At 36.5% G+C, this 72,089-nt stretch overlaps 2 protein-coding genes across 7 annotated transcripts in view; one reads left to right on the top strand and one right to left on the bottom strand.

Moving 5' to 3' along the window:
• Positions 1-18,181: 18,181 nt before the first annotated feature.
• On the bottom strand, positions 18,182-51,023 carry LOC115215858 (AFG1-like ATPase). Of its 5 annotated transcripts, none has more exons than XM_036506206.1 (13): positions 50,856-51,023; positions 46,950-47,146; positions 45,287-45,351; positions 45,037-45,138; positions 43,748-43,878; positions 39,284-39,383; positions 38,004-38,062; positions 35,417-35,499; positions 33,328-33,398; positions 28,201-28,301; positions 24,860-25,000; positions 22,603-22,719; positions 18,182-19,362 (listed from the first exon to the last, which is right to left on the bottom strand). In XM_036506206.1, the coding sequence occupies exons 3-13, from the start codon at positions 45,333-45,335 to the stop codon at positions 19,231-19,233; spliced, it is 1,086 nt and encodes a 361-aa protein (XP_036362099.1). In that variant the 5' UTR covers positions 45,336-45,351; positions 46,950-47,146; positions 50,856-51,023; the 3' UTR covers positions 18,182-19,230. The 5 variants fall into 5 exon arrangements, with proteins under 5 accessions (XP_036362099.1, XP_029641061.1, XP_029641060.1 ...); XM_029785201.2 differs by having other exon boundaries at positions 45,287-45,348; positions 46,947-47,146; XM_029785200.2 differs by having other exon boundaries at positions 45,291-45,351; positions 50,856-51,022.
• A 16,082-nt stretch (positions 51,024-67,105) lies between these two features.
• The window catches only part of LOC115215369 (guanine nucleotide exchange factor subunit RIC1), a 341,602-nt gene continuing 336,618 nt past the window's right edge, over positions 67,106-72,089 (top strand). For both annotated transcript variants that reach the window (XM_029784517.2, XM_029784518.2), the window contains exon 1: positions 67,106-67,348. In XM_029784517.2, coding sequence (XP_029640377.1) covers positions 67,208-67,348 — 141 coding nt within the window. In that variant the 5' untranslated portion in view covers positions 67,106-67,207. The remainder of the gene's footprint in view (positions 67,349-72,089) is intronic.

Below are 72,089 nucleotides of genomic sequence, written 5' to 3' on the forward strand. Positions count from 1 at the left end.
TATTGCTCCAGTCCACTCAGCTGGTAAAAATGAGTAGAACCTATATTTCAAAGGGCCAGCCATGTCACATTGAATCTCCTTGAGAACTACGTTAAGGATACATGTCTGTGGAGCACTCAGCCACTTGCATGATAATTTCTCAAACAGGCTGTTCTGTTCATCAGATCAACTGGAACCCTTGTCATTGTAACCGTCAGAGTACCAGTTTGTTATGTATGAATGTTATAAAATGTGTTTGTCAGGCATCACAGTGCAGTAGTATATTCTACAACAGGGTTTCAATTTCACACTGGAATTGCTTCACTTCATTTATGTTCTTCTTGTATGAATGTCATAAATTCAATATATGGAAGTCTGGTGCAGTATCATGTTCACAACTTCACTATCTTTACATTGAAGTTGATATAACAGAACAATATTTACATGGATTAAATGTCTGAGATGAGCTATTAATACAATTATAATTTTTCTGATTATTTTATCCATCTTTAGAAGAAAAAAAACATCTTTTAGTAATTGCATCAAATCAATTAAAGTAAAATATAGATAGAAATATTTGAAATTTGGCACAAGGCCAGCAAGTTTGAAGGAGTTATGTTGATTACATTGCCCCCCCCCCCCCAGTAGTCAACTGGTACCTATTTTATCAACTTTGAAAGGATAAAAGGCAAAATTGACCTTGGCAGAATTTGAATGCAGGATGTAAAGATGGACAGAACTTTGCTAAAGAAGCTTTTATAGATTTTACTCTTTGCCACAGGATGGTTTAGATGTTGGTACAGAAAGAAGGTTACCCCTGTTAAGTACCCATTACTAATTGCAGTTTATTGTGAAATCCCTAAAATACTGGGTCATCCCATAAATAATGCGGTTTTTGTCAAGTGCATGAAGTAAAAGTTGAAGGGGGATGGGATAAACTACTTGCATCAACTTACTATAAAAGCAGGTGGTAATTTTACTTTGTGCTTATTCTTAGTGAAGGTTTTGAAGAGTGCAGTTCGATTTTAACAACTTTTTTTCAAAGCTATAATGGAAGTGACAAAGGAGTATATTTAGAATATTTTGCTTTGAGTTCAATAAAGGCAACGATGCAATGGAAAGTGTGAGGAATATTAATGCAGTATATGAAGATCAGACAATGGTGGTTCCAGAAATTTTGAGCTGGAAACTACAGCCTAAAAGATGAGCCTTTAGAGATCGATGAGGATATCCTGCAAACCCTGGTGGAACAAAATCCCATTGTAACTGTTGAGGAACTAGCAGAGAAGCTTGAATTTGGTCATTCAACCACTCATTCAAGTCAGCACTAGAAGAAAAACAATCATCTTTGGTTTCAAGACAAAAGGTGTTCTTCCATCAGGATAATGCTTGGCCACATACAATGAGGATGACATTTAAAAGGCTTGAGCAGTTTGAATGGGAAATGACTATATTCGCTGGACATTGCCCCATCTGATTATCATCTATTCCGCAGTCTTCAAAATCATTTGGACAGAAAAAATAAGAATTCTGTAGATGAGGTCAGAACAGTACTGCAGGAGTATTTTTCATCATGGACAAGTGAATTTTGGAAGAGGGGCCTTGCGAGTCAGCCAGATAGATTGAAGAGCATTGTAGAAAATGAAGGAGAGTATATTTTAGATTAAAAATGAACTTTGTTTATCTTAATTTTGAAAAATAAAATAAATATTTAAAAAATGCATTATTTATGAGATGAGCCAATATGTGCAAAATGGAAGCTGCATGTTTCTATGCAAGGAAATGTGAATTGATATGAAGACTTTGAGAAGCTTAAATTACAAGAGAACACAGTGAAAAGTAGCCAGAGTTTGTTATAGGGAGGTAAGCTACAGGAGAAAGTTAACAGAAAGTTGACTTTTCCATTGACAGGTATGTTTCTCAACTGTGAGACTGAGTCTATCAAAGAAGGATGATGTGTTTACAGGCAGACGTTATTACTATCTTCTGCTTCTTTTTCTTCTCATCCTCCTTTTTACCACCTTCACATTTTTCTTCATTTTCTGCAAAACTCCCTCAACCTTAAGTCTTGAAATCCCAGTTTCAGCCACTCCTACATTCTTTATTTTATTCTCCACATCATTTGTATAAAGAGGGCCATTGTAGGTTATGTTTGAGTTTTGAGTTTTGTTTCCTCTCTTTATTCCTGCTGTGCAGAGTAATCCTGTGTGTTGTCGAAGAAATACTGCTTACCTTGGACAGTTCCCAAACTCATAAACATAAGCCACTTCCCCATGTGGTTTTTCAAGAAAAAATTTCATATCCAGATGTCAGTCATAATTCAAGTACATTTTGTTTAAAGAACTTCAAGTATTCTTGAAGTAGTTTCAGTGTATGTGTGTACATACATACATCATCATCATCTTACAGTAATTTTCCATGCTGGGATGGGTCAGAGGATTGTTACTGTCAAATCAGCATGGATTCAAGGATGCTGCTTGCCTAGACACATCAGGAAATCACATGTCGCTCACTTTTAATTTGGGGGCTTTTTTCTTCTATGGCTGGATGCTCTTAATAATATGTACCACTTTACAGAATGTACTGGATGTTTTTTTATGGCACCAGCACCAACACCAACAAAGGTTTTTATGGTACCAGCACCAACAAAGGTTACCTTGCAACTTGAAAGACTAAAGAACATGAGAGAAAGAGAGAGAGAGAGAGAGAGTGTGTGTGTGCGTGTGTTGACTCTGACAAGATGATGAATAAGGTACCATATTGGAAGAAAGAAAGGTGTGGGTTAGAGAAGATATGAGACAGTATAGAGATGATAGAGAGGCAGAGGTGAGGGAGCTGTGAATAAATGCAATGAGAGGAAAAGAAACTGGTGGATAGAATAGAGGGGAAGAGAAGTGGGTGGGGCAGAGGAGAATGCAGTGAGAGTATCCCAGCCAGTAACATTCCCTTGTTAGCGTTTCCTTTGCCATATTTGCCCAACAGAGAAGATTTTGCTCTGGGACAGAATGTTTTAATTTGCTGCAGTCACTTTTTATCTGTGTACATGTGTGTTTTAACACCAGTTTCGCTATGCTTGCATAGACAGGCAGGGCTTCTTGAGTACTGCCTGTCTCTGGTCAGGTTTGTCCTTTTTCATCTCCTCCATGAAGTTCATCCAGATCTTTAGTCTTCCTCATTTCATCCCATGTCTTTCTGGGCCCTCTCAGTTCCACAGATTTCATCTGTTGTAAGTGTTTTACACGTCTTTAAATAAATACTCAAATTAGACTGATATCAAAAGAGGCTGGTACGTGTGTGTGGGTATATCAATACCTGATTAACCTTTTGGATGAGAGCATAGGTCTAATCAATCTATGTTTCAATTTTGATAACAATTAGCCTCATAGTTTAGGAGGAATTTTATTAAAGATGAATAAGCTGAACTTAATAGATCCCTCTACAGCACTATACATGCAAACAGCATTTTTTTAAACCCCAGTTGCTCTCATCCAAAAGGATCACATGCCTTTACCAGAGCAGTTTTCTCTCTTGCATATTACACTTGCTTCCTTTTAGGTTCAGTTTTCCTATTTGATTTTATCAAATGGGTCCTGGTTGTCAATTGATTGCATTATGTGAAGACAATATTGAGTGGTCACTTAATAATTAGACTTTCCTTATGATGCTACAAACACAATAGCCAGAGGTTCAAATCAGGTAATCTTGGAAGCCACATCATACTGAAGAGCATATAAACACATGGTTTTCATGGTCCTTTCTAGATGTGAGTGACAGTAAGAGAAGTAAAATAAAAACCAGAGACTCTCTAGACAATAGCAGGTGACATATTCAGCTAAACCTGAAATCTTTAAATCAGTTGTTCAAAAGCAATCCCATGTAGCTCTGATGAGTGTGAAAAAAGCTGCAGCAGTCTGAATATTGTCATGATGGAAATAAAGTCTAAACTGTTAATTAACCAAGTGAATAATCTCATTTTTATTAAACTTAATGGCCTTCCAATACCAGCATAGGAACCAGATGTCTATGTACACAATTGGCTCAGGTTTTATCCTCCAGTATCTGAAATTCAAACAAAAGTAATGAAGTCTAAGGGTTTCAAATGCAAAACTTCAAGGGAAGCCTAAATAAATTATTTTTAGAACTGTATTTAACAAACTGTATTGCCAAGAGGGTTTGGAATCATGATTAGGTACATATCACCATTATGAAGTAGAATTTAGTATCAATGCTGGCTGGGGTAAAGAAAAAAAATGCTGTTTGCATGTATAGTGCTGTAGAGGGATCTATTAAGTTCAGCTTATCCATCTATATATAAATGGCAAAATGTGTGTGTGTGTGTGTGTGTGTCCTTTATACAAATCCATAATTTTTCAGTTAGCACTTTCTATGGTCATTCAAAACCGTCCAAGGGTGATCGTGCACATCTTTACATTTCCCCAGTCACCCCGCAAAGCCATTAAAAAATAAATAGAAGTGACTTTTTTTGTGAATTTTCTATCCAAATCCCAATCAAAATGCCCAAAACTTGATACGCCAATTGAATGCCAGCTAGCTGTATGTGATTGGTCAGAGATTTGGACAGTATGTGCGCACGCATGCAGCTGTATATGCATGCACTAGCACTATGACCAGGCGTTGCTGGGTTATAGTGCTAGTCTTTAATAAAATTCCTCCTAAACTATGAGACCAATTGTTATCAAAATTGAAGCATAGATTGATTATACCTATGCAAAGGTTAATCAGGTATTAATACACCCCCACACATGTACCAGCCTCTTTTGATATCAGTCTAATTTGAGTATTTATTTTTTTCTAAGGCAGTTACTGCGACATGGGCTTGCTGTGCTCACTTGTACATCCCCATCATCTAAGTAGCACCTTCAGCATTCTCCTACTTCTTTTTCAGTACTATACCACTGTGTATATATGCATTCAATAACAGAGACACTGTCTATATTTATCCCAGGGTATTTCCTACAGATGGTATTGTATGTTGTTTTAGTCACACATCAATCACAGTGGGATGTATTAAACCGGTGACATTTTGGGGCAGCGATAAGTTATTCACTGAGGAATAAATTGAGTTCTGGAAGTGCTTTGTAGTGTGCTTTCTTGCAGACTACCAACCAAGTCATCAGTCTTTCCCCTCTGACAATTTTATCTTTACTACCCCTGCTGCCTCCTCCCCACTTTCATCTGCATCCTGCTATCTCCCCCAACACATGGCTTCTCGCACATCTGCCCTTCAACACTACCTGTTCTGTTAGTCTGCCTCCCACCCCTCTCCTTCTTTACATACAGTCTTGCAAACTGATTTTTCAACTCACCTTATGCCTTGTGGGGGTCTTCTAGGTACCTTATCACCATCATCTCTTTTAGCTCCAACTATTATTATTATTATCATTATCATTATCAACTATTCATTTTGCATAATAATAATAATAATAATAATAATGATAATAATGATAATGATGATGATAATAATAATAATAATAATAATAATAATAATAATAATAATGATAATGATAATGATAATGATAATGATAATGATGATAATGATAATGATGATAATAATAATGATAATATAATAATCATCATCATCATTTAGTGTCCGCTTTCCATGCTAGCATGGGTTGGACGGTTCAACTGGGGTCTGTGAAGCTGGAAGGCTTCGTCAGGCCCAGTCAGATCTGGCAGTGTTTCTACGGCTGGATGCCCTTCCTAACGCCAACCACTCCGTGAGTGTAGTGGGTGTTTTTTACGTGCCACCTGCACAGGTGCCAGACAGAGCTGGCTAACGGCCACGAATGGACGGTGCTTTTATGTGTCGCCGGCACGGGGGCCAGGCGAGGCTGGCAATGGACACGAACGGATGGTGCTTTTACAGGCCACCGACACGGGGCCAGACAGAGCTGGCAAACGGCCATGAACGGATGGTGCTTTTACGTGTCACCGGCACGGGGGCCAGGCGAGGCTGGCAACGGACACGAACGGATGGTGCTTTTACGTGCCACCGACACAGGGCCAGACAGAGCTGGCAAACGGCCATAAATAATAATAATAATAATAATAATAATAATAATAATTAAAGGCAGTGCTCCAGCATGGCCGCAGTCAAATGACTGAAACAAGTAAAAGCGTAAAAATAATAATAATAATAATAATGATAATAATAATAATAATAATAATGATGCTGATGATGATGATGATGATGATGATGATGATGATAATGATAATAATAATAATAATAATAATAATAATAATTATAATGATAATAATAATAATCTTGCCCTGATGCAGTACCAGACAGTGGCTCTCATGGCTTCTGATCTTAACTGATTGGAAGTGTTATCATGTACATTGTTTTGTCTTGGTATAAAAGATGGGCTACAGCAAATATTGTGCTCAATACCACAGATTTGCTTGTCAGTTGTTTGACCGTAACCAGTTGAGCATGTCCTTTAGTAGCTGACAATATGTGCATCACTGATCACAAGCAGAAGTAGTGGAGGAGATCATAGCTGTGTGTTGAAAGGAGTTCTTAAAGGTTTGGATAATTCACCTTTGGAAACGTGGGTGGTTCGTTCAACATCCTTAAACAACCCTTACGCAGGGACCTTTTAGCAGGATGGGCTACTTGACCAGAAGAAAATTGTAACTTGGTCCCACCTGCAAGGTCATGTGCTGTTTATCTTGATATGAGATCACCATGTCGCACACATTTGGTTGTGATGCATGTGCCTGGTGTACCCTTATCAGACAGGTAGTCATGATGGGTATACTGGGCTTCGTATATTTTACCCCAGTGTCACTTTGATGGCATGCACTGCTCTCTCACTCAATAATAACAATAATAATAATAATAATAATAACTTCTGGTTGAAATATCTAACAGGAATGTACAAAAAGCTGGCTGAAAACTTTAACAACATACTAGCAGAGCCAGAGACAATGCCAGAATGGCTCACGAAGGAGTAAACCATTATAATTCCCAAATCAAATGAGACAGCAAAACCTGAAAACTACAGACCTATAACCTGTCTCCCTACAATGTACAAGGCATTTACTGCAGTGATATCGCAGAGATTGAACAAGCACCTGGACAAAAACAACCTGTTTCCAGAAGAGCAGAAAGGATGCCGCAAAGGCTCATATGGCTGTAAAGATCAACTAATGATCAATAAAGCCATAACTGAAGACAGCCACAGAAAGAAGAAAAGCCTCAGTATGGCCTGGATCGACTACAAAAAGGCGTTTGATAGCATCCCCCACACATGGATCCTCGAAACACTAGCCATTAACAAAGTAGCACCAACAATTCATAGGACACTCTATGAATAAATGGCAAACAGTGCTACAGCTCCAAACAAAAGAGGGACTCATGAAAACCAAAGCCATCCCCATTAGAAGAGGAATATTCCAGGGAGACATGCTCTCTCCACTCCTTTTCTGCTTGGCACTGTCACCTCTGTCTGATATGCTAAATAGAACTGGATGTGGATATAAATGTTACAGCAAAACGATCAGCCACCTTTTATAAATGGATGACCTAAAACTATACGCTGCAAATGATAAACAGCTGGAAACACTATTAAAGACAGTTCATGGATTTACCAAAGAAATAGATATGAAATTTGGATTAGAAAAATACGCCAAAGTAACCCTGAAACTAGTTAAGAGTAGCAACATCACACTAGATAAAACCAATAAAATAAAAGAATTAGACCAAAGCCAAACTTACAAATACTTAGGAATCCATGAACTAGATAAGACACAACACACACAAATGAAAGAGAAGATAAAAAAAGAATATTATAGACGAGTTAGATCAATACTAAAAACAGAGCTCAATGCTAAAAACAAGATAATAGGTATTAACACTTTAGCTGTCCCAGTTATATGTTACAGCTACAATATTCTTAACTGGACACTAAATGAACTGACCAAAATAGATAGGAAAGCAAGAAAAATAATGACAGGATCTAGGATGCATCACCCAAAATCTGACATAGAAAGACTATATATACAATGTATAGAAGGTGGTAGCGGCCTTATACAGCTGGAAAACTACTATAAAATAACCACCATAGGACTGCAAAAATATCTACTTCAGAAGGAAGGAAAACTGATACAAATAGCGGCAAAACACAAGCAAAACAAAAAACTGTTCTCAGTATTTAAGGAAGCTGACAAATACAAACAAGAAATCATACCACCTAATAAATATGAAGAAAAAGAAGAAGAAGATGAAGAAACAACAAAAGCTATAAAACAAATGAAATCCAAACTAAAACTAGAACAGCAAAGAACCATGATAAAACGATGGCAAGAAAAGCCCCTTCATGGTAAATACTGGACTAAACTAAATGCAAAAGAAATAGACAAAGAAAAATCCCAATAATGGTTGAGAAGCTCAGGACTCAAAGCAGAGACAGAGGGATTTTTAATTGCAGCACAAGACTAAAGCCTCCCCACCAGAAATTACCAAAAACATGTAATGAAAAGAAATATAACAAGTAACTGCAGAATATGTGGAGATGGACAAGAAACAATAAATCATATTATCTCTGGCTGCCCAGTCCTGGCTAAGAAGGAATATATTCACAGACATGACAGAGTTGGGACGAACATACACTGGAAGCTATGCCAACATTATGGAATAACAACAGAAAAAAGATGGTATAGGCACACACCAGAAAAGGTCACAGAAAACAAGATGCCGATACACAGATAAAGAAATTAAGGCCAACAGACCAGATATAGTTGTCAGAGATCATGAAGGAAAAAAATACTTTCTAATTGATGTATCAATACCAGAAGATGACAACGTGTCTCTAAAAGAAATGGAGAAACTTTCAAAATACAAAGACCTGGAAATAGAGGTAACCAGAATGTGGAATCTAAAAACAGAAACAATTCCTATCATAGTAGGTGCATTAGGCATTATAAAAAAATATTCAGACAAATACATAACAAAAACACCAGGACTTACAAACATATAACATACAGAAAATTGCACTACTAGGCACTGCACACATCCTATGCAGAACACTTTCCATACAATAACCATCAGAGCATCACAACAAATCACAGCACATACCCAAGGCACACAGAGCTGCGCTCGGTAGTGAAGTGAAAGCACGCTATAAAAATAAAACTACTGAATAATAATAATAATAATAATAATAATAATAATTCTTTTGCTGTAGGTACAAGGCCTGAAGTGGGAGGGGACTAGCTGATTACATCAACCTCAGTGTTTCACTGGTACTTTTTGTCGACCCGAAAGGCTGAAAGGCAAAGTCAACCTTGGCAGAATTTGAACTCAGAATGTGAAGACGAATGAAATATCACCATTTTGTCTGGCATGCTAACAATTATGCCAGGCTGCCACCTTAATAATAATAACCCTTTCTACAATAGACACAAGGCCTGAAGCTTTTGGTGTAGGGGCTAGTCTATTATATTGACCCCCAAAGTTAAACTGGTACTTTTTTTATCAACCCCGAAAGGATGAAAGGCAAAGTTAACCTCAGCAGAATTTGAACTGAGAATGCAAAGACAAAATGCTGCCAAGTATTTTGTCCACTATGCTAATGATTCTGCCAGCTTACTGCCCTGATAATAACAACAACTTAGATTTCATTTGGTGAAAAACAAAAAAGATGATACCCATCATGCTCAGTGGAGATTTATGGAAGCCTAACTGTGTGTTACATGATATTTCCTGCATCTGAAGCATATGGTGCAATAATTTAAATACCCAGGTTGCTGTTAATGAGACTGTTGGTATTAATTAATGAGCTAAACTGGTCATTAGTTTTATCTTGGTCCTACACTTATCAAAACACACACCAGATTTTCTTTTCCTTAAATATGAAAGAAAAGAGAAATACAAAGAAAGGGAAAAAGAAGGAAAGAAGAGAAACCAAGAAGGTATAATAATAATAATAATCATAGAAATTAGAAAAGCTGTTGTCATGGTGAGTCATTTCATGGCAACAAAAATAAGACTGCAAATATTGTGAGTTCAGGGAAAAAGACAACAAACCCACACACACACACACACACACACACTCTCTCTCTCTCTCTCTCTCTCTCTCACACACACACACATACAAACATACACACAAACACACACACAGCTGCTTTTATATTTGTATATGTACTTACGTGGATGATTGTGTCTGCATGTACGTCTTTTTTTTATCTGTTGTTTATCTTTATATTAAACCGACTATATGTCTATCTTCCAAGCCATGCTTGCGTGTGTATGTATGTATATACATACATACCCTGTTGCAAGAAGAGAAGCCAGACATCAGGTGTATCTAACAAGGATAAAGGCCCAGAGACCAAGAAGTGTACCAATGATGACCAGAGGCATAAGTTATTCTAGATACCTAGGCAGTGTGTCTGAGAGAAAATCGAGACTTCACAGGGGAAAATTATGTACAGAATGGTAATATATCTCCAGTGCACGAAAGTGCTATTATGTGAGATTGTTGAATGAGAAGAATGCATGAGAGGAAGCAGGTATAACCCATGTACACCCAATGAGAGAGTAGCCATCTTAGTTGACAGCATTATGATGGATGAAGCAGTTCAGGATAAGAAGGCAGGGAAAGCCTCTGGTTCATCAGGTATTACTGCTGAGATGCTTAAAATATCTGTGTGAGATTTATGATGTTCACCCACATAGTAAATCAAGTAGTACAAAAGAGTATTTTATTCAGTAGGGGTAGACTAAAAAGGGAGAGATGAGATGTTCAGTTGGCAGAGAAGTTGTGAGGGGAAAGGAAGACAGTGAGTGGGGGGAGCTGTGGGTGAATGCAGCAAGGGTAGTGAGAGAAAGGGCTGGAGAGTACCATAGAGGTACTTTTGAAAAGTTGAGGTGCACCTGAGCACTGTATACAATAATTTCATTATTATTATTATTATTTTAGAAGAGCAGAGGATGAATGAGAGAAAGTATCCCAGGCATTGAAGCTGTGATGCGAAGGCAGTGGGTAAGAGAGGCAGGAGGTTGCAGTTGGTGAAAGCAATGAGAGCAGAGAAAAAGAGACCTGAGGGAAGAGGAGGGTAACATAGAGGTGTGTGCGAAGAGCAGAAGATGAATGCTATGAGAGTATCTTAAGCAGGGAGGCTGTGGAGAGAGAGCACTGGATGAATACAGCACAAGCATCCCAACCATCAACACTCTCCTTGTTAGCATTCTCTCTGCCATACTTGACGAAAAGAGCAGCTTTTCACAAGTACAGCATGTCACCAATTGTGGTAGTCACTTCTTACTTGTGAGGTTCAACATCCTGAGATCAGTTTTCATCACTTCCTCCCATGTCTTTCTGAAGTCTTCCTCTTGCACAGGCACCATCCACTTCAAGCGCTCACCATGTTTGGATACATCTGTCATCATGCATATGCAAGCTGTATCTGATACTTCTTACACACAGTTTTTCTCACAGCTCATCTGTACCATGTCAGTCATGCATGCTGACATTACACATTTACTGAAGCATTCTTGATTCATTTATGTCTAATGTTCACAAATCTTTTGCATTCAAAGCCCAGTTCTCACTACCATGTAGCACCACATTTCACATACAAGCATCATACAATCTGCCCTATACTTTGAGTGAAAGGCTCTTTGTTACCAACAGAGGTTGTAACTCCCTGAATATTTTCCACCACGTTAGTGCTCTCATTACTATGCTTTCAGCACCCTCAAACCCGCTGCCAATTAGGTTACTTTGCTAACAAAAGCTACTGACTATTTCTAGAGAGCCTTCTGAGCTGCACTCTGGGCTTAATGCTCCTGCACATTTGGCACATACGAAAGTTACCTTTCCTATTAGCCAGTCTGTGGTTTCACTACACCTCCTGTGTATCCATTGTTTACTCTGGGCACACTTTAGGAAGTTTCTTTCAACATCTTTTATGCATATTAAGCATATATATTTTCTTGTTTTCTTTTCTTAGCATAAATTTAGTCTTGTTTAAGTTTACTTTAAGGCCCTTAAATTCCAGGTTTTGCTTCCATATCACCAATTAAATCACCAAATCTTCCACATATTCTACTATAAGGATACAGTTTAAGACCATCCGTTATGATAATAATAATGATAATAATAATAATAATAATAATAATAATAATAATAATGGATTTACCAAAGAAATAGATATGAAATTTGGATTAGAAAAATACGCCAAAGTAACCCTGAAACTAGTTAAGAGTAGCAACATCACACTAGATAAAACCAATAAAATAAAAGAATTAGACCAAAGCCAAACTTACAAATACTTAGGAATCCATGAACTAGATAAGACACAACACACACAAATGAAAGAGAAGATAAAAAAAGAATATTATAGACGATTTAGATCAATACTAAAAACAGAGCTCAATGCTAAAAACAAGATAATAGGTATTAACACTTTAGCTGTCCCAGTTATATGTTACAGCTACAATATTCTTAACTGGACACTAAATGAACTGACCAAAATAGATAGGAAAGCAAGAAAAATAATGACAGGATCTAGGATGCATCACCCAAAATCTGACATAGAAAGACTATATATACAATGTATAGAAGGTGGTAGCGGCCTTATACAGCTGGAAAACTACTATAAAATAACCACCATAGGACTGCAAAAATATCTACTTCAGAAGGAAGGAAAACTGATACAAATAGCGGCAAAACACAAGCAAAACAAAAAACTGTTCTCAGTATTTAAGGAAGCTGACAAATACAAACAAGAAATCATACCACCTAATAAATATGAAGAAAAAGAAGAAGAAGATGAAGAAAAACAAAAGCTATAAAACAAATGAAATCCAAACTAAAACTAGAACAGCAAAGAACCATGATAAAACGATGGCAAGAAAAGCCCCTTCATGGTAAATACTGGACTAAACTAAATGCAAAAGAAATAGACAAAGAAAAATCCCAATAATGGTTGAGAAGCTCAGGACTCAAAGCAGAGACAGAGGGATTTTTAATTGCAGCACAAGACTAAAGCCTCCCCACCAGAAATTACCAAAAACATGTAATGAAAAGAAATATAACAAGTAACTGTAGAATATGTGGAGATGGACAAGAAACAATAAATCATATTATCTCTGGCTGCCCAATCCTGGCTAAGAAGGAATATATTCACAGACATGACAGAGTTGGGACGAACATACACTGGAAGCTATGCCAACATTATGGAATAACAACAGAAAAAAGATGGTATAGGCACACACCAGAAAAGGTCACAGAAAACAAGATGCCGATACACAGATAAAGAAATTAAGGCCAACAGACCAGATATAGTTGTCAGAGATCATGAAGGAAAAAAAAGCTTTCTAATTGATGTATCAATACCAGAAGATGACAACGTGTCTAAAAGAAATGGAGAAACTTTCAAAATACAAAGACCTGGAAATAGAGGTAACCAGAATGTGGAATCTAAAAACAGAAACAATTCCTATCATAGTAGGTGCATTAGGTATGATAAAAAAATATTCAGACAAATACATAACAAAAACACCAGGACTTACAAACACATATAACATACAGAAAATTGCACTACTAGGCACTGCACACATCCTATGCAGAACACTTTCCATACAATAACCATCAGAGCATCACAACAAATCACAGCACAAACCCAAGGCACACAGAGCTGCGCTCGGTAGTGAAGTGAAAGGACGCTATAAAAATTAAAACTACTGAATAATAATAATAATAATAATAATAATAATAATAATGAAATTATTGTATACAGTGCTCAGGTTCACCACAACTTGTCAAAAGTGCGTATAAAGTATATGCAGTAATGTACAAATGTCTGGAAAGTAAACAGTGTATGAGTCAGATACATGCTTGCGCGTGTATGGAGGGGAAAAAATCAGGTGTAGTGTTGGCGAATCTCAGGAAGCATGGAAGTTTTGAAGGATGCAGTGCTCCAACAACTAACAACTGATGCTGGCAGTTTGTTCCATAATTCAGCAACTCCCAGCATGAAAAAATGTTTCCGAAAGTCATGGGAGCTGTGCTGTTTTCTGACTTTGTAAATATGTCCACGGGTGTTAGATGGGTGGAGTTTGAAAAGGTGCTCAGAGTTATTGTTTGTAAGATGGTTAATAATTTTATGGGTGTCTGCCAAGTCAGCTGCCAGACGTTGGAGTTTCAATGTATCCATGCCCAGGGAAGTAAGGCATTCAGAATATGGCAAATGCCTGATGGAGGGTATTCTCTTAGTTGCACGTCGCTGAACGGCTTCCAGACGATCAATATCCTGGGCAAGATAGGGGTTCCAGACCGGTGATGCAAATTCCAGGAGAGGTCGTACCCCAAGTTATAGCCTGGGGAACAATAAACATGAGAGAGTGAGTACTAAACCTTGATGGATACTTACATACATGCTAAACTGAGTACTGATCTCATTGATAATTCTCTCTTTGCAGACAATATCTCTCACAAGAAATTCATTTACATCTCATTTTCTTAGCAACCAGTAGTTTTCTCAGCATATTACATGATAGTGTCTTAACACTAGTTTCATCCAATTAAAAATGGTCTCCTGTTGCACATTCTTAATTTTTGTATGATTATCATTGTGAAAAAGTGCCACGCCCTAGCAGTTGAGGGAACCTGTGGAAGAGGCAGACCCAGGAAAACCTGGGATGAGGTAGTGAAGCATGACCTTCGAACATTAGGTCTCACCAAGGCAATGACTAGTGACCGGGACCTTTGGAAGTATGCTGTGCATGAGAAGACCCGGCAGGACAAGTGAGACCATAACCCGTGGCCTCTACCTGGGATGTAGCCAGGCCACTTATGCATACCTTTCCTTCTTGGGACGCAAAACTCTGTTTGCGAAGACATGTTGAAGCAAGTGAAATCGAAATCGAAATCGATCAAAAACCAATGGAAATTGTAGTTGTGATACCAGTGCCAGTGGCATGTAAAAGAACCATCTGAACGTGGCCGTTGCCAGTGCCGCCTCGACTGGCCTCTGTTTCGGTGGCACATAAAAAGCACCAACTGATCGTGGCCACTGCCAGCCACCCCTGGCACCTGTGCCGGTGGCATGTAAAAAGCACCCACTACACTCACGGAGTGGTTGGTGTTAGGAAGGGCATCCAGCTGTAGAAACACTGCCAGATCAGACTGAGCCTGGTGCAGCCTCCTGTCTTCCCAGACCCCAGTCGAACCGTCCAACCCATGCTAGCATGGAAAGCGGACGTTAAACAATGATGATGATGGGTAACTGATTTGCAACTTTTAACAGCTTCTTTATGAATAACATCAGATTTGGTAATTTATTTGGAGCCATTCTGATATCGGCATCAAGTTACAAGCTGTTTTTATGGAAAACTAACCAAGTTTCAAACTCCAAACGCTTGATTCATTGATAGCAAATCTAGGTATTTTCACCAACTTGTCATCTAAATATTTATATATACTTTATCAAAGAAACAAGAAGCCTATTTTCAAACAATCAGGAGTGGCAGCTCAACCTAGCTTGGCCCTACTAACATGACTCATCCTGTTAACTTCAACTATATAAACAGATAATGAGGTATCACCTGACAGGCACTCTTTGGTTAAGAAACACAGCATAACTCACTGGTTGATGTCAGCAAAACCATTGTCACTGTTGCACATCATCAATGGCAACAGTGAGAAACTATCAAAGTAATTTGTGACATTTATAATCAATTAGGTCATGTTGTTACTTATACACACTGAAAACACTTATCAAATTGATCCACAACCACCAGTTTTTCACTGCTGTTACTAGCATACACATATACTATCCACAGTTCAAACATACTCACACATGCTCTTTACTCTTTTATTTGTTTCAGTCATTTGACTGCGGCCATGCTGGAGCACCACCTTTAGTCGAGCAAATTGACCCCAGTCTTTGTAAGCCTAGTACTTGTTCTATCAGCCTCTTTTGCCGAACCGCTAAGTTACGGGGATGTAAACACACCAGCATCGATTGTCAAGCAATGTTGGGGGGAAAAACACAGACACACAAACACATATATATACATATACATATATACAACGGGCTTCTTTCAGTTTCCGTCTACCAAATCCACTCACAAGGCTTTGGTCAGCCCGAGGCTATAGTAGAAGACACTTGCCCAAGGTGCCACGCAGTGGGACTGAACCCAGAACCATGTGGTTGGTAAGCAAGCTACTTACCACACAGCCACTCCTGCACCTGGTAGCACAAGTGCTCATAAACACAAATGCTGAAGTTTTGTTTACCAAAAAATATTTAACACTTTCTCTATATGGGGTGGCAGAGGTTCCAACCAATCAAAACAATGGAAGTACATTATATCAGTTACATACATTTATACCACAACCCAAACATTACACTAATAGCAGTGTAAGGGTGCTATTTCATATGAAATGCTCAAATACCTATTTCTTTATTACCCACAAGAGGCTAAACAGAGAGAGGACAAACAGATTAAATCGATTATATTGACCCCAGTGCGTAACTGGTACTTATTTAATTGACCCCGAAAGGATGAAAGGCAAAGTTGACCTCAGCGGAATTTGAACTTTGAACGTAGTGGCAGACGAAATACTGCTAAGCATTTCGCCCGGCATGCTAATGCTTCTGCCAGCTCAATACCACAAATACATATGTATCCAAACATATCTGTATATTGGAATCAATTTTTATAACACATGGAAGAAGCATTCCTACATATGTAATAGCAGTCTTTCATGGTTTATTGAGTAGATAGAGTATTAGATTACTCTCTGAAGCAGCAATTATTTAGATCTCATCAGCAGCGAAGCACGTATTTCACCTAACTCTAAATAGATTCTGTGAATTAGAACAGCTTACTTCGGTAGTTCTAAATAACTAAACAAATATCTAATTAAGTTGCTTAGTTGAAGACTTCTTTACTCCATAATTCTAATACTTTGGCTCACATACTGAATTATAAATCTGCTGTTCATAAAGGAAATGGTAAGGCAACCAGTAGACAATTAGCTTTGAATCTAGTTATATCCGAAGTGCCTTAGCTGTTGAGTTAGTCTTCTGTAGTACTAAATATTCAAATGTTAAACATATTTTCATATTTCAAAAGGACCACATTAATCCAAAAATCCAGAACCCAAAGACTTCCTCTTTCTCAGAAATTAAGTTGACAGTTAATATTGTAAACCAACTAATTAATATGTCATCTATTGTAAAGCAAAAAGCTTCTACTCAACTGTTTCAAATCTTTTATATAAAACCATACTTAATAGTGTAGGTAGCAGAGTGGCAGAGGTGAAGAAAATCCATTAAGCCAAACAAAATTCCCATATATCAAAATGTAGAAAGCCTCCAAAATTGAATAGAACAATAAAACTCAAATTGTTCTTTATTATTAGCATTTCATCTGCTATGGAGTATATGTTTCACAACCCATTCCAAAGATATATCTATATCAATTTCTAATTAAATCATTTAAGAATAAGTACATATATATGTGTGTAAAAGTGTATGGATTTATGAGTACAGAAGAATTCACACCATATTTTATTCTTTTTTAAAAAACAGACTTTATTTTTATAAGGTGAAATGAATATAATCAATACGATATATTACTGGTATTAACCTTGATTGGATGAAACAAAAATGAGTCGTGTATGATTTGAAATTCAAAAAGGGAAACATTGAATTAAATATTGTGAAGGACCGGCTTCATGTTCTTATCTTTTTGGGGAACAATGTTGGAAGGGAGTTAACTTTTAATCATTTTTTGGCATAACAAAAGATAAAGCTATTTATTTTTCTCACAGTAAATCTATTTAATTGCTTATTCATAATGATATTTATTAACAAAGTAATCAGCTCTGTTGACTTCTGTGTTATATTCATGTACATTAGCAAAATAAGTGAAGTGAAAGAGCAACAACACAGACTCAAAACTCTTCCTTTAAATCAGTGGCTGCAATTAATGTTTTATCAGAACATCACACATCATTGTAACTAAATTGACATTAGGGTAAGCTCACATTTAAAATCATTCTTTTAGAAACTGGTTGGCCCATATTTTTATGAAGTCAATAAATTTCTCCAGAATTAGAGAGAAAGGGCTTAACCATTTTAAGCATTGGAAAATGAATACAACTTCAAAGATTGCTTAAATTTAATTTAATAACCAAATCATTTTTAGGATATATTTAAAAAATTTTTCAATTATTGATAAGCTTAATCCCTATATCTATAAACACATAAGATGTAGATGGAAATAAGACATGCCATCTTTCTCAAGAATATATTTCATGGGAGGGGAAATGTATTTTCCAACAATATTTATTGACAGGGATAAAATCAAATCTAAATTTTGAACCATGCTATCTAGTTGATATAACTTTAGTCTATGATCACAAGTCATAATAAAGCACAGTATCACATAATGTGAAATTCTTAACAGCTTTTAATAAGCATTAAATAGCATTCAGTGATGACATGTAAGAAATAATATATTTAGCCAATGTAACATATATCAAATTATCAAAGTTGAAAAAGATAGTGGCCCATCAAAAAGATGAGGGTTTGTATTGCATAAGCAACAAAGGCACTTAACTTTCAAGGATTTCATCCACTTAGCTGTAAATTATATCATAGGAATTAATTGCTGCAGTAACTTTATAATTGAAGAGGCTGACCACACAAAGCTCAAATTCTCTTCTTGAAGGCAATGAAAAACTTCTCATATATTTTCTTGTATCGCTATATGACTTCAGTGAACCGGTGAGGAACTACTTATTTTAAGTGTTATAGTGAAGCAGACACTGACATGGAGACATTTGAGGATGAAAACATCGTAAAAATTTTGCTGAGACTCAGAAAATGAGACAGAATTAAGAGAACTTAAAAGAGACAATGTAGCTGCTTATTTTGTTTAGGATAGTCACATTTTTGTCTTTAAATTCTTTGAAGTCTGAATATCGTTCATAAACAAAAAAAAACTGAGGATTAAAAGAAACCTCCATTTGGCAATTTGTTTTAGTTTTGACATTGAAATAATTCTTCCCCTGAGATGAATCCACTGAATAGCTGAAGCAAAATTTAATTTTATAGACACGATTAAATATTCCAGATAAATAATTTTTAAATACGTTAAATTTCCGTTGTATAAGTATTTAAACATAAAGACAGTTTTTCCATATTTTTACAATATATTTCAATACTATTATGTTTCTATAAAAATCCTCCTAAATTCAGTTATCATTACGTTGGTTGCTTTGGTTTGATTCTCCAATATTCTTCTGTCATCATCTCACTTAGTCGTGACCTTGTTCGACTAAAGGCAAAAAGTTCTTCTTCTCCAGTAAATATACTAGACTGAGCCAAATCACTCTGCTGCATAAATAAATAAATAAATAAATAAATATTAGATAGATTTGCAGTTTCAGGGATTTACAAGAAAAAACAACAGGATGTTATGATATTGATCATTGTCCATAAAATATTATCAACACAAATAACAAAATTGTTTTTTATTAAAGGCCTGTAGCCAATGGTAATTATTTTATCCAACTTGGGGAAATGAAAGGCAAAGTTCACCAAGCAGAACTTCAGCATAAAATATAGTAGTGTGAAAATGCTAGCATTAAAACAAAGAGTGAACTATAAATATTGTATATCATGGATACTGTATATTGCAAACATGTTATTGATATGTTAATGATGGTATATGCTTTCTGCGTTTGCTCATGACTAGGTATATAGATATTGTAAGTTTCATAAGCTTGGTCAAGGTGACCAAAATAGTGAAAAGGAACTGATACAAATGAGATTCATTGAAGGTATTATCATACATAAGGCGGCGAGCTGGCAGAATCGTTAGCACGCCGGGTGAAATGCGTAGCCGTATTTCGTCTGCTGTTACGTCCTGAGTTCAAATTCCGCCGAGGTTGACTTTGCCTTTCATCCTTTCGGGGTCGATTAAATAAGTACCAGTTACGCACTGGGGTCGATATAATCGACTTAATCCATTTATCTGTCCTTGTTTGTCCCTTCTGTGTTTAGCCCCTTATGGGTAGTAAAGAAATAGGTATTTTGTCTGCCGCTACGTTCTGAGTTCAAATTCCGCCGAGGTCGACTTTGCCTTTCATCCTTTCGGGGTCGATTAAATAAGTACCAGTTACGCACTGGGTCAATATAATCAACTTAATCCGTTTGCCTGTCCTTGTTCATCCCCTCTGTGTTTAGCCCCATGTGGGTAGTAAAATAGGTATTATCATACATTCCAAAAACCAAAAATGTTGAAACAGCAGCAGTTGGGGAATGAAAAGGTATATATTTGTGGTGACTATGAGGTAAATATTAGTCACAAGATTTGTTCAAACTTTTATCAAATCCCATGTGTTGAATCTGCCTTTTGCTGTTAGCTTGCATGAAATTTTGGATGAAAAGATACTTATGTACCCTTCTGAATCAGACATCTTTCTTTACAGTAAATTCTACTGGTCAGTATTGGAAAGATAAAATTTATTGGTCAGCCTAACAAGGATATACAATGTATTCATAAACCTAGCAAGGCTACATAATGTACTCTTCCTATAGGAAAATGCATTATAGGAAAGTCATTACAGCAGGCCTATATTATTGTGGCCAAAAAGAAAATAAATTACCTTTGCACATTAGAAAATATAATAAAGACTAGCTATTTTGAGCCGTGCTTCACTCGGGTTTTGGTGGTGTTTTGTGCTTATTGTCTCCTTTTCCCTTTCTTCTTTTGTTTGTCTTCTTTGCCTGGTTCTTTTTATTGCCCTCTTCTTTACCCCCCCCCTTTCCAAAATCCCCCAAATTTTTACACCCACATTTAAAGATAACCACCTCTAGCCCCTGCAGCAACACGAAAAGCCACCATTATTCAAACAGCGCAACATGTCTATCCCATAAAACTCAATTTTTCCCATATGGCAACCAAATTGCCCACCCCATTTTACCCCCCATTGTAAATTTTGGTGCCAATCCAACCCCATCTACTGCCCCTTAAACCGTCCCATCCCAAAATGAGACAAATAACCAAGAAATCAAACAACTTTTTCACATTTCAGCTTTATAGATATTGATAACAACTGAAAATAAAATAAAATTTTCTATGTATGAGCTGTTATACAGGCAGTGAGAAAATAGGAAGTTGTGATGCTAATACTTTTCTTCACGATGAATACTAATGAGAGCTGTAGCTGGATTAACTATCCAAACAATAACTGTCTGTATCCAACTAAACTAAATCTCTGACGAAAAAGTACCTCAATATTCACAGTCCATTTCACATAAATTTAAATGTAGTTAAGACACCTGTGCCGGTGACACATAAAAAGCACCATCCAAACGTGGCAGATGCCAACGCCGCCTGGCTGGCGTCCGTGACAGGTAAAAGCACCAACCGATCGTGGCCACTTGCCAGCCTGCTCTGGCCCCTGTGCTGGTGGCACGTAAAAAATACCCACTACACTCACGGAGTGGTTGGCGTTAGGAAGGGCATCCAACTGTAGAAACTCTGCCAAATCAGACTGGAGCCTGGTGCAGCCTCCATGGCTTCCAGACCCCAGTTGAACCGTCCAACCCATGCTAGCATGGAAAACGGACATTAAATGATGATGATGTTGATGATTAGCTTACAATATTGAGTTTAAATCTCACCAGGGTTGATTTTTGCCTACAAATAACAATAGTTCCAGAGTGATATTATCTAATGTTTAGTTATTGTTGCTTAGTTAACTCTTGCAGTTCAAGTAATAGCATAGTAGCTTCCTTGTCATATACCTATTTCTTTACTACCCACAAGGGGCTAAACACAGAAGGGACAAACAAGGACAGACAAACGGATTAAGTCGATTATATCGACTCCAGTGCGTAACTGGTACTTATTTAATCGACCTCGGAAGGATGAAAGGCAAAGTTGACCTTGGCGGAATTTGAACTCAGAACGTAACGGCAGATGAAATACCTATTTCTTTATTACCCACAAGGGGCTAAACATAGAGAGGACAAACAAGGACAGAAATAGGTATTAAGTTGATTACATCAACCCGAGTGCGTAACTGGTACTTAATTTATCGATCCCGAAAGGATGAAAGGCAAAGTTGACCTTGGCGGAATTTGAACTCAGAACGTAACAGCAGACGAAATACCGCTAAGCATTTCGCCCGGCGTGCTTCCTTGTCATATATCAAGGTCAACTCAACCAAATATAACGCTTTCCTACAAACGTGTGGCCTTATATCATTAGAATCATTTGTTATATTCTAAGAAATAGATGGATATAAAGATGTCTTTCGAATTTGTAATCAAAGCTTTCAGAAAAGGGACATTCTTATCAATTGTTGGCCTCACTGATTAAAAAAACTTTTAAGAGGAAGATAATACCTGTTACAGAGATTATAGGTGAATTGGTACTGAAAAGCCAGTTTACCCATCTTCTCTGTGAGTCTTTTAGTTCTTTACAAAGTGGAAGAAGCCTTGAAAAATTGAATGCTGATTATACAAAGAAGTACAAAGATTTCTCCAAGAAGTCTTTGTGTTTCTTCAGAATTGTTCTCCACCACATGAGCTACTGACATTTTTGTAAATTCAAGACATACTCACCGAATGAATCCCTAGATCATCCATCAACATACTGTGATCTTGTTGGCATTTCACATTGAATTCGCCAATATAAAATATCAGGGACAGTTTCACTTCAGCTGAAATGATCAACTTCACCTGAAATTGTAGAAACAAAACAAAAACGAATGTTTAATGCTGTAAGTGTGACACTTGTTACTTGTCATTCTCAACTTCAAGGAATAATGTTCAGATGTGATAAGCATAAGGCTAATTTCTTCAGAAGGTTGTACAATTTATTAAATCAAAACCTGGGCATTACTAGCATTAATCCCATCTTAACTTTTATCCCCTTACCCAATCACTTCTCCTAACAACTCTTCAATTGTGCCCTCTTCTGTCTGTACCACAATTTATACAGATCCTCTCAGCTTTCTTACTGCATTAGAATCTCAAGAAAACCACTCCTTTCTCATCTTCGTGGCACCACCACTCTCTCTCGTTTCCAATACTTTAAACTAAACCCTTCCTCCAGTTATTTTTTAATTCCAAACTATATCTCCCCAGAATTTGCTTCTTAACCAAATTTTTCTCACAATTTTGTATCAATTCAATGACAACATCAATAACATTAATGTAAGCCACATGGTTCTGAGTTCAATCCCACTCAGAGATACCTTGGACAGGTGTTTTCAAATGTAGCCACAGGTTCATCAATTCCTTGTGAGAGGAATCTGAAAGACAGGAACTGTGTAGAAGCTTATAGCACATAGCTTTATCATTTCATACCTGATTTTCATTCTGGTATTTGATTGGTCAGAATGTAATCATTTAAGTTAGTTGTTATTCACGGTTATGGCCCTCCTACATGAGCCACAGAACCACAACTCACTTATTTCTCAATTTTTAGTGAAGTTTCTATAGCCAGATGCTTTTCCTAACACCAATTACTTTACAATGTATTGAGTGCATTTTATCGAAGAATCAGCACTAGATAGGCTGTCCCATTGCTTGGAAAGGCTAAAGAGACCCACTCTACTCTATATTGTTCCTCATCATTTACCAGAGCACATGGCCACTGCCAGCCTCCTCTGGCACGTAAAAAGCACCCACTACACTCATGGAGTGGTTGGCGTTAGGAAGGGCATCCAGCTGTAGAAACACTGCCAGATCAGACTGGAGCCTGGTGCAGCCACCTGGCTTCCCAGACCCCGGTTGAACCATCCAACCCTTGCTAGCACGGAAAACAGACGTTAAACGATGATGATGATGATTTTATGTAGCATCAGCAACTAGGCAGATTGTCTTCATTTCTTCAAGGCAAACATGACTGAAACAGAAGAGAGAGTATGAGTATGAATGATGGTGGTGGTCTGTTAATGATAGCAGAAGTATCAGTGGATGTATCAAGAAAGACAATTTCATTGGTATAGATATGTACTGGAAATAAATGATCAAGTTAGGTAAAAAAAAAGTTGTTGTTCAGCCCTGGGTCAGCTTCATTGAGCAAACTTATAATCAAAGATATCTCAGATTGGAGCAGTTTGCTTTTAAGATCTCTTTGTCTAAAGTACACTTTCCCTTGTAAGATAATAGGGTGAGATTTGAACAGCATTCAGGCTCCTTGTTGACTTGTGTATAAAAATTTTTTGGTGTTGATGTAGTGTTCTTTGGTCTACTTCTACATGTGGTAGAAGTAGGTTAAGGAAGGCTTTGAAAGAAGTATGTATTACAAAATTGAGAGTGCTGTATCTCTTAGATGAAACAGTCAAGATGCATGAAAAATTGGCATGTGACAAGCATTACTCTTTTACTTGTTTCAGTCATATTTGACTGTGGCCATACTGGAGCACCGCCTTTAGTCGAGCAAATCGACCCCAGGACTTATTCTATCGGTCTCTTTTACCAAACCACTAAGTGACGGGGATGTAAACACACCAGCATCGGTTGTCAAGCTATGTTGGGGGGACAAACACAAACACACACACACACATATATATATATATATACATATATACCATGGGCTTCTTTCAGTTTCCGTCTACCAAATCCACTCACAAGGCTTTGGTCGGCCCGAGGCTATAGTAGAAGACATTTGCCCAAGGTGCCACGCAGTGGAACTGAACCCGGAACCATGTGGTTGGTAAGCAAGCTACTTACCACAATGAGATTCGTTGAAGGTATTATCATACATTCCATATTGTAGTAGGAGAAAGTAAATGTTAAATCCATGAAGAAGATGATTGTGTTTACATTCAACAAACAATCTATTATAAAGAAGAAAAAGAAGTTAACTTACTTGGTTATCATATAATGTATCTATTAAGGTGACAAATCGGCGTGCTGCTGTCCTGTTGTTCAAGGACATGGCTGGAACATTACGTAAAATAATAACATCAAAATGTCGACATATCTCTAAGTAATCTATGGCGCCAAGAGCCTGAAACAACAATGGTATATTGATAAGAAAACAATTATTTCTTGATATTTATGCTTGTCTTAAAGATCACCCGAATGGTGCCTTTTAAGTGCCACTGGCACGGAAGCCGGTTAGCCGCTCTGTCAACGATCACGCTCGTATGGTGCTCTATGCACCCTGCTAGCATGGATGCCAGTCATCGATTTTGATTTTGATTGATTTCACTTGCCTCAACAGGTCTTCGCTGGCACTTGTGCCCGTGCTAGTAGGGTACCAAGAGCACCTTCCAAGCGTGATTGTTGCCAGAGCAGCCAACTAGCTTCTGTGCCAGTGACATGTAAAAGGGCATCATTCGAGCGTGATCGTTACCAACGTTGCCTTACTGGCACCTGTGCCAGTGGCATGTGTAAAAAGATTCGAGCGAGGTTGTTGCCAGTACCACCTGACTGGCCCCCGTGCCGGTGGTACGTAAAGAGCACCCACAACACTCTCGGAGTGGTTGGTATTAGGAAGGGCATCCAGCTGTAGGAACTTTGCCAGATCAAGATTGGAGCTTGGTACAGCCATCTGGTTCGCCAGCCCTCAGTCAAAATCGTCCAACCCATGCTAGCATGGAAAGTGGACGTTAAACGATGATGATAATGATGATAAGGAGGAAATTAAAATGAAAGAGCTAGAATCTGCTCAGAGATTCACTTCAATTGCAACTAACCCTTTATTTTATGTTGCTCTTTATCAGGATACTTTCCTTTCATGAGTCACCGGGTCTTGTATTTTAAAGGAAGCAAAAATCGATCATTATAATATTCCTGCTTTCACCAGGGACATGAGCAGTGTTGCCACATTCATCATCATTTAATGTTTGTTGTCCATGCTGGCATGGGGGGTTGGATGGTTTGACCAGGGCTGGTAAGCTGAGGGGCTACACCAGTCTCCAGTCTGATTTGGTATTTCTACAGCTGGATGCCCTTCCTAACACCAACCACTCCAGGAGTAATAAGTGCTTTTACCTGCCAGCAGCATGGGTACCAGTTATGTGACACAGACATCAGCCACATTGCCTCTGTGTGGGTTAACGCTCGAATGATGCGTTTTACATGTCACTGGCACAGGTGCCAATTACATTTCACTGGCATCACGGGCACCAGTTACATGACACCGGCTTTGGCTACATTGCTTCCATGGGGTGCAATGTCCGAATGGTGCTTCTTATGCATCTCTGGCACAGGTGCCAGTTATGTGACACAGGCATCGGCCACATTGCCTCTGTGAGGTCAAACGTGTGAATGGTGCTTTTCATGTGCCAGTTACACGGCACCAGCATCAGTCATTACTACAATATCACTTGGCTTGATGGGTCTTCTTAAGCAAGGCATATCCCCAAAGGTCTTGGTCACTAGTCATTGCCTCTGTGAGGTCCAATGTTCAAAGATCATGCTTCACCACCTCGTCCAGGGTCTACCTCTACTACAGGTTCCCTCTACAGTTAGAGATCAGCACTTCTTTACACAGCTGTCCTCGTCCATATGCCTCACGTGACCATACCAGTGCAGTTGTCTCTCTTGCACACCACACCTGATGCCTCTTATTTCAAACTATTCTTCTAAGACACTTACGCTCTGTCATACATTATAACGAAATAATAACAACAAACAACAAAGTCTGTTTAAGGGAATGAAAGACCAAATTAATGATCAACAAGGTGGTTTTGAGGATTCACAGAAGGAGAATGACAAATCTATGCATTGTGTGGATTGATTATAGAAAGGCATATCGTTTAGTCTCATACTTGTGAATCAAACATTACCTAGAACTGTTCAACACATCAAAAAAATATTAGATGTCTGTTAGAAAATGCATTGAAGAATAGAGTTTAACCATCAGGAGAGGAAAGATTAGCAAATATACTGATCAGAAGAGGAATCTTTCAAAGAGCAGCCAGTCCCTTATTTTGTTTGTAATAGTACTTATCTTTTTGTTGATTATATGAAACAAAGCTAAGGAAGGAATAAAATAGAAGGAAATTGTATCATATCTTAGCTCTCCTCCCCCAATCTACAGGTGGATGGCTAGAGCAAACCTATCCACTCAGTCCAAGCTTTCCATTACACACTGGGAGGCAACACTTCTCTCTTCCCCATCATTTTCCTTTTCAAGTATAACTTCAAAATATATTGAGGTGTGGGCTTAGCCTAAGAGGAACCTCTTTCAACAAGGCCATCAGACAGATAAAAACTGCCGGCCCTTCCCAGTCAAAGGAAGATTGTGTGCTGGCAGAATAGTTAGGGCAACAGAAAAATTGAGTTGTGGTACTTGTTCTAGCACTTCTTGCACTCAGTTCAAATCCTGCTGGAGTCAACTTTGCTTTTCATCCATTTGGGTCCATAAAAATAATTACCAGCTGAGTGCAGGGGTGCATGGCATTGGGTAACCCTTCTCTTCAAAATCGTTGGCCTTGTGTCTAAATAAGAAACATATAGTAATAATAGAATCAAATGTTAGCACGAGGCCAACAATTTTAGATGATGGGGACAGTTAATTAGATTGACCCAGGTGCTCAACTGGTATTTCATTTATTGACTTAAAAAGATGAAAGGTAAAGTTTTGAACTCAGAACACAAAGAGAGAGAAGAAATGCTGCAAAGCATCTTGTCTGATATGCCCAACAATTTTTACCAACTTACCATCTCAACAACAACAACAACAACAGCAGCAGCAGCAATAATAATAATAATAAATAATAATAATAATAATAATAATAATAATAATAATAATAATAATAATAATAAGAAGAAGAAGAAGAACAACAACAACAACAGCAATTACTACTACCCTGCTAAGCACAGCCCAAATTCTATGGAAGACAGTTGCACAACACACAAAGTCCATCCAAAAAAATAACAACACATTAATTACTATCTGACATTTTAACACCAACAAATTACACGATTCGCATTCTACACAATTGTCAAACAGCACAGTGTACTCTACATAATCACTGTCAGAAATCAAAGCACTTAGCACAACACATACGAAATGCAGTCAACCCCCAACAAGATAATGCAACTCACATAGCACATACTTTTCACAATAAACACTAAAATAATACCAGAAACAACAAAACAAAGCTGATTGATATAGCATCTAAACGCGTTTCTCGCAAAACAATCCTGTGTACATCTCAGGACAAAAAGGGTGGACATTCAGAATGTAATGCTTACTTCACAACACATTGCTTTAAAGGAAGTATCCAACAGCCGTCGACATGTGACAGGTAAATGGAGATTTCTTCCTAATATTTTGAGATCACGAGGTTCCACATCTGGAAATAAAATACAAAGGAAAATTTCTTTTAAATTTTAATGAAATGAATTTATTTAAAACATAATTTAACACATCATATCAATCGTTATACACTAATGTATAGGCGTAGGAGTGGCTGTGTGGTAAGTAGCTTGCTTACCAACCGTTATATATGTGTGTACCGTTGGCGATTTTTTTCCCTCTGTCTTTCCTTCTCCTATGTTTCCGACGAAGAGCTCCGCTTGAAACGTTAAACCCTCCTTCTTCCCTTCTTTCCTGAGCATCCAATAATACAATATTTGTTCCACATCCTCGCGTTGTTGTGTTTTTTTGTGTTTTCTTGTTTGGATTAACTTTATATATATATATATATATATATATATATATATATATATATATATATATATATATATATATATATATATATATATATATATATGCATGTATGTGTGTGTGTATGTTTGTGTGTCTGTGTGTGTTATCCCAACATCGCTTGACAACTGATGCTGGTGTGTTTACGTCCCCGTAGCTTAGCGGTTCGGCAAAAGAGACCGATAGAATAAGTACTAAGCTTACAAAGAATAAGTCCTGGGGTCAATTTGCTCAACTAAAGGCGGTGCTCCAGCATGGCCACAGTCAAATGACTGAAACAAGTAAAAGAGTAAAAGAGAGTAAAGAGTAATGTATTTGGACTAGTATCCTGTTCTTGATTATTATAGACACATTGTTTTTACTGCTATACTGTTGTATTCAATAATATTCTCAGAATTTTGAACTAAAACTTTTATGAAATCCATTAGGGTAGACTGTTCTTATTCCATTGTTCATATCAAGGATATTCACCATATTAGTTACTTCAGTACTTGTGAACATCATCATAATTTTACATAAACTTTTTGTGCTGTCATAAGTTGTATGGCTCAATAAGATCCAGTAGGTGGGAGGACCAAATCTTACTCCTGTGTCTCAATTTTTACTAGGTTCTACAGCTAGCTGCCCTACTTAACACCAACCGTTTTGCAGTGTACACTGAGTGCAGTTTATCTTGGCACCAGCACTCTTTATATTATGTACTTGGTGTTTTTTTTCTTTTCTTTTTTACAAATGGAATGAGAACAATCAAGCTGTGGGATTTAATAAAGTGTTTGACTTCAAACTTCAAGAACAATACTGAATATGACAGACAGCACCCGAAGAAAGCCTGTAGTACATTGGCTGAAACATGAAGAAATTGAGGCAAATCATATTAAATGTTATTTTAGCAGATTATATTAGATTATAAGGTAAATGATCATATTAAATTAGTTTCAAATTATAGGAAATTAAAAGAATGTTTGCAGGGATCACATGTATAATTAATTATATATCAGTTTAGCTTTATTTCCTGTATACCAACAGTAGAAATCTTCCAGCTTTGTTTGTGTTTAATAACCCAAAACTAATTTAATAGTAGTACATGGTTTATGAGTAAAAGTTTAAAAATACATTAATACAGTGAAAAATTAATAAAAAGTTAGGCTGTATAATATTAATAAAATGTTAGGTGTGCTTAATGTGTTAAGGAAATGTATATCCATGTTCCTGTGTTTTATAATGTCTGGTAGAAAGCTTCCATACATATTTTTACATTTATAAGAACAAAAGTGCATAACCTGATTATGGCAATTGTATAGAGGTGAAAAAAACCCAACAAAATCTGATAACATACATATTTTTATACTGGTGGTAAATGACATCGCCAAAAGATTTTTCATTCAACTTAAGTGTCGCACGATTTGTAACAGCTGAAAGAGAGTGGATTCCATTCTATCGAGGCAAAACAAAGCGCTAATGGCTACTTAAAAGCTAAAGGAGAAAGAAAGAGAGAGTGAAATAAAACTACTGGCACATAGTTGTTGCCAAGCAAAAACACCAAAAGACAGTGGAAACAGCTAAACTTCTGTTTAGCCCCTTAGCAATTAAACTGACCATATCTGGCCCAAATATTCAACCTGTTTTAAGTCAAACTGGCCTGACCTGATCTCTGACATCTACCGGACAATTTCATTCTAAGAATAAACAATAATATCATTGAAATTTTGAAGCTATGAGCTACTTTCCTCTCTGGTCAATCTCTCATCAACTTCTTCAAGTATCACTTGAAAAGAAAAGTGAGAGTAGAGAGGCAAGTTTTGTCTAGCGAATGTTTCAAAAAAAGACGGGTGAATGTAGCAAGGATGGCTTGTATGAATGGTGAAGCCACCTTGAGCATAATCCTATGAACCCGGAAAAATTTAAAACAGAGAGTTTGCAAATAAATGTGCTAACATGTGACATTATTGACCGAGGTTACCATGGTCTTTTCCGTAGGCTTTTCTTTCCACGGATAAACCTCATCTACTTCCCCCTTTACACTTTATATCATGACATTTCTGTGATACACGATCCCTATTGATCGTTTTTTTTCTTTTCTTTCCTTTTTACGATCCCTTTTGATCGAAAACCTACCCCCACTTTTTTTTTTCAAAAAAAAGAAAAGCTCTACTTTGTAATTTGTCCCGTCTGTGTGCAGCCCTGTGTGGCTAATAAAGAAACATAATGCATAATTAATTCAAAACAATGTGAATAAATAAGCATAACATTTGACAGAATAATCTGAATGCTAAGTAGCAAAAAGGCTGACAAATTAGTAGTCTCTGATTGGTCCATATAACACTTGTGACAAAGTAGCGAAGCATTAAAATGTTACCTGACCAATCAAAATTATTTTGGCAACAGTCACTATTTTGGGAGGAGAAACCCAGCGTCCACCTACTCCCTCCACAACACTATTCTCAAAAAGTCTTCATGTGAACGTGACCTGGGTGTTATTGTCGACAGTGATTTGCGTTGGACAAAACAATTCGCTAAAATTGCCAAGAAGGCTGAGGGTATCTTGGCATCACTCACCAAATCCTTTGTAAGCCGCTCTCCAACTATCTATTTGCGACTTTATATAGCTATGGTAAGACCTCACCTGGAATTTGCATCACCAGTCTGGAACCCCTATCTTGCCCAGGATATCAATCGTCTGGAAGCCGTTCAGCGACGTGCAACCAAGAGAATACCCGCCATCAGGCATTTGCCATATCCTCAACGCCTTACTTCCCTGGGGATGGACACATTGAAACTCCGACGTCTGGCAGGTGACTTGGCAGACACCCATAAAATTATCAACCATCGTACAAACAATAACTCTGAGCACCTTTTCAAACTCCACCTATCTAACACCCGTGGACATATTTACAAAGTCAGAAAACAGCACAGCTCCCATGACTTTCGGAAACATTTTTTCACGCTGAGAGTTGCTGAAGCATGGAACAAACTGCCAGCATCAGTTGTTAGTTGTCGGAGCACTGCATCCTTCAAAACTTCCATGCTTTCTGAGATTCGCCAACACTACACCTGATTTTCTCCCCTCCATACACACACAAGCATGTATCTGACTCATGCATTGTTTGCTTTCCAGACATTTGTACATTACTGCATATACTCTGACAAGTTGTGGTGCACCTGAGCACTGTATATAATAATTTCATTATTATTATTATTATTATTATAATTATTTTAAATATAAAAGCAATAGAATTCAAAACTTAGGCTTCTGTGAATTAAACACCACCTCAGATAAAACCGTGATTAGGGTAACACCTTATTCATACTCATTCAAGTAGTAAATAACAAATGAGGAGAATATTTGAAATCAGAGACAATATCAACTTGCACTTGTGATAATTACCTTCATTTCAGTGACTGTAGTTTTGTTCTTATCCATTAGACCACATAATTACATAATTTATTTTACTGATTGAGATAATTGGTACTTTTTTTTTTTGAAGTACCTTCATATTCTAAACACCTATCAGGAAGTTTAGTGAGAATTAGTAAATGAGGTACATGTATATCCAAGGACCCAATCTTCAGCAAAACACTAGTGTTAATAATCCTTTCTACTATGGGCATAAGGCCTGAAATTTTAGTGGGTGTGGAGAGTGTCGATTACATCAAGTCCAGTACTCAAATGGTACTTATTTCATAAACCCTGAAAGGCAAAAGCTCAGAGTCAGAAAAATGCCACTAAGTATTTTGTCCAACATGATAATGGTTCTGCTAGCTTGCCACCAGTATTAATAAGGTTGATTTTTAACATACACACAAATCCACAAATTTGGTGGCGGGGGTAGCTGATTAAACTAACATAAATGGATATAACTAAATATCATAAGACATTTTTTCTTTTCCTGGTGCTTTATCAATAGACTGTAGCAAAGTGTATCTGGTGTACTTGATTTGTATGAAATGCTTGGCAATTATTCATAAATTAATTAGCATAATGTAGAAACATATTCCACAAAAAAATTTATCTTTTGTGGAATGGTGTATTAAAAATGCAAGAAAAATTCTTAAAAAGTTGCATTTCATAAACTAGTATTAAAGAAATCTTTTTTAAACTCATTCACAATACCTATCTCAGCTTTTTGTGAAGTTAAAGAGAAGAGAAACAAATTTTTCCTGAGCAAACTGCTGGTCAATTAATGTTAGATTTCCTCTCAGGCTATACAAAGCACTGTAGACCAACAAATAACTTGGCAATTTTAACCCTTTCGTTACCTACCTGGCTGAAACCAGCTCTGGCTTTGAGTACAAATGTCTTGTTTTGAATTAAAATCTTCCACCAAACCTTAGTCACAATTTATGTACCTAACACTAGCTGAATGGTAACTAAGTTATTTAACTAAATTCTTTGTTATATTTAAAATAATTGAAAGAAACACAGAGCATCCCAAAATAAATAGAGTAACGAAAGGGTTAAAGTACATCGTCTGCTTGAAATGATACTTTCTGAGAACTTGAAAGTTAAAATTTTGTTATAGATTAAGAACAAACATACAATGTCTTGATTTAAAAGTAGTTGAGTAAACAGATCAAGAATAACATAACACTTGCTACAACCTGTCTTAGTCTATCTAGGGACTAGATCATAAATGTGTTTAAATTAAACTGCATGTGATTACTCAAAGACTTACCAGATTTCTGAGACTCACACAAAGAACTGAATACTTCATCCACTTTTGTTTCACAATCAGCTTCTGTGGTTCTATAAAATCAAAAGAAATTTCTTTATAGTCATCAGGTTTTCCTTTTTACTTCTTTTTAACTTCCAATTTTCCATATTATATAAAAAGTGCAATTAGTTATGAAGACTTAAGCACCATCATATCACTGAAGTAATTATTAACTACTTTTGAAGTAAGAGTTGTTTCTACCATTAACCACACAATACAAATTAGAAGTGGAACCTATCTGTCAGCAAAATAGGTTGGAGCGATCTAAGTTCATATGTTTACTCATGTATAAAATGCACATTTTTTTTAAATGATCCAAAAATTACCCCATGTCTAATGTGGCCATATTTCAGAAGGGTGACTGAGCACCATAGACAAGAAAAATGGAAGTCCACTAGGTATAATAATTGTTACTAATAGTAAAACATTGACGATAGCCAAATTATCACAGACTTGTTAACACAAACTTATGAAAAATTGCCTACAGTACATCATAGTTATGTGGTGAGTTCCCATCATCTCATTACACCCACTTCCTTAGCATACATAATCCATGTCTGATAAGTCTTACATTATTGAAAGACTCTGATACCTTTAATAAACATTTTTTAGCTACCTAAATAAGAATTTCTCCCAGAAAAATGAAAAGAAAGTTAAATTTTCATCTGCCTGTTAGCTATTACCAACAAGTGGATGACAACAAAATCATAGCTGTGGTGCATCACCTTGATGGTTGATCACAGTTACACAAAATATCATAGCCAAAAAATGAGCTTTACAATCTGTATGACAATTCTCTTGATCAAAATATAAACAACTATACTCAGTTGATGTAAAGGAAAATAAAGTTGAAATATGGAACTCTTATAATGCAATTCACTGATGCTAAATTCATTGTTTCATTCTTTATTCCAATGTAATGCCACCATATTGTATTTACATGCATAAAATCATATATTCCCCATTGCAACAAAATTACTTTAAAATATCATTCAATAAATGTATGATGAAGCATACTAAATTTGGTTGTTTTTCCACAAAATACACTTGTAAAAAAGGGGTGTGGCATAAGGAAGAGTGTGTTTTATATGCTGGTAAATACAGTGTATGCCTTGTCCATAGAGAAGCTACTAATCACAACCCAACAGCCAATCTAGAGGATGAGGAGGATTTTTCCTCCCATTTGTTTAACTCTTTTGTTACCAATCCAGCTGAAACCAGCTCTTGTTTTCCTAAGTTTTGAATTAAAATCTTCCACCAAACCTTAGTCACAATTTATGTTCCTAACACTAGCTTAATGATAACGAAGTTATTTTACTAAATTCTTTGTTATATTTAAAGTAATTGAAAGAAACACAGAGCATCCCCCCAAAAATACAGTAATGAAAGGGTTAATGTCACAGAAACTGAATATAAGTACTGGATTCTTGTGTTTCTAAAAAAAAAATTACTTTAACTTATTTGCAAGAGATCAAACACTTCCACAAGGTGATATGAACTCCCAACCCAGGAGTTGGAAGTACTCCACCATTTTATCCTTACATCTCATAAAAATTATGTCAAAAGAACTTGATTTGACAAGATGAATTATAGGGCTATATTTATAAAAGTCAACAAAGAGATTGATTTTTAGATAATGCACTTAGAGGAGGAAGGGAAGCACTCATAACCCTTTTTAGAGTTAATGGCACTTCTCTTCCTCTGTGACTAATGGAAGAAAGAAAGTGATCCTCAGACACAACACCCAGCCTCAATCAGCCCAGTGGATTCCACTAAAAGCACTTATAGGTGTTCAGCTAGGCAATGAATTAATTATGTTTCCCAAGAACAAATTCTGTCTACCCAGTTTAACTCGCAAGGTCTTAGTTGATCCATGGATGTAGTAAAAGATACTTACCAAAGGTCTCATGGAGTGAGCTCAAAACTGAAACAACATTTTAATTTAATAAAGGAAAATGAACAGAAAAACTCAACATTGGTATAAAATATTTGCTTCAGTCTAAATCTAGTCACCATACTCTATAGAATTGAATAAGATGATATTACGTACAAAAAATAAGTCTTCCCTTCAGTAATCAATTGCTTCATTCGGTAGTCTATACCTGAGTCCAGACACAATACATAACAAAAATCCTGTGAAAAACAAATGTTTAAAAATGTGAAAAATTATGATGAATGGAACAACATTTGAAGTGTGATTTGTTGTTGTATTAATTGTCAATATTATGACACACGATGACAGTAACATAGTACAAACAATAGAGCAATGGACTACATGACATTTACACACAATCATTTAAATCAAAATCTTGCTAATGTTAAAATTTTACTTGTCGTTCCATGAGGTATGTTAAATAAGTAATAGACACACAAGGGTGGAAGTAAATATGGTATTGTGAAAATGTAAGAAATCCGTATTCTAACATATGAAGTTGGAAGAAATAAGGGATGAAATACCTTACAGTAGTCAATTTCAATTCACCCCTTCTGAGTTCAAATCCTATAAAATGAGTTCCAGTAATATATTCAGGTTGATTCAAATACAACTATATCGCTTCCCTTATAAAATTTAAGGCACTCTACTGTCTCTATCAACTTGCAATAATAGTAAAAACAATGCGCATGGCTTAATGGTTGGAGTATTTAGTTCAAATTGTGTGCTCATGAATTCGAATCCCAGCTGTTTTTTGTGTCCTTGTTGCTCAATCCACTCAGTTGGCAAAAATGAGTAGTACTAGTATTTCAAAGGGCAAGACTTGTCACATTCTGTGTTGCATTGAATCTCCCTGAGAACTACGTTAAGGGTATGTGTGTCTGTGGAGTGCTGAGCCGTTTGCATGTTAATTTCACAAGCAAAGGATCAACCGAAACCCCCATTGTCATAACTGACAGAATGCAAGTTAAGTTAATAACAATGAGAACAACAACAATAACTGGTTAACATTTTGGCACAAGGCCAGCAATTTTGAAGGGATGTGCTTAGTTGACATCATCAACTCTAGTACTTAATTAGTCCTTTATTTTATCAAGCCCAAAGTTGACTTTGGTGGGATATTAGATATATTTCATTTTAACAAGCAAGGGAAATAACCCATTCGCCCAGATTTTAACAGCCAAGGGAAATAACCCATTCGTTTTCCTAAATCATTTGGCATAAATCAAATTGAGTTTGCTTATTTCTTAGTATTTGAACTGTTAGAGTTATTTTCGCAATTTATCCAGTATAACTCTTAAACAAGTATTTTCCTAAGCAATAGATCCACTTATTTCAGTTAGTGATTTATTCATGAATATACCAACACTTGCGCCGCTGAGGGTAATATTTTCTGGGAATGCACAAAAGCCCTTTTCAGAGTTATTTACTTTGAATTGTTATTATTTCATATATGATTAGCCTGTTATTACGTAACATGCTTCCCGATTTTAGTACACATACCTTATTAGTATTTCCTCCTAGTTTCTATATACTCTGGGAATGCATTAAAGCCCTTTTCGGGGCTACTTTAGTTGCATTCTTACTATCGGGTAACTAAGTTCATGTTATTACATAATTGACTTCACAATTTGGGTATTCATAATATATTGGGAATTCCTAAAAACAAGGTCCTGTGTAAGACAGTTTAGTAGTCTCTGAAAATGCACAAAAACCATTTTAAGGGCTACATACTTTATATTGTTATTATTGGATTAGCAAAACAATTATGAGAATGGAACCAAGGGATAAGCCCTGCTTTCCAGGGAATTACCAGATATGTCAGCTAGTAATAAAAATAATAGCTTCAAATTTTGGCACAAGGCCAGCAGTTTTAGGGGTGGGGTTAAGTCGACTACATTGACTCCAGTACTTATTTTATCATCCCCGAGACGATGAAACGCAAAGTCAACCTTGACAACATTTGAACTCAGAACGTAAAAACAGACAAAATGCTTAGCAGCATTTTGCATGGCATGTTAACAATTTTGCCAGCTCACCATCTCCTCCTCCTGATTTAAGTATCTGAGACCCCCTTCGGTCACGACACTGACCATGGGATTGCACCTAGAAAGTTACCCTCCCAGGCACAAGTCCGGGCAAGGTTGTTTATGGAAGACCCGCAGTTGCCCACGCATGCCGGCCTCCCCTCTCCACGCCACCAGTGTTATCCAAGGGAAAAGCAGGGGCCGATACAGCTTGGCACCTGTGACGTCGCAACTCATTTCTACTACTGAGTGAAGTGGAGCAACGTGAAATAAAGTGTCTTGCTCAAGAACACAGCACGCAGCCTGGTCCGGGATTCAAACTCACAACCTCATGATTGTAAGCTTGACGCTCTAACCACTGAGCCATGCGCTTTCTGATTTAAGTACAAGACTACCAATTCTGAGTGGAAGAGGTTACTTGATGACATCCTCCCTACAACTAGGCTGATACACTATTTTATCAATCCTGTAGAGGTGAAAGGTAAGTTGACCTTGGTGGGATTAAGAAACTAGTTGGGCAAAACTAAACACTGTAAAGTATTCAATAAAGCACTCATCATTACCTTCCTTAAAATAGAAAGTGTAACCATTTATATAGTATCAGGCATGATTTGAAAAAAGAATTCTTACATCTTTTTTAAAGTAAAATATGGAAAGATCAATTGTATGTTGTTTACCTTTAATATATCAATAAATGGTACAAAATTAGCTCGTTGAAGTCCATTTTTATAAAGATCTGTAAGAAGAATAATGTCAAATAATGAGAAATATAAAAAAACTAATACATATTGAACAGAGATGCATGCGCACACACACAAACCATACACTATAGAAAGAAAAGGAAAATGAAATCAATTCAGTATTATGTATTTAACGAGGGCAGGTTTGTTCTTCTAACAGGATTGTCCTTTCAGGTGCCAATACTACACAAAAAGCACCTGTGCTGGTGCTGCGTAAACACACCCTGCATAGATGCACTTGTGCCAGTGGCATGTAAAAGGCACCCAGCACACCCTGTCAAGTGGTTGGTGTTAGGAAGGGCATCCATCTGTAGAAACCATGCCACAACAGACAATTGAAGTCTGGAGAGCTCCCAACTGACTGGCTCCATGTCAAACCCTCCAACCCATGCCAGTATGGAAAGTAGATGTTAAACAATGATGATGAATTGTTAAAATGGTCAGAAATGAACATCAAAAAGTGATGTAGGAAGAGTAAATTAATTCATAACATGTTGAAATTCTTTTCTATTCTAGGCACAAGGTCCGAAATTTTGGGGGAGGGGGCCAGTTGATTAGATCAACCCCAGTATGGAACTGGTACTTAATTTATCAACCCCAAAAGGATGAAAGGCAAAGTTGACCCAGGCAGAATTTGAACTCAGAACATAAAGGCAGATGAAATAACATGTTGAAATTCTAAAAGTTAATTACAGTGTTACTTGGCAGTTCTAAACATTTGATGAGGATAATTTCTTCAATATGCAGGTTTCCAAAATTTTCTTAAAACTATAACATTGACAACCATCATAGCGCTGGTGATAAGGTATGAACTATCCACCTCTAATTAGTCATAAAACAGTCAATCAAACAACTGCCTGTCAACCTAGCAATTCAAATCCTAGTTTTGAATGTGTTCACATCATCCTTTATAATTAACCCTTTTGATATCAACCTGCCTGAGACCACCCTTGGCTCTGTGGCACAAACATTTTGTTTTTAAAGAGTTCTGAATTAAAACCTTCTGTCAGAACTCAGTGTTAAATTATGGTCCAAACACCAGTTAATAATGACAAAACTATTTTACTAAATACTTCATTATTTTCAAAATTAATTGAGGTAAAGATAAGGTATGCCAACAGAAATATGGTAGTAACAAAAATGTTAAACAAGGAAAAATAAATAAAATTAGGAAAAAATGTAAAACTCAGTTCCAATGCATTTGTTTTCTGACGTACCGTCTGGAGGTCGATTGGAAGTAGCAACTACAACAATTCCATTATTGAAAAGTTCAGTAAACAAACTCTTCAAGATCATAGCATCTGCAATATCAGTCACCTGAAATTGTTAAAAATGGTTTATTTAGTATTTTATGTAATGTAGTATTTGTCTTCTTCTTTTCTTATTGGTCATTCCTTGAGAAATGAACTGCATTCCTGGTCTTCATAGGCCCTCTGAGACAAGTGAGATTGGGGCCATTAATGTTTTATTAAACAGCTGCGTTTTGAGGGAAGTGAGAGAAACATATGTAACAAAAGAATTCCAAAGGGTTGATCTTCTTAGGACAGGCTGGATATAGTGGTTTGTGTGGAGCCTGGGGATGGGGGTGCATAATTTGGGCAATGGTAAGACAGGAGGCAAGTGAGTCAAGAATACCTGAGAGGAGAGAAGATGAGACTAGGAACAGAGGCGACAACAGTAGCAGTAGAAAAAGCAGAAAGAAGAGACAACATTTCTGCTAGTCTGAGACTCAAATATTTGTGTGTAATTTCAAACCTAAATCACATTTAATCACTTTACAAGCCTTTTTTGGATGTAAACTAGGATGTCTGAGTGTATAGCAGCAGCATAACCGATGTAGGAGGAATATTCCATTGTGAGTCTCAAATGATCTTTAGAGAGGGTCAGTAGTTACTGTGGAGCAGAAGTATTTTCTGAGTCTGAAGGAGTTCAGTCTTTGAGATGCTAACTTTGTAATGCCGAAGGTGTGTGTTTACCAGCAACGATCCTCGGTTATAATAAGGCTTGTCAATTTCAAGTGATCATGTGGGTTTTATTTGCATGTTGTTCATGTTTAGGGAGGGAGAGATGCGATAATGTCTTCTTGATAACGTTAGTGATTGGGTCTTTTTGCTGTCACAGGAGACAAGATTTGAATGACCGCATTGAAGGATAATTTTGAAGTTTTTATTTGTGGACTAAATGTAGATGTGGCAAGAGATGCTTAAGTTGCATGTGAATGATACTAGTGTGTGGAAAGATAGACGGGAATGAATGGTAGTACCATTTGTGATGGAGCATGCATTGCTGAGGATGATGATAAGCATGTCATTGATGTATAGGAGGAAAAAAATGGAAGACAAAACTGAACCATGGACCACACCAGAATTGATAGAGTGTAGGTCAAGGAGAGTTTCATCAGCACATGCCATGATAGTACAAGTTGACAGGAAGTGATCAATCCAACAGATGGAGCTCCTGCCAGACAGGGTTGAAAGCTTTGCAAATGTTGAAGGGTAACAATAGTACTTTCACCAAATTTTTTCAAGGGCAAGAGTCCATTGATAAGTGACATAGGAGTGTGTGTCTCCTGTAGATTTGGCTTTACAAAAGCTGTACTGGTGTTCATTAAAGGAGACAGATTTGAGATGATGGAAAAAGTTGTTAATGGATTGTCTCTCCTTTTGGAGATGTCGGGTGATAAGCTGGGTCAGTGGGATTGCACTTTTTAGAAATGGGACATACTGTAGCATATTTCTAAAAACTGAGATATATTTCTGTGGAAAAAACAGAATGTGAAGAGTTTGGTGAGAATAGGTACTTGCTCTGGGGCACATTGTTTGAGGATAATAGCAGGATATTTTAAAGGCTGGTGACCTTATTAGTTTTGAGCAAGCAGAGGTACTTTCACACTTTAATGCAGTGGAAAGGAATAGATGGAGAGGAGATTTACCTTGTGGGTGCAGTGTGGAGTGGGATACAAAATGGGAAGAAAAGGAGAAGCAGTGCTCAAGATTTGTGTGGATTCTCCTAGACAGTTTAATAATAAGCTTATACTTATATTTATACATACAGTAAACTTTGTATAAGTTAAAGTCTTGATTCTAAACATCTAATTTAGGGATGTGTGTGTGTGTGTGTGCGCATGTGCATACGCATGTGTGTGTAAGTATATGGCATTATAAACCAACTGGAGATTAGAAGGATGAAAATGTGATGCCAAACACAAAGATATCAAAGTCAGATTTAATAACAAGGAAAATTTCAAATTTAATCAACTTTGCATTATGTTGTTATTGTTTTTACTCTTTCAGTATTTGATTTCATTCACAATCTATGATGTCCAAATATTTTTCTAAGGACTTCAGCAATGTGAGTAGAATTCAAGGAAATGTTAAGGGAGCATATAATGGTTTCTTATGCTAGCATAAGGCCAAGTTACGTAGGAAGGAGGACACCGTGGAAAGATGAAAGACAAAGCTGATTGAAATTTGAACTCAGAGGGTCTGAGCATGTTTAGCCCTTTGCTCTCTTTTCCTCGTGAAATTAGTGCAATAAAAAAATGCTGATTATTTACAATTAATACAAGAGACTAGAGGAGTTGATTAAATCAACTTCAATATACCCCAAGTATTTATTTTATTGACCTTAGAGGGATGGAAGACAATGTTAGACAAGGATAAATTTGAACTCAGAACATAAAGGACAACACTAAACAATGAAAACCATTTCTTCTACTGTTTCTGTTGCTGCATATTTTTTTTTATGGTGATGATAATAATTATTGCATTTGCAACAAGGGTGATGGATGAGAGGAAAGACTGTAATGACAAATTGCAAAGAAGTGCAGATTTTTGCAGAATCAATCATGAAAGAGATATACATGGAAAACAGTATACAAAAAAATGAAATGTGACAGCCCAATAGGGGGATTACCACCTAAGGGCCAATCAAAGAAGCTTACAGAACCTGGATTATCTGAACTACTGTGATGATCTCTGGCCTCCAGACATGTTCTGAAATTAAGGCTATTTACACAATCAGTTCATATCAATCTCACCCAGAAGTCTTTAAATGGTTACAATAGCAATAAATTCTCAAATCACACCCTACTATCTTAGATAGGGACACATTAGATAATGTGCATTTGAGTTCCCTGTACAAAGGAAAAACAGGACGACAATGATCACGGGATGTTGGAATGCCGAGGACTGCTTATTTAGAGATGAGCTAGGGCTAAATGACAACAGTGTTTCAGCCAGTCCACTGGAGGGCTGCAACTTCCTTGCTTTCCACTTCAAGTAGATGTTGAAATTAACGAAGGCTTGGCTGAAGAGCAAAGTATCTTTCCTCTGGTCTTTCAGTCATGTTCACTGTACAGTTTTTTTCACCATGGCCACCAGACAGGATAAAACTAGCTGCACTTCTTGGCCAAAGACAGTAAGTTGCTTCTAATGTTGAACATGGACACAGGCAAGGTTGGGTGGTTAAGAAGTTCACTTCACAATCATGAAATCCTAAGTTTAATCCCACTCCATAACATCTTGGGCAAGTGTCTATTCTATAAGCTCAGGTTGACCCAAGTCTCTTTGAGTGAATCTAGAAGGATGGAAACTGAGTAGAAGCCAGGTGGAAGGATTGCATCCGAAATTCAAGGATCCAACCATATCAAATTGTTATGCTGATTCAGCTTGGGAACTATGTTAAGAGTACATGGGTTTGTGGATTTACTCAGTCAATTACACATCGATTTATTGAGCCAGACGTTCAGTTGATCAAACAACTGAATACTTGCTACTGAAGCTTCCAGTGGATCCATCACATATGACAACAGCAGTTCACTGTAACATCACAAGTCACCAGTGATCAGACACTGATTACAAGCATGCAGAATGGTTCCATTGCTCTGCACACAACACAAATAGAATGGACTGACAGTACTTCAATACCTGTAAGTTTATTCCAAACTGACAATGTTCTCTGTAGCACTAGCAGAGATTTCTGAAAGTTTTTTAAAGCCCTGGGATGAATATCTTCTTCAGCAGGGAAGAGCTGATGCTTAGTCCTTCCCTAAGAACATTGATGCTCTTATTCAATCAATAATCCTCTACAGCAGTGGTTCTCAACCATTTTTTTACCTATGGGCCCCTTTGATTTCTTTGATTTTTATTTTACTCAGGTACACCTTAAAAGTCCCATTATATTTAAATACTTAAATATTATAAGGAATTGTATAAGAAAATGTTAAAATATCTTATGCATTGTAGAATTATAATCAATTAATTGGATATAAATTTTACCAACAAAATCTTATTTGGACCCCTGAGGGCCATATGGACTCCAGCTGAGTACCACTGCATCATCTGACTGGTAGAGAACTGTGAGCACTTGACAATATTCCTGATGCCAAGTACTCAATCTTAGTCCTTGGTAATGCAGGGTTACAGCGCTATTCAAGAGATGATTTATGGGGGCACATTACCTGACACAGATAGCTTTAGTGCATCATCACCCATGCACACTAAGTTTTTTGCATTGGCAGTAGATGGACATTCTGACCAGTAGAACACATTGCTTCCACAAGAAGTGAAAAAGCAGAAGGTGCAGGTCAACTGAAAACTAAGGTAGAGTATGGTAGTCAGAGAGGAATAAAGAGCAACTAGTCTGAAGGTAATAATAATAATAATAATAAGATGTCTTACTTGAAATTCATCGAAACATAAAAGCCAGGTGTTGGTGCTGATTTCTTTTGCAACAGGAGGAATTGGGTCAAATGCTTCTGAATGATTTACATTCCTCTGTTTAGGCATCTCTTTCTTCACTTTATGAATTTCTGAAATAATCAGTCAACGCATGTATATCTGAACATGTAAATCGGTGAGATGTAAGTATATATTATATCACTGTTTTAATGCTAGCATGATAGTTCTTCCTTTTTTTGTTCTCTCACTTATGATATTCTTATGTCATTAGAGCTGGAGTCAACTTTCATGCTCAGCTCTCATTATATCATACATATTGTATTCACTCAAAATACACAATCAAACCCATTGCACTGGCTGAAGCAGCTCTTTTCTCAATACATCTTCAGACACATTAAATATTGTCAGGGTTGATTCAACCAACTATTAACTGGGAAAAGAGCAACATGTTGACTATTTGGATATTATTTATGTTTTTCTTTTTCTTTTGGTTTACTGTTACTGGTTTCAGTTGTTGAACTGTGGTCATACTGGAGCATTGACTTTAAGGTTTAGTTAATCATATTGACTCCCAGTACATATTTCAGTCTGTTACTTATTATCTCTATTTCTCAAAGAGCCAAGTTCCTTTTTATGGAAAGTGTTGCAACTTGATGCACCATTTTACATGTGTATACACCCATAAGTATACAAGAGGTTTCTTCAATCTCCATCTACTAAATTTCACTCACAAAGTTTTAGTCAATCTAAGGCTTTAGTAAAAGTCATTTACCCAAGGTAACATACAGTGGGTTTGGATCCAGGTTGTAAAGTCAACATCTCAACAACATTGCTATACATACACCTATCTAAAGAAACACAGATCACAACTGACAATGATACTGACACAGGAGAGGAGAATAAAATTAAGTGACATTGATACTTTTCTGACAGACATTAATTACTGGAGAATGTGAGGTAACATGAAGTCAGGGTGGCAAGCCTGAGTGCATAATTATATAACTAATATTTATTTTATCAACTTCAAAAGGGTGAGAGGCAAAGTCAACTTGAGCTAAGTTTGAACTCAGGATATTAAAAAGTAAATACAATAATATATTAGTCCAATATTCTACTTTTTCTGACAATTCTCCATCCTTGATGATATTTGTTTATTTTAGATGGATTTAGATGGACCTACATTTTAAAAGAAGGAGCACAAAATAAAATAGCCATACTTTTCCCAAAGACATCAGAAACATATTATCTTACTGCTGACATAAACAAGAAAATTGTAAACGTAGACGTACTTTTATGGACATCAAGCATGAATTCATGAAAGTGTACCCGGAGTTTCTTCTCAATCACACAGTTATTGTGGAAGAGATCCATCAACATGGTCTTACCACAGCCTAAAGAATAAAAAGAGTGAAATGTACAACTATCAATTATCATTTTAGAAGACTCTTGACTGCAGCTAACACAACAGTCCATTTAAAAGAAATCATCATTGAAGTAAAAAGTAACACAAAAAAGAAATTTTTTAAAAATTGCACCAACCTACCAACATCTCCATATAAATAAATGCCTCTGGGTGCTTTTTGGTCATTTTTTAATTTTAACATCTGCAACAAGAATTTGAAAACATATTGAAGATTTGCAAAACCAATTAGAGAAAATATCTGAAATATCAAACAAAGAATGAATTCCCTTTTAAAGTGAGAATAAAGGAAATTAAGTTGAGCATCAGGTAAGACTGATTAAATTATTAAGTTCATCTTTTTAATTTAAATTACTACAGAAATTTCCCTAGGTAGAAAAGCACTAATCTACTGTAGATAACTTCTGTAGATGAAAATTAAACTCCCTATCACAGCAGCTACATGCAGTTGTGAGCCAATCTGCTCTGTTTCCCATCCTACATATAGCAACTAAGTGGGATTCTTGAGAGCTAAGAGTATGGAGTATATTGCAGTACTGTTGACATCATAGCCAGCTGTCAGTACTCTATCAATTCAACTATCCATGTACTTATCCTTCGAAATAGAGGTGATAGAAATGGTATCTTATCTAAATAAAATAAGACAAGCAGGGCAATGCATCAGTCGCCAAGAGAGCACAATCCAATATCTATGACACCTTATCATCATATGCTCAATAATCCAGTTATGCTATGTCTTGTCCTAAGTATGACTTTAAACGGCATCTGATTGTGGGGCCCTGGTTCAGGAGCTCGTGGGTTTTGATGAATGTGGATAAGTACATGGATAGTTGAATTGATAGAGTACTGACAGCTGGCTATGATGTCAACAGTACTGCAATATACTCCATACTCTTAGCCACTATTGTTCCCAGATCTACGCTGACCCAGAGTAGTAGCACCTGTCAAGGTCTCATCTATGGGCTAATAAGCATATTAGAGCTTGCCTGCCTATGCATGTGAGGACTGGATCTGGCAGACTGAGCAGAAGAAACCTTCAAGTTTCAACAGAAAAGTAGACGGCTGCCACAATGCATTGTGAAGTGCAGAGAGTAAGATGAGGCTAGTAAGACATCTTGGTCTTCCACTACATCCATTTCCATCCCCACTTGTCTTAACCTGGTCTTGTCACTGGATTGAAAATGGTTGCAGATGAGAGAGTGAGGGTGATGGTATGTAACACTTCTTCACTTTAAACAAAGTTATGCAAGTCATCAGTTATCCTTAAAGACAACTAGACAGTCCTTCTTGCTCTGATAGATGAACATGAATACTATGACATACATACCGAAGCTATTATATGAATGCATACACTGTAACTGAAAAGATTAATTAGACTAAGATAATGACAAATTGAGTGCAGACATGGATGGGTGGCTAAAAATTTAACAACACAACTAAATGTTTTCAGATTCAATCTCACCACTATGCAACATCTTGGGCTATCTTTTATCATAACCTCAGGTTGACCTGGACCATTATGAGTGATATCTGTAAGATGGAAACTGTGAGGAAGCCTGCTGGAAGGACTATTTTTGTTTTATAGGTGCTCAATTTAACATCAATACTCGAACCTTGGATGCTTTTAGCAGAATCCACTCTGTTGCAACCATTAAGGCTAAGTTTCCAGTCTGAGGATAACTTCCTCCTATCAGTCACAGAGGCAATGAAAAAGACTATGGGTGCTACTCTTCTGCCTCTCATTAGGCCATAAAAAATGTATTTAATAGGAAAGATTGTTACCTTTTGAAACCAAGTAGAAGTCACTGGCTTGTAGTCTTTTAAGTGGTCATGGAGTGATTGTAGGTTTCCAATAACGCTAATTTGGTGATCATCAGCTTTCAATTGTCCATACTTGCATAGATCATAGTAGGTATCCAGTAAAGGTGAGTTCTGTTTAGTGGAATTACATCTTGTCAGACAGTAGAAAACCTTCTTTGCTGAGATAAAATGATACAGAAAGATAAGTATATATAAGTACATAATACTAGGTATGGATATCACTAGAAGAATGGAAATACATGCATAGAGAAGATATTATCATCATCATTATTATTATTGAGTGAGAGAGCTGCAAATGCCATCAAAGTGATGCTGGTGTACAAATATATGAAACCCAATATACCCATTATGACTACATGTCTGATAAAAATACACCAGGCACATGTATCACAACTACATGTGTACAACATGGTGATGCCAGATCAAGATAAACAGTGTATGACCTTGCAGGAGAGGCCCAGTTAAAATGTTCTTCAAGTCAAGTAGCTCATCTTACTCAAAAGGTCCTTGAATAAGGGTCATTTGAGGATGATGAAAGAAACATCAATGTTTCCAGAGGTGAGTTATTCAAACCCCAAAGAATTCCTCTCAACACATAGCTATAATGATCCCCAACCACTCCTGCTCATGATCTGAGATGCATACATCATCAGCCAAATAAGGGACATACTAAATGGTTAGGGTTAAGCAAGTGACAAGCAAATCTGCAATACTGAACAGACATTGTTACTATCATTTTTTAGCCCAAGAAATTTTGAAAGTACAGCTCTTCTCAATGAGTGACCAGTTTTATTCCTGTTGGGAATCTTTCTCTCCCTGTCTGAGTGTGTGTGTTTCTATATATCCCTCTCTCTCTTTCGGAGAGGCACTGAGCAGCTATACGCACACATACACACACGGCAGTAACTTCCGCCTGCCGAATTCAATCACAAAGCTATATATATATATATATATATATATATATATATATATATATATATATATATATATATATAAATTAGAAAAAAAATACCTTTTATCAATTCAAAATGAACAATTAAATTACACCATCTAGAAAATTACATATAATAGAAATATTAAAATTAAAATAACAATGAAATGTCAATGATTAGACATTTTATTGTTATCTTAATTTTAATATTTCTTTTATATGTAATTTTCTAGATGGTGTAATTTAATTGTTTTGAATTGATAAAAGGTGGGTTTTTTTCTAATCTTTTATATATATATATTATATTGTGTAAAATTTGATTTAGTATTTCTAAATTGAATTTTTTCCCTGTAAGTTTGGATTTATATTCCCTGAAATAATAATTATATATATATATATATATAATAGATAGATAGATAGATAGATAGATAGATAGATAGATAGATAGATAGATAGACATATATTTACAGAAAGTTAATTATATGGTCAAGCATAGTGATCAATGGCTTCGTATCCATAAAGCGCTAAGCCTTATAGACAACTTGTCAGACACCAGTTATATGTCTGCAGCCACTGGAATCTGACGAATCATCTATAAGGCTAAGCGCTTTATGGATGCAAAACCATTGGTCACTCTATGACCAGACATACAACTTAAATACATCACTGCTCTAAATTTTAGTCATCATCTTCATCATCATGCTTCTTTTTCAGATATATGATCCACTGACGTTATATATATTTGTATATCTATAAAAGACAGGATGTGTGTGTATACGTGAATGTAATTTATGCACATCCACAAATTAGCATGCATGTTGCTCCAATTTTAGGAGGACATTTGTGACAACCCTAGCTGTATTTTCGTCAAATTATTTTTCCCGAGGCACCATGTCCATCAACAAATCCCAAGGCCAAACACTATTGGTGGCAGGCATACATTTGGGGTTTTCCATTCAATCAAGTTAAAAAATTGATAAACCGATTCCTTACAGGATTTCCCACTAAAATTGGCTACACCCCATTTTCAACTATAACTTTTACCAATTTTGACATATTTTGCTCAAACTTGCTACCAGCATTACTTAGGACTCATCGGATCTTTCAATGCTTTAAGTTCTAAAAAAAGAAAAAACAAAAAAAAACAACTGATGAGTGGAAATAATCGATACACCGATTCCTTATGGGATTTCTCAATCAAATTGCCTGCAACCCATTTTCAGCCAAACGTTTACCAATGGATTTCGCTCAAATTTGATGTCGGTGTCATGTATTTTGGTTTGAAATAAAGCACTTGATCCCTTAATAATCCTGTGGTTAGAGCGTCGAGCTTACGATCTTGAGGTTGTGAGCTCGAATCCCGGACCGGGCTGCGTGTTGTGTTCTCGAGCAAGGCACTTTATTTCACGCTGCTCCAGTTCACTCAGCTGTAGAAATGAGTTGCGACGTCACTGGTGCCAAGCTGTATCGACCTTTGTCTTTCCCTTGGATAACACTGGTGGCGTGGAGAGGGGAGGCTGGTATGCATGGGCGACTGCTGGCCTTCCATAAACAACCTTGCCCGGACTTGTGTCTAGGAGGGTAACTTTCTAGGTGCAATCCCATGGTCATTCATGACCGAAGGGGGTCTTTACCCTTTACCAAGCTTTAAGAGAAAAAATAAATACTGGAGTTGTTGATAGTTGATTCGTTTGACTGAAATTCTTCAGGGCAATGCCCCCACCATGGCCATAGTCTAATGACGCATAAAAGATAAAATGAAAGTTAAATTATTTGGGAAGTTCATTTGTAATCACGATGTAGTTTATCCTCTATTCTAACTAGATTACACGTACCCAAGTTGCAAGGATGCCGGTACTCTCCTTTTTGGCTGAAGTAAACCTAAATCGACCCAAAATCGATGTTTTTACTTTCTTTCTTTGCTTATGTTTGTGTTTTCTTCGGTTTGGGATTTGTATTTTAATGTGGTTTTGCATCATTTATGTATTATATCCATACGTGTTATATATGTAATGAAATGAATCCAATATATATTATAAACTCGGGTATTAATTGTCGGGTATTTGATCAGCTTGCAATGTCGAGGTCAACTCCACCCATTAATTAATACCAGGTATTTTCCGTTATTGAATCTCAATGTACACAGAATTTTTCAGAATTTTTTTCCCCATTTCAACACCTTGTTGAAACCAATTGTATTTACATGTCACTATATCCAAATACAACGTAAACTTAAACAGTGCGTCATAATAATAATAATTGTGTACAGTGCTCAGGTGCACTACAACTCATTTAAAGTGTATATATAATCAGGTGTAGTTTCGGCGGATTTCGGAAAGCATGAGGGCCTTAAAGGATGCAGTGTGATGGCAGTCAACAACTGACGCAGGCAGTTTATTCCATGCTTCAGCAACTCTGAGCGTGAAAGAATGTTTCCGAAAGTCATGGAAGGAGCTGTGTTGTTTTCTCACTTTCATGTACTGGTAAATATACAAAGGTTCGAGTATTTCGTCCTTACTCAGACGAAGTCGACATAAAAAGACCTTGTAAATCACTATTACGTAACTATTTTCAAGAACTACAACAGCAATAATAATAATAATAATAATAATAATAATAATAAAAGAGTAGTAGTACTAAAAATAATAATAATCCTTTCTACTAAGGCACAAAGCCCGAAATTTGAAGGGAGGGGCAAGTCGATTACATCGCTCCGGTGCTCGACTGGTACTTATTTCATCGATCCCGATAGGATGAACGGAAAAGTCTTATTAACAATAATAAATTCGTAAATACAACCGAAAAATCAACAAGCAATAAAAGTAAACAAAAAACGATTAATAACAATTTTCTCCGTGAAGTCCGAACCTGGGAAAATAAATCTTCCAAGATGCTTGTGTCAACTGATAAATACAGAAAAGGAGAGATCAATCTACCTTGTGGCGTGAGTACCACACCTATGTGAGGTCTCCGAAAAAGAGTCCAATACAAGTGATGGATCGGTGCCATGGTCATTCGGAGACTTTGTCCGACGAGGTTATCCTGTCATTCAAACGAAGGGCGCCATAAGTCATTCTGCACAAGGGGAAACAACTCTGGATGACAGCTGTATCGGCTTTCCTCCTCCTCCTCCTCCTCCTGCTGCTGCTGCCATGGACGGATGATTCTGTTGGCATTTGAGTAGAGAGGAGTTGATATAATCATGGCAAACTTTGTGATAACTATAACATTTTGGCTTATATGTATGAATATTCGATTTTTCTAATTAACGGCATCATTGAAAAATGCACATGATGAAAGTTGTTGGTGGGTATGAAGAGGTACATAAAAATGCCAAAATAACAGAAAAATAAGAAAATTGTATTTATCACTCACCAACTTTTACATAGGTCCCATTACTTTTAATCTGTACCATATATTGTCATCAATGTAGTTCACAAATGCTCTTCCTAATTTCACAAATGTTGTACAGGTATGCATTCAAAACCACTATATCATCATCATCATCATCATCACCGTTTAACGTCCGCTTTCCATGCTAGTATGGGTTGGACGATTTGACTGAGGACTGGCGAACCAGATGGCTGCACCAGGCTCCAATCTTGATCTGGCAGAGTTTCTACAGCTGGATGCCCTTCCTAATGCCAACCACTCCGAGAGTGTAGTGGGTGCTTTTATGTGCCACCAGCTCGCATATTTACATATGGGTACATGATCTTAAAAACAGGTTACATACATTTTCTAATGGCTTCCAAGGAACAGCATGTTTAGTTTATGCAAAAGCTGCACATTTACAACACATTTGCACATTCTTTGCAAAAGCTACATTTGCATGTGATAAGCATGCATTATTCACAATCACTGTGAAAGTTCCTGAAGAACCATTATGTCTTATATAGACTTCAGAAGACAGTAACACACCTTGGCCTTCTGAATTTGCAATCTAGTTTCAAATTATTTTTGTTCTGTTTAAACAAAGAAATACATGCATACTGTGTAATAAGGAAAAAGCTAAATTTGAATACCTGATACTTCTCAATAAGGTGAATATAAAAGAGGATAGAGGAATATAGAAGGATAAATGAAGTAGAGTAATTCATAGTGGAATAAGGGATATATACAAATGCATACAGTGTATTAAATATATATTGATGGTATAGATTGGTAAATCAGGGCGGCGAGCTGGCAGAAACGTTAGAACGCCGGGCGAAATGCTTAGCAGTATTTCGTCTGCCGTTACATTCTGAGCTCAAATTCCGCTGAAGTCGACTTTGCCTTTCATCCTTTCGGGGTCGATAAATAAAGTACTAGTTTTGCACTGTGGTCGATGTAATCGACTTAATCCATTTGTCTGTCCTTGTTTGTCCCCTCTATGTTTAGCCCTTTGTGGGCAGTAAAGAAATATGCAAGGCGGCAAGCTGGCAGAAACGTTAGCATGCCAGGCGAAATGCTTAGCAGTATTTCGTCTGCCGCTATGTTTTGAGTTCAGATTCCGCCGAGGTCAACTTTGCCTTTCATCCTTTCGGGGTTGATTAAATAAGTACCAGTTACGCACTGGGGTCAATATAATCAACTTAATCCGTTTGTCCTCTCTGTGTTTAGCCCCTTGTGGGTAGTAAAGAAATAGGTATAGATTGGTAAATCTAATCAATACATACATACTTACATATAAATATATATATTATTAAGTTTGAAAATGGAATGATTCAACGGATATAAATTAATTTATTATAATTATCATTGTTACCTAGCATAAGATATATATAGTCTATTGGAGTATTTCAACCGATCAAGATGTAATCTCTGTAGTGTCCCTTTTCATGCCCTCAAGATTTTCCACTGAAGGTATTTTGAAATGCAAACTTATATATTTATATATGTTTTGTAATTTAAATTTGGTGTGAAATGAAACAATTGTAGGTAACTGATAATTAATTAATAAATTAATTTATATCCATTGAAACTCTCTATTTTCAAACTTAATGTATGTATGTATGTATTGATTAGATTTACCAATGTCAAATGGGAGAAAATTAATTTCATCATCAGAATGTATGAACATAAAAACGTTAGTTGAGCATGATGAACCAAAGTAAGTGGCAGAATGAACTTTCAAATACAGAAACAACTCCAGCTGGGACTAAATAATTTGAATTTTGTGTCAAATGATTTAGAAGATAACTCATATAAAGTGCAAAAGATTCAACAGCTTCAAATGGTTTAGTGTTACTTTAAAAAAAAGGAAATCTACAAAATCATGTAGTGTATTATATATACATATATATTGGGCTATTATGTGAAGGCGCATGGCTCAGTGGTTTGAGTGTTGAGCTTATAATTGTGAGGTTGTGAGTTTGAATCCCGGACCGGGCTGCATTTTGCGTTCTTGAGCAAGACACTTTATTTCATGTTGCTCCAGTTCACTCAGCTGTAGAAATGAGTTGTGACGTCACGGGTGCCAAGCTGTAGCAGCCTTTGCTTTTCCCTTGGATAACACTGGTGACATGGAGAGGGGAGGCCAGTATGCATGGGCGACTGTTGGTCTTCCATAAACAACCCTGCCTGGACTTGTACCTGGAAGGTTAATTTTCTAGGTGCAATCCCATGGTCAGCCATGACCGAAGGGGTTCTCAGCATATATTGGTGATTATAATATGTTGAAATATTTGACTAAGCAAGGAGAGGTGTTCTTTGTCAGACAGATTTACTTAGATCACACAACCTCAAAATTGAAATTTCAAAGGTCTTTCAACATCTCAACATCAGTTTTTAAAAATTATAAATAGAAAGACTTAACATATGCAATTGAGATGGCATTAAATTAAAATGGTCATCTGTGTATCATACAAAATTAGTAGGCATGATGCAGAGGAATCATCTGAAATAGGCTCCCTTCATTGATTTCTTGTGTTAAAAACAATATATATTTTTATGATAGGGAATGCTTAGCAAAACTAATTCACCATAAAGGAATTGCTTCAGATGCCTGAAAGCAACTAGATGGAAGACACGACCAATTTATTGCATATAATACTTGATGAAACAAGCTTCCTTATTGAGACAATCTGTTCATTCAGCACCTCTGTGCTATGATGAAAGATTTTCAACTAGTACAGGCATAGGAATAGTTGTTTAGTAAGAAGTCTGCTTCTCAACCACATGGTTTTGAGTTCAATGCCACTGCATGGCGCCTTGGGCAAGTGTCTTCAAATATAGCCCTGGGTCAGCCAAAGCCTTTTGAGTGGATTTGGTTGATGGAAACTGAAAGAAATCTGTCATGTGTGTGTGTGTGTATACTTGTTATTTCATTATTGCCCACAAGGGGCTAAACATAGAGGGGACAAACAAGGACAGACAAAGGGATTAAGTTGATTACATCGACACCAGTGTGTAACTGGTACTTTATTTATCGACCCCAAAAGGATGAAAGGCAAAGTTGACCTCGGTGGAATTTGAACTCAGAACGTAACGGCAGACGAAATACTGCTAAGCATTTCGCCCAGCGTGCTAACATTTCTGCCAGCTTGCCGCCTTATCTACACTTGTGTGTGTGTATTACTGTCTTGCATGATAATTGTAAGCAAGTGTCATCATCATGCAAGTAGTGCCCTTCATTTCCAATCTTCTTAGATGTCTGGTCATGGGGAAGTAGGTGAAGGCTGGTGATAGGAAGGGCATCTGGTCATAAAAAAAATCTACCTTAGCATATATCATCTGACACAGGTGAGTCTGAAAAAGTAGACATTAAATACTAATGATTTGTTTTGGTGACACCAGTGTCTCAGGTGTACATAGCAAGGATGTGATGATGCAAGCTTGGTGGAAATTTCCAAATACCCGCTTGACCAGACTTGTTTCTCAAGTATCAAGTATCCCAAATTCAATTGCAGTCATCTCAATCCTCAAGTTGATCTCACAATCCATATGTGGTGTTAGAAGTCACACATGACTTACCTGGAACAGGTATAAACATCATCTTAGTTGTTTTCAACTTTATTGCAATGACAAATGACCGAGACTTTTGGCAATATTCCATGCTTGAGAAGACCCATCAAGCCAAGTGAAATTGTAGCCGTGATAGATACTGGTGTCACACAAATGGCACCTATGCCAGTGGCACGTAAAAGCACCTATTACACTTTTGGAGTGGTTAGTATTAGGAAGGGCATCCAGTTGTAGAAACCATGCCAAATCAGACTGGAGTCTAATGCAGCCCCTCAGTTTACCATGCCATCATGGACGATGGACGTTAAAAGTTGATGATGATGATATGGCATGCCCAAAAGTGATAAGGCACAAAAGAAGAGGTCTATTGTTTACTGAGTATCTTGCTCTAAATGAGCCACAAGGTCAGTATGCAATAAACTAGACTTTTTGAAATGATTCAGTTTATCTGTTGTGTAAAAGCAGACAAAGATACCTAAACCACAGTCCTATAAAGTAAATAGAGATCACAGTTAGCATAGTTATACCACTTGCTTAACATCAATATCCACCAGGACTGTTCTGGTAGAGCACCATTTTAGTTGAAGCAGACTTTCATATAAGTCTGTTGTTGGAAAACATACCAACAGACTTAGGTTAGGACCCCAACTTAACCAGGAGAATCCTGGTTAAGTTGGGGTCCTGGCATTTTATTCATTGTGTCAAGGGCTTTCATAATATTAACTAAAACTTGATACAAGAGTAGTCTTTGCTCTATGCTTTCATACAAAGTGCATCAGAAACTTTTTATTTGATACCCAGTGTGCCACAAAAGCTAAAAGACTGAGAAGCACTGGCTTAGTGAGTAAATTGAAGAAATGAGACATTGTGTGTGCGTTTGAGTGAGTGTGTGGATGATTAGTGTCTTGCTATCATGTAGACGAGATTAAAAAGTAGAAACTGCAGAAGAAATGCATTAAAAGGTTAGTAATCAGCATTAAATGTTCTTATAAGAACTGTCAGTATTTTTGTAAATGTTGCTGTAAATAGCCATAACTGTTTTTTGTAAACATTGCTATAAGTGATGTGAATGTCACTGAAAGGACTGTTTGTAACCTATTTTCATTCCTTGTGTATAGCTGTTACAATTTACTTACATCACTAACATGTTTAGAAAAGATATGTTTCCTTTCTCTTACAAAACTCATCTAGCAGACTCTGTGTAAGTGGATTTATGGTCCAGTGTTTTGTCCAGTTCACTCTATCTTCTTTCACTCTTGTACTACATGTTATCAACTTGTGTCATTCTGATAACCAAGCACACTCTTGCTTCTTCTTTACCATACATTCTTGGCCTTTGTCATCACTCTGTCTCCTGGGTCAAATAGCCCCCACCATTCTCACTGCCACCTCAGTCATGTTGTGTTGAACATACACATCTATCTCAGAATATTGACACTCCACTCTTTATCATTCATCGCTCTAATTCTTTTCTACTCTAGGCACAAGGCACAAAACTTTTGAGAAGGGGGCCAGTCAATTAGATCGACCCCAGTATGCAACTGGTACTTTATTTATCGACGCTGAAAGGATGAAAGGCAAAGTTGACCTCGGCGGAATTTGAACTCAGAACGTAAAGACAGGCAAAATACTGATAAGCCTTTCACCTGGTGTGCTAATATTTCTGCCAGCTTGCCTTATTCATCACTCTAATTACTGTCATTCATGCATCTAACACTTACACCTGTCACTCTCTAGAGACTTGTGAGCAAGCAGAAACATGTGATTGTGGGGTTCCTTTAATCATGTTGAGGATATGGTTACCTCTCTAGTGCTGGTGCCATGTAAAATGCACCCAGTACATTCTGTAAAGTGTTTAGTGTTAGGATAACTTAAACCCTAAACCTAACCCTAACCCTCAACCTAAATCTAACACTAAACCTAACCCTAACCTTTAACTTTAGCCTTGAAACTAACCTTAAGCCCCAACCCTAAATCTTAATCCTTATCTCAACCCTAACTCCAAGATAGTTTCAATTGGTTACTCGTCATCATCATCATTTAGTGTCCGTTTTCCATGCTGCGATGCCCTGGATGGTTTAACTGAAAACTGGCAAGCCAGGGAGCTGCACCAGGTTCTGATCTGATTTGGCAAGGTTTCTACAGCAAGATGCCCTTTCTAACGCCAACCACTCCAAGAGTGTAGTGGGTGTTAGTTACCTGCCACCGACACAGGTGCCCTTGACTTGACACCAGCATTGGCCACAACTACGGTCTGACTTGGCTTGACAGGTCTCAGAAAGACATACAAATAACATCGTCTGCTAGACGGAATTCCGTGAGTGGATAATTCTGTTTGGTTAAAGTTATAAAATATTTCAAGCTTTAAAGGCTATTTTTTATTATTAATTTCTCAAAAAAAATAGTTGTGATTTACATAATTGGCCTGAAAAACTACACTTATGTAGAAATTTTCAACAAAATCGGAAGAGATAGTTTAAACTAAAAAGATCCATGATAATTTTAAACATCTTTTTCTTTGTTTTCTTCTTTTTTTATTTATTGGTATATGTCTGGTCATCGTCAAAGTTGAGAGGCGAACTGTCATCATATCAGACATCATTGCGTCTTGGTCATCGCCAGTTGATTAAATCGACTTGAGTATTTGAGTGATATTTTTATTTTATAAACACTTATGTAATAGACATACTCATCCTTTCCGGGATTTTAACTTAGAATCGATATAAATATCGCAAGGTATTTCGACTGACGCTTCCTAATAATGTTGTTAATTACTTACCCCTTATCCGAAAAGGTCGAATAGTATCCAAAACTAAACCAAGATAATGGTAAGGGAGGTAACTTTGGATGGTCCTAATTTTGAAGTTGTCTCCATCAGATATTTGTACCTAACGAGGGAACACAGCATCAAACTTTGTCGAATCGATTCTGGTATTTGGCTGGTATATTATTTAATCGACTCCGGAAAGATGGAAGGCACAATCTAACTCAGACAACAGAGGGGCCAAAGACTAAATACTGCAAGATGTTTTTACTTATACAATCGTTATTCTTTGTTGGTAGTTCACAATATTAAGTATGCTTCATGTGAAGAAAAGGATGATCGCACTAGAATTTAATTTTGCATATATTTTACTAACTCGCGTTTTCATATTTACATGTGAACATATAAATCATTAAAGACAACAACATTCAAGAAACAGCGAATATAATTCTCAAATAATCTTCTGAAATACAACTTGTTAGATAATATTATGAAAGTAGTTCATAGTTACCGAAGATGAAATAAGTCAAAGGTATTGAAACTACTGCATATAATCAACGTGCATTATTCAGCCCTAGAATTTAAGGTTGGTGCCTTTGTTGAATACAACATGAGCATAGTAAATAAGAAAAAGTGGAAAGGAGTGAGAGATGAACTGACTGAGTAAAATGACAGTTTTGTCTGGGTGGCTGAGTGGCTCTAGCTGTCATTGAATTTGCCACATTTTTATAACCATAAATCAAATTTTCAAGAACATTTGATCAAACTGTTTGTGAGAAAATTCCTACTCTACCTTTGAAGTTCACTGGATCAACGATAATAAGTCAGCCTAGGCTCAGAAGTGACTGTGTGGTAAGTAGCTTGCTTATCAACCATATGGTTCAAGGTTCAGTTCCACTGTGTGGCACCTTGGGCAAGTGTCTTCTACTATAGCCTTGGGACGACCAAAGCCTTGTGAGTGGATTTGGTAGACGGAAACTGAAAGAAACCCGTCGTATATATGTATATATATATATGTGTGTGTGTGTGTATGTTTGTGTGTCTGTGTTTGTCCCCCTAACATCACTTGACAACCGATGCTGGTGTGTTTACATCCCCATAACTTAGCAGTTCAGCAAAAGAAACCGATAGAATAAGTACTGGGTTTACAAAGAATAAGTCCTGGGGTCGATTTGCTCGACTAAAGGCAGTGCTCCAACATGGCTGCAGTCAGATGACTGAAACAAGTAAACGACTATGTTGATTAATCAAACCATATTCATGTTGACATGAATGTGTTTTATGGTGACACTTTTCCTTTTATGGTAATATGTTGGGTCACGGTCCTGAACTGGGAAAATCTGAGAGCCATGGTTCGAAACTAAGTTGGAGCCTTGCTACAAGGTATTGCTAACAATTTTATAATCAGGAAATATGAACTGTATTTCAATGACAGAAACTGCTATTTCCTGTTTATAAGTCTATATATAGCAATACCAACATACATTTTTGTGCTGTAGAAGTTAAACCTATTCTTGTATATTTGTATATATCAGAGCCCTATCTTCTCTAATTAACTAATGACCTGCTTTTCTCACACAAAAATAACAATAATAATGATGCTATTAATATATTACTAAATTAGTTTATTTCAGTACAAAAGCTGGTAGTATACAAGATTACAATCCATAGTAACTGTAAATCAAAAACAAGCATAAAATGATCATTCATTGAATGCATAAAAAGCTTCTTCTACGAAATTTTTTAGTATCAAATCTACCAGAGCAATTCTGCTGAAAGATCTAGCATTAATCTGCCATCATATGTGTATTCTAACTTCCAAGATACCTTGTTCTCCTTGTTTTTTCTATCCTGATGAAATATTTCTCCTTGTTCTTAATTGAAACAGATCTATATGACAGTGGAAATTTTGGATCTTGATGCTTATATTAAACCAGGCTTATTAAAACTAGATAACACAGTAATCTAATTAGAAGCAATCTGTGGAAATAGAGGACCAAGAAAGACATGGTTGATATCAGGAAACTAAACTTCATGAAGGAGATGACAAACGACTGTACCAAGTTGCAAGGTGCTGTTCTAAAGAAGACCTATCCATTCCACTAAAGAATGAGTGTAAAATAATGGTGTACACTCTTCAATATTGGGTGTACTTTATTTATATGAAGATATCCAGAGATTTTATTGTTGCTTGACAAAGACATTTTACAGTAAATCTACACCAAGCTTAAGATTCAGAACTTCAAATTTATTTTCTTTTACAATTTTCCAATATTTCCCTGTTAATCATTGGTTTTTCAGTCCCTGCTAACCTCTCTCCAGTATGGCATCCTTCGAGTTCCTTTGATAAGATCTTATATGCTTGATGAATAGAAAGTATTCTCAACAGTGACAAGAAAATGATCACCTTATAGTCTTAGAGAAGTTTGAGTCTAAGGCTACTCATAACTTCTGCCAAGCAACTTAAATACTGTCTCTTTTAGAATAACTGCCACTTTCTCTTTCACTCCTTCCTCTTGTTCTTGATGAAAATAGGAATACCACACTTTCTCTGTTCCCATACAAATTCATACAGAAGTGTAGACACATATTTATAAACCTTATGGAACTAGGTTTCCAAGAAGACATTCTGTTGTTCTCTGTCTTCTTGTAATTTGATACAACACTCCATTTCTTTATTTATATTGAATGGTTTTTCACTGATTATTTTGTGTCCAGACAGCAAGAATGTCTTTTTTTTCTAAGCACCTGTGGAAATTTGTAGATAGTAATTTACTCATCAAGTAGCCCAGTTTTAATATTAGCTCAATAGAGTACATTTAAAATATAACAGTTATTTTTCCAAAGATACAATGGAAGTGACAAAGGAGCATATTCAGCATATTTTGCTTTATGAGTTCAGTAAAGGCAACAATGCAATGGAAAGTGCGAGAAATATTAATGCAGTCTATGGGGATTGGATAATAAGAGTAAGCCAGTGTTAATGGTGGTTCCAGAAATTCCGAACCAGAAACTACAGCCTAGAAAATGAGCCTTGTCCTGGAAGATCTGTAGAGCTTGATGAGGACATCCTGCAAACCCTGGTGGACCAAAATTCCATCGTAACTGTAGAGGAACTAGCAGAGAACCTTGGATTTGGTGATTCAGCCATTCATCAACAACTGTGTGCCATGGGAAAAGTCAGCAAATTGGGTCAATGGGCTCTTCATAAACTTTCCAAGTCTAATCACACAGCCAGCCACATACAGTGAGGATGACATTCCAAAGGCGGAGCAGCTTGAATGGGAAATGATGCCTCATCCACCATATTTGCCAGACATTGCTCCATCTGATTATCATTTATTCCGCAGTCTTCAAAATCATTTCAATGGAAAAAATATTCTGTAGATGAGGCCAGAACAGTACTGAAGGAGTATTTTTCATCATGGACAAGGGAATTTTGGAAGAGGGGCCTGGTAAGTCTACCAGATAGATGGAAGAGCATTGCAGGAAATGAAGGAAAGTATATTTTAGATTAAGAAAGAACTTTGTTTATCTTAATTTTGAAAAATAAAAGAGGTATAAAAAAAACTTCATTATTTATGAGATGACCTAATATATTTTTCTTAACATCTCTGTTTTTGGTCTGGTTATAATAAGCTTATTTACTGGATAAGACATAAGTGCATTAGTCAGTTTTTTTTATGTCTATATCATACTTCTCCTAATAATATCAATCTATGCATTGCATAAAGATCTTCACATTTATTGAAGAGTAGGATGGATTATAGGACAGTCCTGTCTTTCTCAGGAGCAGTAATGAAAAAACAACAAAACATCTCATTTTTTACACCAGGCATGAAAGCCACCATACTTTGATCTCTATATGCATAGTTATTTACAGAAACAATTCCACCCCTCACCTCTTTACCCATAGTTTACACCATGCTTTGATCTCTCTTTCTAGCATGACAATTTTTAGTAATTGCTTTTATTGACAGGTACCATAAAGCTGCTCTGACCCAGTTTTGATTACAAGTTATACTATTTCACTGCCTTAAGCCATTAGTGCCCATGGTCCCTTTTTTTTTTTTTTAACAGAAGGATAATCCATCTTATTTCTACAACACCTGTATTTTTCTGAGATATCTTTAGGTAGTCATCAAGACTGGAGTATCTTTCAAATATTGTAATAAAATTTTTTTTATATATTTAGTATCAGATAAAGTTGTATAAAAAAAAGAATTTTGGTAATAAATTAAATAAAAAAAAGTTGGGCACTAATGGGTTAATATCAGCAAGCTTCTTAAGAATAATATGAAGATCACAATATTTTATATTTTATATTTTATATTTACTCATTTATTTATTGTTTAAAATCTGATGCTAAGTTAGAAATCAATATAGCATTTTTGCTGAAGTAATTTATAGGGATGGCGAAGCTATGAAACTCTTGTGTGTTGGTGAGTCTTTATTAATCAGTTGAATGTTATTTAGGGATATTTGTATATGTTGTGGCAGCATTGTCTTAGAAAATACTTTTTTAATATTATGGGGTGTAGGAAGGACAGTGGTACAGAGGTAAGCTGCCTATAAATCCAATTTACAGTTCTCGCTTTGATGCTTGATTTTTGCTTGATATGGCAAGAAAATTGAGCATCAAAGCTAAATCGAAAACTGGACTCATAAGTAGATAAGATTTTTTAATGAAATAGTTCACTCACCAAATCACTACAGTTGCCCTACCTCTTCTATTGCTGTGACAATGGTTTATTCTTTGAACTAGTAAGTTGTATACAACATCCTCCAAAATCCAAGCAAAGGACATGTATCTACTTCCCCCCCCCCTCTGTTTCACCCCGTTCTTTCTCACCTCCCTATTCCCAATCATTAATAGAGAGAACTACAACCTTCTGAAATTCACTCCCTGCCATTTTTTCTTGTCCTACAAATGTTCAAACTGAACGTGAATGAAATTGATATGAGCAGTTTGGTAGGGTTTGCACATGTTTAGATACTCTGTGTCTGTCTGTCTGTCTCTGTTTCTCTTTGACAAACTAATTATAAAAGACTATAGGACTACAGTGGGCTGTATTGAGATATTATACTCTCATAACCGAGTTAGAGTCTGCAGGATCAACCTGTTGTAGAAGCAGTGAACTAATATTTGGTGGTGTTTAGATTTGGAGCAGTTCAAGCTTGTAGATATAAAAATACAAAAATAGGAAAAAGTATACAAAGTTCAAAGTTATTTACTCTATTATCAATAAGCTACTTCAGAAATGCTGTATTGATTTTTTCACTCAGCTTCAGACTTTTAAGAAAAGGAAAATGAAAATGTTGTGATGTACATGTTATTGTTAAGGACGTCAATGATATTAAAACAGTGAAATAATATAACTTGTGATCAAAACTGGATCAGAACAACTTTATGTCATAGTACCTCTCAATAAAAACAACAAATCATTAAATATATAGGGTTAAAGGGACGGATCAAAATATTATTTAGATTATGACTAAAAAGTTGTGGGAAAAAATTGTTTTGGTAAATAAATGCAGATAAAGAGATCAGGGCATGGTTGGTTTCATACCTAAGGTTAAAATTAGGCGTGGCTGATAAATCAAATTGAAAGTATATGGCTAATTATGTCAGTGTCTTCCCTTCAAATGTGAGCAGCTGTTATCGAGTGTTAGATGACTAAGTAAGAAATATTATACAGTTAGTGTATATAAATGTCAGTTCTCTTTGTCTCTGTCTCTCCCCTCATTCTATGTATATATATATATATATATACATATATATATATGTCGTCCAACCCATGCTAGCATGGAAAATGGACGTTAAATGATGATGATATGAATATAAATTAAATTAGAGATAAAACCACTATTAGGCAATATATATATATATATATATATATGTGAATATATATGTGTGTATATATATATATGAATATATATGTGTGTATATATATATATATATATATATATATATGTATGTATATATATATGTATATATATATGTATATATATATATGTATATATATATATATATATATGTATATATATATATATATGTATATATATATATATATATGTATATATGTATATATATATGTATATATATATATGTATATATATATGTATATATATATATGTATATATATATATGTATATATATATATATATATATATATATATACATACTTTATTTAAAAGCAGCAGAAAATTCAACAAAACCTGTTACTCTGAGTTTCACGTTCCCATTTGTCGGACAGTTTTTGCTAGAAAAAACTGTCCGACGAACGGGAACGTGAAACTCAGAGTAACAGGTTTTGTTGAATTTTTCTGCTGCTTTTAAATAAAGCATATTACTCTATCCTTGGTATTTGAGTACTCTTTTTTCCACCTTGTTTCACATTTATGTGTTTACTGCGGTATATATATATGTGCTTCATTTATATATATATATACTAGCAGTATCGCCCGGCATTGCTCAGGTTTGTAAGGGAAATAACTATATAAGCATTTTTAGAGAGTTATAGCCAAAAAGTAGCAAAAAAATGCATCAAAAATGGAAAAAAAATGATGGTAAATTTTTTAAAAATCGTTGACTCATCGTAGACATTTTTAGAGAGTTACTTCCCTTATATAATAGCGAAAAAATGCATTAAAATGGAAAAAATGAGGGTAAATTTTTTTTTAAATCGTAGACTCATCGTAGACGCGCGCTAATACCCAGAAGGGCTCGATATGAATCACGACTATAAGATACCCGGTTTTGGTTAAACTGCACTGCAAAATGTGGGAGTAGTTAGGAATCTAAATCGTAGGAGACAGACACACAACCTTACTTTTATATATAAAGATATATATATACACATGAGATATTACACACACACACACTCCTATATGTTATATAATCAATATCATTTGCTTTACATTTGTATTTCAGTGATTACCTGTGGGAAAAGAGTTAAAAGAAAAGGAGATGTGGAGGTGATTGTTGAGAGACATCTGAGAATCCTGAGAAAGTTGATTGCTGAATTAAACTGGAAGCTGAGAATGGCTTTATGGCCTAAGAGAATAAGATGGATGGTTTTACCAGGTGAGAAAACGTTGCTGGGAATCTGGATGATTTAGCTGTAGTGTCTATACCCTTTGAGGACCTGAAGCTCAAGAGAATGCATGGCATGCACTCTATGGGAATTAGATAGGACTTTATATTGGATCAGGAAATTAACTCTGATGTCACCAGGGAAAGTGTTCAGTGAGTGATTAGGAAAAGTGACTGGAGTCACTCAATTGACCACTAAGCTGAGTGTACATGGAATGGGAGGGATGATGGTGGGTGAGAGCTGCAAGTGACTAGCAGTTGATATGACACAGTATTGGTAAGGGTCGTATATTTCTGTGATTGATTGTGGACCAGGGAAACTAGCTTCAGAGAAGATAAGGGTGGAGACTGCAGTAAGAATTTCGAGGGTTCTGAATGAAATACTTTTTGAAAGGGGCCATTTAATGACGTGCTGATAAGCAACAGTACTGCATTTCGTTTAGAATTGTTGAAAGCTTCTTTAGAGTTGAGTATATACCGAATGGAATAATAGGAAAAAAAAAAGGCCAATTCTGACAGGTCAAGAGATGAGTACATCTCATAGTCATTGAAAATTTGCAAATTGGTGTAAGTGCATGTACATCAGAGGTTCTGATTTTGCTAATGGTTACCACATAGATGTAGTTAGCAATATTAGTGACATAGAGTAAGTGGCCTTGCTTCCTTGGTGACCCCAGCAAATGTATATTTACACAATCCACTGTAAGAGTAGCCATGTCTGCTGAAAAATGAAAAAGTGGAACCCATCTCAAGCATGAAGGTCACTCACTTTGGTCTTTGAGTTGATTCAGTTTTCTGGTTGCTGTGGGGAAAGGCTTTTGCCTTTTGTCTTTTTTTCTTTCAGAGAAGTCCGATGTCTGCTGTATATTTATTTATCAGATGCATACATATGGTTGTGTCAGTTTGCATTCGAAGTCTGTTTTGGGGAGTTTTCAATAGTAATTCATTGAAACATTTCCTTTTTGTGAAGTTTTATTGTTATTGACTCCTTTAATAAATTGCAGTCACTGTTTCTTATAACAGTCAAGTTGATGAGGGGGAGGGGGCTTAGCTTGTGTGTTTGGATGTATGTTTAGTTGTTATAGCATTTGTTTTTGTGCTTTCCTTTCTACTTTCCTTTGTTGTTGTGGGTGGAGGGCATTGAAATAGTTGGTGCTACCAAATATATAACATCCAGGCCTTCTGACTTCCTCCTTATTCCAGACCTGATGGAACTTGATAATGGAACCCTATAAAGCTGGGAATTTTGTCCAGGTTTTCTAGACAAGGACCTTCAACCAAATTCTAGACCAATTCTCTTGTAGTGCTTTCTGATATTATCATACTGGTTTCTACAATACTAGTAATTTTTAGAGGTGGGGATTGGTTGATACTACTGACCCAATGTTACACTTGTACTTTATCCCACTGACCCTGAAAGGATGAGAGGCAAAGTTAACCCCAGTAGAAATTAAATTCAGAATGTAACTACACAGAAGAAATTCAGCAAAAACATTTATTCTGGCACTTTAATGATTCTGCCAACTTACTGCTTTAAAACAATTGTTTCTAATTTGGGCAGCATTTTGAGGGAAGAATATTTGGCTGGTACTTACTTTATAGACCATGGAAAGTTGAAAGGTAAAGTTGACCTTGATGGGAATTGAAATTATTCTCTGTGCTACTATTCTGTCAATTCATTGCTTGAGAAACTGAAACTAGTGAGGCACTAAACAATATTTATCATTGGTCATTAGCTCTAACTTCCTGGTAAGGGGTATCCATTTTCAGAGAAACGCATTGCATCATCCATCAGCTGTAATTTCCTAGATCATGAGGGAATTTGAATTCTACACTCGTCGATAATGCTGTGTTCCCGGTAGTAACAGATGTTAACTCTGTCTACAACACATACAACTAGATGTACTGCATTATCTTTGGATAACAGAAATAAATAATATTAAAAAAGTGCTGGTGACGTGTTCGAACCTTCGATGTATAGGCTGAGCTCTTGTCTTATTGGTTATCGCAACTCACAAAAAGCAAGCTAAAGGAAAGAAATAAGAACGAATATATAAATCAGTAACTATAGGAATATCAATGCTACCATCACTAAAACGAAAAACAGATTTGTCTATAGAACATACTGTTTACTTATGTAGGCCAACATGAAAGAAAAAGGCAAACTATTTATTGGTATAGAAAATAAAGCGATTACAATTAGAAAAGAAAACCCTTAAAAAATAACAAAATAAAACCCATCTGATATTAATATGAGAGACAAGTAAATAAACAAGCAGCATGACAGATGAAATCATTATGAAAGTGCGAGTCATGCCAGCTGTATTGATTCTAATATAAAATTTGATTGGTTGGATCGCTGCGAAACGAGCCAATCAAATGAGTTTTCTTACAAGCAAGTTAGGTTCGTAGCTTAAATGGCTTCTCCTTCTTGTCATGAAGTTTAGGTATCGTCTGTTACGGTTTGGATTGCCAAATGCACAATGTATTTCCCCCTGGGGTGGCCGAAATACCTGAAGCTAATACCCGATAAATCTTCATGTCCCCATTTCATTGCCAGCAACTGTAATCGTATGCTTTTTGCTGTGCTGTCAGAAAATACGCTGAGTATCTGGTACTGCCGGGTGAGTAACACTCTCCCCCTCTCTCTTCATCTCTACATTCCTCTCTCCCCCTCTCTCTATTTCTTTATCGCTCTCTCTCTCTTTATTCTTCTCCGTTTGTTTTCACAACTTAACCTTCATTTTCCTAATTGCTTTAATGTGTTGATGTTGACTAGAATGGCCCTGTTGACAATCTCGTCTGCACCCTTCCCTTCTTTTTAGCTGTATTCCTTGAATAAAAATGGTTTCTTCCTTTATTTCGTGACTTAAACCAGTAACGAATCCCGGAATGCTTCCATCCATTCCCTCTTCATATTTCCCTTTATACACATTTTCCCCTGTCTCTGTCCCTGTGTCACACACACAACCGCCTCGTGTGTGTGTTTGGGTGAGACAATCAATTGGATATTGGATATTTCAATCAGGATCACTTTACCATTGAAATAAATTCATCGTATAAAGATCATATTTGACACCGAGACACACGTTACACCAACAGGAACTCGTCCACATTATTTATATATACATAATATTTTATAAATAATATTATATATATATATAATATTATATATATAATATTTTTACATAAAGAATCTTGCAAACCAGATACAAAGACGAAGTGTGTGTATATATATATGTATGTATATTTATACAAGCTCACATAATATAAGACAGCTTGCCACGCCAATATTGATATTAAACAGATATATTTCTTATTCTTTCATTTCTTTTCTGTTTACAATGTGCCGGGCATTTTACGTATGAAAATACGTAAAATATAGATTTTGTTTTTGTCGAAATCCATTGTTTAATTATTTCGGGGTTATGATAAAAAAAAAAAAAAGGTTATTGTTTTGTGAAGTTGTTCCTTTTCTGGAGATGTGGGTGGTTGTCAGACTCTTTGGTCCCCACCGGAAGAGTTGACATTCTTACCAGCGATTCTGTGTGGAAACAGATATTGACGCAGATACGGAGGCATACAAAATACTCACACAGTTTAACACGTGTGATGCAAGTCTGGTATTCAGGTGACAGTTTAGCACCGCATTGTAACCACTTGAAAGAACATCCTACCAGGAACGAAATGCCCAATTCCAACCTCTCTATTTCCCGTCGCCCACTTGCCACCATGGCATGGAAGTAAACACAAATAATAACAAAGCAGCTGGAAGAGTCTTTTTTAGATCATTGTTTGGTCGCCACATATTTGTAAAACGCAGTCTCACACTCACACGTTCGCCCATACGCTCATAACTTACACGTCTACACAGTGTGCCTGAAGTGGTCGGTTTCGTGCTAAAACGAACAACTTGTCCTGGTCTTATCTCTCCCTCCCCATCCACATTACACCCCACATTCCTGGTGGTGTTCTGTAGTTGCTTGACTTGACAATCTGGATCAGCTGCTTTTATTAGAAAGAACAACGACCATGACTACGACCACAATGATAATATGGAAGCGGTAGCAGCATTAACAGGAGCAGTAACAATAATGATGGACATGAAGATAATGATTATTATTAATGAGGATTTAGATTTGATTCTAGAATGTAATACCGGTCATAAGTAAGGTGATAGTGCCTTCTGACAATGAAAAATTCGGGTATAAGATTAGATGGGGATAGTACAAAGGTTGAATACAATAGTCAACGAACAGTGGAGAGGATTTACATCAATTGAAGGAGCGGAATCGACTATAACAATAGATATAATAAATAGCACTAAACAGCTGTGTAGGAAGATACCCCAAATGGAGGTGGGCAGCTGTAGAGGGTAATGTGGAACATCCCTCAGATTTTCTTAATACACAGAATGCAATTGTCTTTTCACGGTTTTTGAGACAGATCTACAGTCACATAGAGTAGACCCATTTAACCATGCTAATTTCACCACTCTTACATGTTTTATGATTTACTGGGGGGGAAGCATCATCTTTCTAAAGTGGTACTTGAAGTTGATGAGGGCTTGGCATGAGAAGGATAACTCTGCTCTTAAAATGTTCAACAGCATCCATTACTCTCTTCTCTTTGTTATAACCATTAGTAAGATGAAAACTACCTGCTCTCTCTTGTTAAAAGAAGGTGGTTGGTTGATTGTCATAGTAAACTTGACTCCATCCTGCATGCCATAATATAACAACACAAATCAGCAATGCACAAATAGTGAACAAGAGTGTGTTGGACAATTTCATCACTCTGCACGTGTCTGTGATAGTTTTGGTTGTTTTCAGGGACATTTGCCTTTCAGCCCATTTCTGAGTGTAACTGGTCACCTTGCTCACAAAAATTCTTCACCTGGAGATCTGATCTGCAGCAAGCCCCAGGCACCTTAACTGGGCCTGTGGTCCAGCAACAGAAAGCACTGTCCCACATGGACTTAGCTTTCCAAGTGTCAAACTACAAGCTCACTGATTTGTCCCAGGTAGTGCATGTTTCTATCACTTTCTGGTACTCTTACAGACTGGTTCCTACCATCTTGATTTCCAGTGTATCCAGCAATATGATGGTGACATCCTCTCCAGATACTGACATAGCTTTTCTGTGACTCAGTTGGAGTGGGGTTTCCCATCAATATCTCCAAAATAATGATGGTAATTTATTTTTAAAACATTATGATGTATTGCATAATTAAGTGCAATGGGCTCAGTTTAATTGACTGTTCCCATCTCAAAAATTTGATCTTGTTCCTTAGAGTTTATATTTTTCGGGTGATGGATTGGCAGAAATGATTGTGTGCTGTAGTCAAGCAGTATTTACTTCTGTCTTTACACTATGTGTTCAAATTCTGCTATGGTTGATTTTGTTCTGTCTCTAAGGTTCTTAAACTAATTACAAGTCATTGATTCAATTGATTGTTACTTTCTTTTTATCCAAATTTGTGGCCTTGTGCCAAAGATAGAAATCATTAATTATATCAGTTATGAAAGTGGTGGAATTGTGCATCAGATTAAACTCTTTAGAATATTTAATTCTTCTTCTCTATGATCCAAGTTCAAAGGCCCATGGGGATACTGTTTGCTTTTCATCTTTCTCTGACAGATGAATTAAACACTGGAGTCATGAGTTTAATTCGTGTGTGGTGTTAACATCTTGTTACTGCTGAGTTGTCAAAACAAATACTAGTACAGGTACAACACAGACTTTCTGGTCACTGATGGTTTGGAACCAAAAACTTAAAATTTCTGCAGCTACCAGACTTGTTTACTGGGCAGCCGTGTTTCACATTTACTTTATACAGGACAGTACTAATTAAACTTGTATCATTAATATTAATGTTCAAGTACCTTTATCTCATTTAATTGAATAAATTTAATATTTGTTTTATCTTAGTGCTAACCATCCCTGATTCAGAAAAATCAGTTATCTAGAAAGGCTTTGGAACCAAAGTTTCTGGAAAATCAGTGTTGTATCTATGTCATATAATTCAGCTACATTCTTCTTCATCTCACTACATGCCTTTCAGTTGACTAAATCCCTCCCCATTACAATTCTGTGGCCTTATTAATTAGAGTACTGGTGTTACAGAAACAGTAGAATGATGGATTAAATATTTTGTCATATATTTCTTTCACTTTTGGGTTCAAATCTAAGTGAGGTTGACATATTCATTCATCTCTCAATAAAATAGAAGCTAGTCTTGTAAATTCAATTGCTATATCCCCATCATATCATATTTGTGGCATTGGATAGATAGTTATATGTAAATGCATAGGTATTCAGAATAATGGAAAGGGAAGACAGAATTATGGTATGAATGTTTCTTAAGAGAAGTCATTTTAAAGAATGAATGAGAATAATGGTAAAATACTTTTACGCTTTATAGAATTAGCTTTTTATTATGTTATTATTCTCAGAGATATTTACTCAGGAAAATTTTTTAATCCAAGTAATTCTTTCTTTCTTTTTTTTTTCACTGTTTAGCATTTTTCTGTATTTTTGCTAAATATGCATTATTTTCATTGCATTAGTCTAGCTGAAACTAAATAGACTTTACAATTCAGATAACAGTTATATTAGCTGAAATTAATTTCTTGAAACTGAACACATATCTAGTACCAAACGTATCTCCTGTTTATTACATCTACAAGAACTGGAGTGATAGTTCTGTCTTCCTTTAAGATTCTGTAGCTTCCTGTGAATGGAGGTTGAAAAAAAAAACAAACAAAAACACCCATGACCCTTTTCTCTGATTTATTTTCCTTCCCTCTCCCATGGAATTTTTTTTTTATATAATGTTACTCTCCTTCCCTAGGGCTATGTATATTCCATTTTTTTTTAATGAGGATTTTATTGTAAATTATCCGACTGTATTTCTCAACTGCATCCTGTATGAGATTTAATGTATATCAATAATTGAGAACCAACTAACTTGTGAAGAATGTTTTTTTATTTTTAACCACTTCAGTACTGTACAGCACATGGGTCCATCTACACCTGCTATGTTCAATGGTTTCTTTGGATATTGTTTTGGGCTTGCTTAAACAAGAAGTGATTGCTAGCCTCTGACTCAATCCTCATCTTTTCTTGAAGGAAAGGAACATTAAGAGTGCTCCCTCAAAACTCTAGTGCAGTGTAACTGATTCTGAGAGAAGAAGAATAATCAACTCTGGTACTTGACAGGTACTCTGTTTATCGACTCTGGAAGGATGAAAGCATAGTTGGCCTTGGTGGGGTTGGAACACAGAATACTAATACTGCTGTAAGGATTGTGCCAAATGACTTTTTTTATAAATGTTGTTATCTTCATCATCATAACATCTACTT

This window comes from Octopus sinensis, linkage group LG9 (assembly GCF_006345805.1).
Source record: "Octopus sinensis linkage group LG9, ASM634580v1, whole genome shotgun sequence".
NCBI lineage: Eukaryota > Metazoa > Mollusca > Cephalopoda > Octopoda > Octopodidae > Octopus > Octopus sinensis.

Bases quoted from the DNA above. Each gene is read 5' to 3' on its own strand.
- LOC115215858 (XM_029785200.2), bottom strand. From the start codon at position 50,934: ATGACCATGGCACCGATCCATCACTTGTATTGGACTCTTTTTCGGAGA. The intron at 25,001-28,200 runs GTAAGCATTACA...TTGTTGTTTCAG, and splicing joins TTAAAGCAATGTGTTGTGAA to GCTCTTGGCGCCATAGATTA. The intron at 22,720-24,859 runs GTAAGTTAACTT...CTACAATTTCAG, and splicing joins ATACATTATATGATAACCAA to GTGAAGTTGATCATTTCAGC.